The sequence below is a fragment of the Aegilops tauschii genome, chromosome 5 (genome assembly GCF_002575655.3).
Source record: "Aegilops tauschii subsp. strangulata cultivar AL8/78 chromosome 5, Aet v6.0, whole genome shotgun sequence".
Taxonomy (NCBI): Eukaryota; Viridiplantae; Streptophyta; class Magnoliopsida; order Poales; family Poaceae; genus Aegilops; species Aegilops tauschii.
The window spans coordinates 64674482-64746412 of NC_053039.3; the positions used below are offsets into that span (position 1 = coordinate 64674482).

Below are 71931 nucleotides of genomic sequence, written 5' to 3' on the forward strand. Positions count from 1 at the left end.
CGACCATCACGTGGTGTCTCAACACGACAAACTGTCGCAATGGTGCATACTCAGGGAGAACACTTATACCTTGAAATTTAGTTAAGGGATCATATAATAATGCTACCATCGTACTAAGCAAAATAAGATGCATAAAAGATAAACATCACATGCAATCAAAATATGTGACATGATCTGGCCATCATCATCTTGTGCTTTTGATCTCCATCTCCAAAGCATCGTCATGATCCCCATTGTCACCGGCTCGACACCTTGATCTCCATCGTTGCGTCGTGGTCGTCTCGCCAACTATTGCTTCTACAACTATCGCTAATGCGTAGAGATAAAGTAAAGCAATTACATGGCGTTTGCATTTCATACAATAAAGAGACAACCATAAGGCTCCTGCCGGTTGCCGATAACTTTTACAAAACATGATCATCTCATACAAAAATGTATATCACATCATGCCTTGACCATATCACATCACAACATGCCCTGCAAAAACAAGTTAGACGTCCTCTACTTTGTTGTTGCAAGTTTTACGTGGCTGCTACGGGCTTCTAGCAAGAACCGATCTTACCTACGCATCAAAACCACAACGGTGATTTATCAACTTTGCTATTTTAACCTTCAACAAGGACCGGCCGCAGTCAAATTTGATTCAAGTAAAGTAGGAGAAACAGACACCCGCCAGCCACCTTTATGCAAAACTAGTTGCATGTCTGTCGGTGGAACCGGTCTCATGAACGTGGTCATGTAAGGTTGGTCCGGGCCGCTTCATCCAACAATACTGCCGAATCAAAATAAGACATTGGTGGTAAGCAGTATGACGATCACCGCCCACAACTCTTTGTGTTCTACTCGTACATATCATCTATGCATAGACCTGGCTCGGATACCACTATTGGGAAACGTAGCATGCAATTTCAAAAAAATTCCTACGCTCACGCAAGATCTATCTAGGAGATGCATACCAACGATAGGGGGAGAGTGTGTCTACGTACCCTCGTAGACCGAAAGCGGAAGTGTTTGAAAACGTGGTTAATGTAGTCGAACTTCTTCTCGTTCCAACCGATCAAGTACCGAATGTACGACACCTCTGAGTTCTGCACACATTCAGCTCGATGACGTCCCTCGAACTCTTGATCCAGCAAAGTGTCGAGGAAGTAGATGAGTTCCATCAGCATGACGGCGTGGCGACGGTGATGGTGAAGTGATCCGCGCAGGGCTTCGCCTAAGCACCGCGGAAATATGACCGAGGGTGTAATCTGTGGAGGGGGGCGCCGCAAACGGCTAACAGATGTTGTTCTTATGTTCTAGGCGTCCCCTCCCCATGTATATATAGGTGGGAGAGGGAGGGGAGCAGCAAGGGGGCGCCCCAAGTAGGAGGAATCCTACTTGGGCGCCTCCCCAATACGGCCTCCCCCCTTCCATAAGCTCCGGAGGGGGAAGGAAAAGGAGGAAGGAGGAGGGAAGGAAGGCAGAGGCCGAATCCCTCCCCTTCCTTCTCTCTTCCCCTCTTTCCTTCTCCTCTGGTTTGGCCCATATGGGGAGCACATCAACCCCTACTGGCTGCCGCGTTTCCCCTCTTGGCCCATTAGGCCCATATCTTTTGCCGGGGGCGCCCGGAACCCTTCTGGTGACCCGATATGTACCCGGTACCCTTCAGAACACTTCCAGTGTCCGAATACTATCGTCCTATATATAAATCTTTACCTCTCAACCATTTTGAGACTCCTCGTCATGTCCATGATCTCATTTGGGACTCCGAACAACATTCGGTCACCAAATCACATAACTCATGTAATACAAAATCGTCATCGAACGTTAAGCGTGCGGACCCTACGGGTTCGAGAACTATGTAGACATGACTGAGACACCTCTCCAGTCAATAACCAATAGCGGAACCTGGATGCTCATATTGGCTCCTACATATTCTATGAAGATCTTTATCGGTCGAACCGTTATGACAACATACGTTATTCATTTGTCCATCGGTATGTTACTTGCCCGAGATTCGATCACCAGTATCTTCATACCTAGTTCAATATCGTTACTGGCAAGTCTCTTTACTCGTTCCTGAAAGTGCAACTAATCCCTGGGTGGTTTTGGTAATTCTTAACAACATAGCTCATTGAACTAACACTCTTTCAAGATGAACATTTCAGAAAGTTCAATGATTGGCATGGCATGGACTAGAGATGTGGACCCCTCAAGATGCTAAGGACATATATTGTCTCAAGCTCAAGACTCTATATTTTCATTTTAGTGATCCAAGATCACATTGAGTCCATAGGAAAAGCCAATACTATTAAAAGGGGACGAGGTGTTGCTTAATGGCTTGGTTGCTCAAAATGCTTAGTGATATGCTCCAAAAGTTCTCAATCACTTTCTCATTTCCACATATGTCCTAAACTTAAAGTCAAACTCGGCCCCACCGATTTGATCTATCCGGCGCCACCGAGTTCATTTGACATAGCCATAGCCAGAAACCCTAATCAGTTCGGTCTCACCGATAGGGATCTCGGTCTCACCGAGATGGGATTGCAAACTCTCTGTTTCCCTTCATAACATTTTGGTCTAACCGAGATGAGCGATCGGTCCCACCGAGTTCGTAATGCAAACTCTCTGTTTCCTTTTCATAACATTTTGATCTCACCGAAATGAGCGAATCAGTCCCACCGAGTTTGCCTGACCAACTCTCTGTTTGCCTATTACAGAAATCGGTCTCACCGAGTTCATGTGATCGGTCTCACCGAGATTACGTTATGCCCTAACCCTAATGAAATCGGTCCCACCGAGTTGATGTGTCGTCCCACCGAAAATCCTAACATTCACATTTTGAACTAAATTGGTCTGACCGAGTTTGAATATTTGGTCCCATAGAGTTTGGTAAATTGTGTGTAACAGTTAGATTTTGTGTGGAGGCTATATATACCCTCCAACCATTCTTCATTTGTGGAGAAAGCCATCAGAACGTGCCTACACTTCCAGCATTCATTTTTTGAGAGAGAACCACCTACTCATGTGTTGAGACCAAGATATTCCAATCAAACCACAAGAATATTGATCTCTAGCCTTCCCCAAGTTGCTTTCCACTCAAATCATCTTTCCACCAAATCCAAATCTGTGAGAGAGAGTTGAGTGTCGGGGAGACTATCATTTGAAGCACAAGAGCAAGGAGTTCATCATCAACACACCATCTATTACTTTTTGAAGAGTGGTGTCTCCTAAATTGGTTAGGTGTCACTTGGGAGCCTCCGTCAAGATTGTGGAGTTGAACCAAGGAGTTTGTATGGGCAAGGAGATCGCCTACTTCGTGAAGATCTACCCTAGTGAGGCAAGTCCTTCGTGGGTGATGGCCATGGTGGGATAGACAAGGTTGCTTCTTCATGGACCCTTCGTGGGTGGAGCCCTCCGTGGATTCACGCAGCCGTTACCCTTCGTGGGTTGAAGTCTCCATCAACGTGGATGTACGATAGCACCACCTATCGGAACCACGCCAAAAATCTCTGTGTCTACATTGCGTTTGCTCCCTCCAAACTCCTCCCCTTTACCTTCATATGCAATGATTTACATTCCCCTACTATACTCTTAGAATTGCATGTGTAGGTTGATTGCTTGACTTGTGATAAGTTGCTAAAATCTGCCAAGACTTAAAATTGGGAAAATGCTAGATTTTTATTCGGTCAAGTAGTCTAATCACCCCCCTCTAGACATAATTTCGATCCTACAGTTCCGTAATACATCATCCTGTAACTAACTCATTAGTCACTTTGCTTGTAAGGCTTCTTATGATGTGCATTACCGAGAGGGGCCAGAGATACCTCTCCGATACTCGGAGTGACAAATCCTAATCTGGATCTATGCCAACCCAACAAATACCTTCGGAAATACCTGTAGAGCATCTTTATGATCACCCAGTTACGTTGTGACGTTTGATAGCACACAAGGAATTCCTCCGGTATCCGGGAGTTGCATAATCTCATAGTCGAAGGAATATGTATTTGACATGAAGAAAGCAATAGCAATAAACTGAACGATCATTATGCTAAGCTAACGGATGGGTCTTGTCCATCACATCATTCTCCTAATGATGTGATCATGTTCATCAAATGACAACACATGTCTATGGTTAGGAAACTTAACCATCTTTGATTAATGAGCCAGTCTAGTAGAGGCTTACTAGGGACACGGTGTTTTGTCTATGTATCCACACATGTATCAAGTTTCCGGTTAATACAATTCTAGCATGAATAATAAAATTTTATCATGATATAAGGAAATATAAAATAACAACTTTATTATTGCCTCTAGGGCATATTTCCTTCACAAAGCCCAACGGCCCCAAAGACCCAAAGGTGAACCTGAATATGTGCTTATGTGTGGCTAACCCTAGCCAACTAACCTTCTCTGGAGTCCGGACTCATCCATATGTGGATGTGTCCAGGATGTCGTGGACTCCCTTGTGCACAACTGCACACACAACCACTAGCTGGCCACGCACGCAATGCCAGCAAGCGCAACCCCGACAATCCCCATCTAGGCATGCACATGTTGGTACTATGCTACTTCGGTCTTGACCAAACTACCATGAGTGACGAGCCCAATAGTTGTCCCCAGGCGCCTCTTTTTCAGCCATATTTTGCTATCTTACTTTTATGTGTCACTTGTTGTAACATGACTAAGATTTGATCGTGGTGTGTAACTTTTGGCTATGTGAGACCATTTATTTGGTGGTGACTCATTGCTGCAGTTTTGTATCAGAAATGAGTATTGACTATATTTATGTTGTGACGTTTGTGCAAGCAAGTGAGATAGTTAAGTATATGTATTGTTCTTATGTTGTGCAAGGTTAAATATTTTATTTTCATATATGACTTTTACTGTTGTTGTTATTGTCGTCGTTGTTGTTGTTGTTGTTGTTGTTGCATTGTACATGTTGTGTACACAACTACACATTGTTATGGATGCTTCTTTTATTGCTCAATGAGTATATCCATGGGTACTTGAATATCCAACATGTATGTATGAATATTTGCAGAATCCATGTCCCGTTGATAATATCACGTGTGGGGAATGGATAGACACATGGATTTGGAGAGGAATTCTACCCGTCCAAACCACCCCGTTGTCATTTGTATGAGTCGTACTCGTCCAAACTATCCATCGTCACCCTTTAATGTTAAGCTCTAAGAGATAATCTCCTAGCCGGTAGAAAACATTCATTGTTTTTGCCATTTATCTTCCTTTCACATCGCCTATCGCTGTATGCGACACCTCTAAAAAGAGGTTGACAACTTTGACAACATCATGTTGTGTGTGCATCTAACTATAATCTCGTGATATTCCCTAATAATTAAGACAAAGCCATTTTGATCTCCATCTATTGCATTAGATGCCATATCCTAACAATACTTGTTTGTTATTTACCTTTGATCGTCACATAAAATTCAGGAGCATGCAAACATTAACTGATAAATATAGCACCAAGCGATAATCCATTCTATAATTTGTTTTTACCGTCTCTGTGTGACATAGAGGGGCTTCATCTACCTTTTTTTGCGGGAAGACTTCATCTACCTTTTTTCCGCAGGAAGGCTTCATCTGCTTTTTTTGCGACAATAACTCTTCCATTACTCAAATGTTCAAGTGATTACAATCTCGCAATACAATATCTAGGACATCCTCGGGACTCGAACCAAGCCAGACCATGGTTCGGCCCTGAGTTCTAACAAAATTTGCTAAAACATGACTAGCACAATTGCCATTGCGATGAATATGAGTAATGGAAGAGTCCCGTTCCCCCATACTTTGCTTAATCTCTCTGATCATGAAAGAAAACTTTGACATGTTACCCTCAGCGCTCTTCAACATAGTCACAGCTTCTAGGCAGTCAGATTCAATATCGATAGGTAAGGTGCTCCATTGCAGTGCAAGGTTGATCCCTTCCCGAACAACCAGAATTTTAGACTCCAGTGCATCCTCACAAAGCTGAACATGCCTGCACGCACAGAATATTATGTTGCCTAGATGATCACGAAGAACCATGCCTGTCCCGGCCACACCATTTAGAACCGAGCCGTCTGTATTAAGCTTCACTCGCCCATGACTTGGAGGTAGCCAACCTATGCTCTCAGCCATTCTGTCAACACACACGTCCTATAATAATGGGAAGCAATGGTTGACAGCCATTTTGCCTATAAACAAAACTGCATTGGGATTCACTCTTATGCTGGAGAGTGTGTCGAGGTAACTTGACAGGAACCTGACCGAAACATCAATAGGTGGAGTTGGTTTAGCATGTACGACCTCATTTCTGACGTACCAGACTCTCCAAAGCAGCATCAACACACGGACTCGTGTCTGTTCATTTGCTTCAATTATCAACTGTAGGAGCCAGTCATCATGCCGCTTAATATTTGTTAGAGTCGGTAATTCCCAGACTTTGGCCATCGCCCTCCAAAGACGCTGAGCGTTATGACATGCACAAAGAACATGGAACAGATCTTCCTCCTCTCTCCCACAGACCGGGCAAACTGCATGTAACCCTAGAGTTCTACACTTTTTATTTAGCCACGTAGCCAAAGAATCAGTAGCAGCACGCCATGCAAAAGAAAGGACGTTTGGTGGCGCTCGGCAAGACCATATCGATCTCCAAATGTCCCGGCGTCCATCAGGAGCGCTGCTGGTGGAAGGAATTGAGGCACAGTTCACTTCATCCGTTGCTAGCCAGTAGGCACTTCGTACTGAAAAGTGGCCATTCTTCTCCGGCGCCCAGGCTAAAAAATCTTCGCCAAGTCGAGGCGACGTCTTGATCATTCGTATGGCATGAACATCCACAGGCAAGAAGAATTGATTTAGTCGGTCAATATCCCAGTTACCATTATGATTGAGCAGATCGGACACCCATTTGAAACGACATCTCCCTCTCCTAGAAAGCATTTCGCCTGTAGTACCCCGGATTAGCCAGCGATCACGCCAAATGCGTACTTTCTGTCCATTAGCTATACGCCAAACCATACCCTTCTTCAAGAGTTCAAGACCATGGCACACAGCTTGCCAAGTTGTGGAGGGATTTCCTGTGAAAACGGTATCCTCAAGCCTCCCACTAGGGTAGTATTTGGCTTTAAGCAATCTTGCACACGGACTGTCCGGAAAAACAAGAAGCCGCCAAGCCTGTCTAGCCAATAGGGCTTGGTTAAAGATCCGGAAGTCCCTAAAACAGAGGCCACCTCGGGATTTTGGCCGAGTCATCTTGTGCCAAGCATACCAGTGGGTTTTCCTCTTGCCTTTTTCAGCTCCCCAATAGTAATTCCGCACCATGTGATTCAGGTCATCACAAACACCTAAAGGCACTTTAAACACACTCATAATAAAGGTTGGAATTGATTGTGCAACGGACTTGATATGAACCTCCTTGCCAGCTTGAGTAGGGTGGCCATCAAAAGCAAACAAGCGTTTTGTTAACTTTACTTGCAAATTTTGAAACTTGCCTTTTGTCATTCGGCCATCAGGAGTGGGCAAGCCCAAATACTTCTCTTCGAATCCCGAAGTAGTGACTCCTAGCTCAGCTTTGATCATGTCCATAATGGATTCCGGGCAGGAACTACCAAACAAAATAGATGATTTTGAGGGGTTCAAAAGTTGTCCCGTGGCCTGCCCATACACCTGTAGGATTTGTTTAACATAACTTGCCTGCTGCACATTTGCTTTAAAGAACAGTAGTGTGTTGTCCGCAAACAGAAGATGAGATATCCCAGGGGCTCTCCTTGTAATTCTCAAAGGAGATAAGTCACCAGAGGTTATACCCTTATTGAAAAGAGCAGAGAGACCATCAGCCACAAAAAGGAATAAGTATGGGGATAATGGATCACCTTGCCGAAGCCCACGCAACGATGCAAACGAATCCGAGACGACTCCATTAAATTTTACGGAATACCTCACCGAGGTTACACATGACATGATCCAATCAACCCAACGGTGAGCGAAGCCAATATTTTGCATCATTTGCTTAAGGTAGTCCTAGTCAACCCTATCATAAGCCTTAGAGAGGTCCAGCTTGTAGGCACAAAAACTTTTGGTGGGATCCTTCTCTTGCTTGATATGATGAATACACTCAAACGCAATTAAAGAATTATCGGCGATCATACGTCCAGGGATGAAAGCACTTTGTGTTGGTGAGATAATGTCATCGAGCACCGGCCTCAACCGGTTAACCAAGCACTTAGAGACCACTTTATATATGACGTTACATAAACTGATAGGCCTAAAATCAGTTATCTTAACCGGGTGTGAATTTTCGGAATCAACACAATAGTAGTATTATTTACCTCCGCTGGCATGACTCCGGACCGGAAGAATTCCTTGACCGCAGCAACAATACTCTCCTTCAGAGTGCCCCAGTTGCGCTGAAAAAAGCGTGCCGGGAAGCCATCAGGGCCAGGGGCCTTCAAAGAACCAATTTGAAACAATGCGTCTGAGATCTCCTTCTCAGAAAAATCAGCACATAGGGAAGCATTTGTAACATCATCTATAACAGGACCAAAGAGATCAATAATGGGCGCTGGATCCAAAGATGGGTCCATAGAAAAAATCCCTTTGAAGTACTCTGTAGCCACACACCCCATCTCATCATTCTTAGTGAACAGATTACCATCTGTATCTTCTAGTTTCTTTATTTTGTTTTTTCTTGCACGCCAAACAGATTTTGATTGGAAAATTTTTGTATCATGATCCCCATCTTTTAGCCACGTAATGCGAGATCGTTGCATCCACATGAGTTCCTCCCGGTACAACAGCTCATTCATCCTATCCGTCACTCGGCGGATCTGGCACCTATCCGCATTTATTAACATAAGCTCTTCTAATTGTGTGCGAGATTTTTCAATTTTCTGCACTACATTGCCAAATTTTTCTTTGCTTCAACTATACAATTTGCGCATTGTTCCTCTAAGGGCAGCATGAACGTCTCCAAGAGAATGCTTCTCCCCTGCTTCTCTCCATGCAGCTGCAATTACTTCCTGGAGGGCGGGCTCACGTTCCCACATAACTTCATATTGTCGAATCCTTGGCTTAACTTGTCGATCCTCCAAAACCTCACATGAGACGTGGACTGGTACATGATCAGAGCAAGGCGAGGTGAGGTGCCTAACAAAGACATTGTCAAACATATTTCTCCAAGTTGGGTTTGCAACTGCTCGATCGAGCCTAACTCTAACATTTGCATTTCCGCTCCTCTTGTTATCATAAGTGTAGGCTTCATCTGCTTTTGGTTGCATTACTCTATGTTACCCTTACACTTTATTATCGTAGAGATGTACTCCTCATGTGGTTAACGAAATAATTGATCGATGTTTTCCTCTTCTTTTCCGACATAACGGGAGTAATGGTCTTATTCGCTAAACATATCTGCAAGCTTGAAATATTGAATCAAATCCCCACATAAATAAATGATCTATGCATTAAGCTGTTCCCTGGACCAAAGAAGGCTCATCATCACATTACACATCCTCGTCAGGAAATGATGGTGTTCTAAGGAAACTTAATGAGCAGCCGAGAAAATCAGAACATGATAGTACCAGGCATGAATAAATGAAACGCGTACGATCAATCATCAAGCTGCATTTACCCCACCTACCGCTCTCCTCTCCCTGTGAGGAGACTGCCATTAGTTATTACTTCGTTCATCTCAAAATAAGTGTCGTGATTTTAATTTTAATTTAAGCTATTTTTTAAGGTTTTGTATTTAAACTACTATTCTTCCGTCCTAAATTAAGTGACTCAATTTTATACTAACTTTGTCTTTCGTCCCAAAATAAATGACTTAACTTTGTACTAAAGCTTCACTTATGTTGGGACGGAGGAAGTATTTTGAAACGGCGGGAGCAGTGGAAGAAAAAATGGACTGCCGTTTCATCGTCTGAAGTTCCACATTCCGAGTGAAAAATAAACGGACAGCCAACAACGACCGCAACGGATTGCCGGCAGCATTCTCGCCGATTAACCACAACGGTAACAAAGTAAAACTTCACACCTGCCGATCTTCTTTGACTGATGCGCCAGTGCCAACCTCTGCCCTTGACTTTTCCACTAGAAAATCAGTAAAAAAAAGTATAGTAAAAAAGTGTAGTACTACTAAACAAAGTGGGTAAACAAGTGTGGCAGAGGGAGCACTGCACCACACGTAGGCACTGTTCCTCCTGACACCCTGTTCTGGAGTAGCAAAATATACTGTCCCTCCCTCCCCAAGATCGTACCGCTAATCCGCCTTAATCTTTGTCCTTACCTTTAACACTATTTATTTATCAAATTACTAATAAACAATTAATATACCCATCACGCCGCCCAGACCCTTTCCTCCTCCTCCCCCACCCCCCACACTAGTACTCCACTGCTGCTTCCCTCTGCTCCTCCATGATTGCATTCACTCCTGTCCGTCCAGGAAGCACACACTCTCTTCTCTTCTCACTCCCTCTCTCCTCCATCCTTCTCCTCGGGCGTTCGTGTACGGGGTTCATGTGTAGGATGATGATGTCCTAGGGTAGGGTGGAGTAGCGGTGGGATGGGGAGCGGCTGGATCTCCGCAATCCTGAACGGTTCGCAGCTGCGGCGGCGGCGCTGAGGGGTTCAAGATCTTGTGCTACTCAAGGTACGTCTCGATTTGGGCGCCGCGTAATCTTAGGCGGCAATGTGGAGATTGTGCCGGAGGAACATAGATTCCCCCACTTCTTTTCTCGTGGATTTCGTTCGCGGGTGCTTTTGGCTATTTTTGGCCGCGGGCTGCGCTGCCCGCCCTGTTTCTTGGCCGGGGCCGTTTGCTTGTGCTGTTCCTCGTGCGTGCCGTGCCGTGCCCTGACGACGATATCTTCCCAGATAATCCCATTCCCAGAACGCGAACTGCCCATCTTTTCCTGCCAAAAAGGCTGTGGTTTTAGTTCCAGTGAGGGGGCTGGGTTGCTTCAGGCTGCCTTTTTCTCTCGGCGTGGTGGTGGTGGGCTTATTCTCCTTCTCCTTCTTCTTCTTCTTCTACAGGATGGATGTGACGCGGGGATCTCGCTCTCTGCCTCTTTAGGAAATGCGGCGATTTCTCCCCTTTATTGGTAATTTGTTTCGAGGACCCACATCTTGCAAATATCTCGAGATTTTCTTCTTCTTCTTTCCTTGGATTTGCCCTTGATGGCGCTGCTGATTCCGGGTTCGTTCGTCCCCTTTTTATGCCGCTCGCTTGTGATGCCTATCACTGCCGTGGACGGTCAGTTTCCCCCTCTTTGCGGCCGGCCGGGTGGGTGCGGGTGGGTTTCTTGCTGCGTCTCTCCTTTCTGCTGCTGATTTGAGGCCTAGGTTAGTTGGTGATATCTATCTTTCTCTGTTTCTGTCGTTGGTTGGCTTCTCTTGTCACTGCCCTCCTTCTCCTTCCATCCACCATTCGTGCATTCATTTGCGTTGGTGGGATTAGGCCCCATTTTGAAGGATTTTTTCTTCTTGTGATTTTGGTGTGTGAAGTGGGATTTTAGCCATTCTTGTTTCTTGATGAGGCCAGGCCTCTGCATCTTCTTCTTCCCCAAGTGTTCGTTTCCCAATCTTGCTCCACTTCTTCCAATCTTGTCTTGTAGTAGCAGTGTTCTGGTAAATCCATGCCCCCTTTTCTTGGCTTCAACTTTTTCTCCGGGCATTGCTTGGATCATCAACAAGCTGCTAGAATCCATGAAAATTTCGTGTCTATCCCCCCACTGAACTTGGGGACTCGTGGCTGCCATCTTGGCACGTTTCTGAGCTTGTTGGAGAAATCTCTGCAGATGTGGGTGATCCAGCTGTGGCTGATGCCCTCTGTTTTGTCATGGCTTCATCTCAAACCAAAAGTCATTAATGGCCTTAATGGCGTTTCCCTCTTAGTGCGGTCATACGTAAAGATACTCCTAACAAACAGCTGGGCCGTTTCAGAAAGATGCTAATTTTTTGGAAACAATTTACTGCCTTACCGTTTACCCAGTCATAGTTTTTGACCGTTGTGCGCTACTGCTGGCCGGTTTGTTTCGAAGATGTCTATATATAGCAGAATACAGCCACCCCCTACTGCAATTTCTGTCTCCAGAGAGTCTCTTGGTTTCCTAGGGTGATCAGTTCAGATCCATCTTTTTTTGTGTTTGTCTAGTTTTGGTTTCGTTCATAAGAAATCTTCTGCATATAAGGCACTAACTAACATTCAGTGTTTCTGTTGTGCCGCAGGTTGTTGGCCGGGAATAGATCTTATGTAGGCCGATTTCTGGTCGATTTGAATTTCGCAACAGGTTCCCTTAAGGATCCAAGGAGCACTGTTCTGTTGCGCTCTCTTGGCCGGCTCTGATGTCGAGGACGAAGATGGCGGCGAACAATCCGATGCGCAAGTACTCGTGGTGGTGGGACAGCCATATCAGTCCCAAGAACTCAAAATGGCTCCAAGAAAACCTCTCAGGTAAACATGTTGGGTCACTGTGGTCATATCTGTTGAGATCTTCATATTCATTGTTTGGAAAACACCAACCATATGAAATATACTTGAACTTGAATTATTGCTGGTCCTCTGTCAATTCAGTTTGGAAACAGTTGTTATCCTTGCTGTCTCTTGCGTTGGTTGGTATAGGCTATGTTGAACCCCAAGCATTTTCTTGCCTTACCACGTCATTATCTTAGCAGTGTGTTGTGCATGTTCAAGTTCAAGGGTAAGGGTGGACTGCTTTTAATTATAAAGGACAAATTCAGTTGAACGCTCTGCCTGTTATAATGTTGTACAAAAATGGCCCATCTCCTCATGTCTCGTTGAAAGTCATCAAAGTTATTGAGGAAAGGCACATGGGCAAGTTCAATGCCCCTGTACAAGAAAACGCTACTTAAATGGGCAATCTTTGTTGGGAGTCACATGTCCCTGTGCTGGATTAGGTTGTTTAGGAGGTACATGGTAAATTCTTGTGAGGAATCAATATAAGTTGAATTGACCTGTCAACAATCTGGACTAGTATAGCTCCTATGGTGAATATTAAGTTCAGGTTCAGTAGGGCGACATTCATTAATCTTTTTTTTCAACAATGGATATTTGATGCTCGTACCACATGTGACACTGTTCTATAATATAATGTGGGCACCGCATCAATGCCACACCTGAACTAACAATTTGATATACAAGTATGATAATTAAAACTTGCTAAACTTCATATGAAAATACAGTAGTAAAATATAATACAAGTACAATAGTTAAAACTTGCTAAAGTTCAGATGAAAATACAGTAGTAAAATACTTAATGTAAGAATAAACATTGTTAGTTTACTGTTTTGTTTGTGGAGAATAGATGGAAAATTATATCAATTTCATTTTTTGTGTGTTACTTTCCGAAACTATTAGATTAAGTGTTTGCCGTGTCAACGTGTATCAGTAGATAACTATTTTTCCTTTTGCAACATTTACGTGGATTGTATACTGAACCAATCTCCATTAATGCATGATTACACAGATACGGATAGCAAAATCAAAGTTATGATCAAGATCATTGATGAGGACGCCGACTCGTTTGCAAAAAGAGCAGAAATGTACTACAAAAGGCGCCCAGAGCTGATGTCCCTGCTTGAGGAGTTATACCGTGCTTACCGAGCTTTAGCTGAAAGACATGACCATGCAGCTGGGGAACTCCGATCGGCTCATCGGAAAATGGCAGAAGCATTTCCGGATGAATACCAGTTAGATTTGGATGATGACCTGCCATCTGAAACTGCATCCTCTGAAACTGACTCTGACAGCCGTGACATGACACCCTTTTTCCGCTCTTTCATCAACACTGGCGACTCGAAAAAACGTAGTAAAGGTATCTGTACAAACTCACTTCTTTTGTAGATGCAATATGCAAACATGAGTGAGATAAAACTAATACACATGTATTTAAAATTGCAGATGATCAGGACCATGAGAAGTTACAGAAAGAAATTTCAAGCTTGTCACAGGAAAATCAAGACCTTAAGAAGAAGATTTCATCTGTGTTAGAAAAGAGTGAAAGTGCTGAATCTGAAGTTCGATCCCTCAAGGAGGCCCTTGCACAACAAGGATCCGAGAAAGAAGCCGCGGTTTCACAATGCCAGCAATCCAGTGACAGGTTGCAGAACCTCAAGTCTGAAATATCACATACCCAGGAGGAATTCAAGAGGCTAAAAGAGGAGATGCAAAATGGCCTGCAGAATTTAAGCACTGCAGAGGAACAGTGCCTTATGCTTGAGAGGGCTAATCAGGATTTGCATGTGGAGCTAGATAAGCTGAAGTATGCTTCAAAAGAGAAGCATGAAGAGCTTAATGAGAAACAGATTGAGCTGGAAAAGCTCAGCATCTCTATACAAGAGGAGCAGCTCAAGAGCATGCAAGCAGAAATGGCACGGCTGTCTTTAGAGAAGCAATTGGCACAAGTACAGGAGAAGCTGCGGCTTTTGTCTCTTGAAAAGCACGGTGAAACAAGTAAGTTTAAGGATGTTGAAGCAAGCAAGCTTATGCTTCAGAAAGAATTGGAGATGATTCGAGAAGAGAACCGTAAACTGGATGATCAAAACCACTCCTCGACATCCGTGATAATACGTCTGCAGGATGAGATAATTTCCTTGAAGAATGCACAACGGAAACTCGAGGAGGAGGTGTCTCGGCATGTGGAGGAAAAGAAGGTACTTCAAAATGAGCTTTCACACATAAAGAATGACAGAGGTGATGTTGAGAGGAAGCACTTCTCAATCAAGGAGCAAATACAAGTGGTTAATTTCAATGTGGAGTCACTCCAAGCAATTGCACAAGAGATGAGGGATGGAAATGTTGAGCTAAAGGAGACTATCAAGAATCATGATGGCATGAAAGCGTTGTATGTTGAGAATCTGATGCAGCTGGAGAGAACAATGGAGAAAAATGCTCATTTGGAGAGATCTTTGTCAGCTGCTACCACCGAGGTTGCAGGATTGAGACAGAATAAGGCCACACTGGAAGAATCTTGCAAACAGCTTAGCTCCAAGATTAATGGCTACCAGTCTGAGCGAGCCATGTTCATTGCGCGGATTGAGGGAATTTCTCATACCATGGAGAAGCTATCAGAGAAGAACGTGTTTTTGGAAAATTTATTATCTGAAAACAATACTGAGCTTGAAAACCATAGGATGAAGCTTAAAGACTTGGAAGAGTCTGCACAGGCACTCCGCAATCAGAATTCTTTACTTCGATCTGACAAGAGAACTCTTGTGCAGGAGGTACAATGCCTGATATCTATTTTACTTTGTTACTCCCTCCGTCCCATAATATAAGAGTGTTTTTGACACTACACTAAAAAACACTCTTATATTATGGGACGGAGGGAGTAGTTCATTGTAATGCTAAAAGCGATGTAACTTCATCTAAAATAACATGTAACTTGATGCCTGGATTCTTTGATGTTGTCTCAGGTGGATAGCATCAATGGTGCTCTACTTGATTTGGAAACGCAGTATGCAGAGTTAGAAGGAAGGCATTTGGATCTCCAGCAGGAGAAAAACGTGGTTCGTAATGAAGCGGTCAAACTACAGGAACTGTTAAGGCTAGAGAGAGAGAAGAGCCAAGAACTCACCCACTCAGATAAGGCTCAGTTCAGTGCTATACAGAAGCAGATAGCCCTACTTCTAGAAGATGGACGGCATAAGGAGAACCAGCTTCAAGATGAGGAGCACAAGATTGTTGAAGCTCAGATCGAGATTTTCATCTTGCAGAAGTGCTTAGGTGACCTGGCAGAAGCAAATTCTGATGTCTCAGGGCAACTGCAGAAGCAACAAGAGGCACACAAAGTTCTTGAGGAGAAATTGGCATGTTTGACACAGAACAACCAGCAGCTTACTGAAGGGATTGGTTCTGTGATGGAAGTACTACAGTTTGATGAGAAATATGGACCCTTGGATCTGATGAAGGTTGACGTGGTTGTGCAGCTCATCTTGCATGAGATTAAGTGCCTGCTGAACACCATTTCTGATGCCCAGGATGTCAAGCAGAACCAGATCCTTGAGAAGTCGCTTGTTGTCACCCTCCTGGAGCACTTTGGACGGGAGGTGGCGGATCTGAGGTCAGAAAGGAGTGTTCTGAGGCAAGAGTGGCAAGCGAAGAGCGAGGAACTGCTGCAACTGCAGAGTGAAAGGCATGACCTTCTAAAGATCAGCTGCGACTTGCGTAAGGATGTGGAGGCCCGTAACCGCAAAGTGGATGAGATGAAAGCCGAGTCAAAGTTCTTGGTTCGACAACTCTCAGAGCTGCAAGAATCACGCCAGTCATTGCAAGCTGAGATTATTAAGCTCATAGAAGAGAACTCCTCGCAGGCAGGAAAACTTTATGACTCAAGGGAGAAAGAGAAGTCGTCTGAAGATGATTTCAGTAATCTGATTGGTGAAGCAATCAGGACAGATATCCTTGGTATTGTTTTCAAAAGCCTTCACGATGAGAGGACATCAGAACTGCAAGCTTTGCATGATGATTTCGGTTGCCTCCATGCGGCAGGCAACGAGCTTTATCAAGAGATCAGACTGATGAACAAGAAGCTTGGCGATCTGCAACTCGAGAATAACTACCTTGAGAAGGAGCTCAGCAGAACTTTAAGCATCTGTGATGGCTCTAGTCCAGAGATTGGTTCTGCAAGAAGGCGTACCATGCGAAGAGATACCAAGCTATTGAAATCTGGCAGGAAGAGCCTACAGGAGAGTGCGGTGAACGTGGAACAGCGCAAAGAAGTCGACAATGCTGGTCTTGAAAAATCAAACGAGATGTTAAGGGAGGAGCTTCACAAGCTGCAGAGTGAAATGCAACTGCTTAAGAACAACAAGCAGCCAGTGATTGATGTCCGGTCTTGCGACGCAGAGATCTCGAAATTGCTGGCGAACATGCAAATTGCCACTGCCAACGCAGCTCTCTTCAAGGAGAAGGTCCTTGAGCTCATCGTAGCATGCGAGAGTTCTGAGATCAGTGAAATAGTACAGAAGGAGGTGTTGAAAGAGGAGATCAGTCGAAGGAACTCCTACGTGGATGCACTGAAGGACAAGCTAAATGCTGTTGAGATTGAGAACAGGAGGCTGAAGGTTGACCTGAATGGTGACTTCACGGTGCTAGGCGCATTGCAAACTGAAGTCAGTGCCTTGGAGAAACAAACCCTGTCACTGGCCAAGGATTGCGTACCTTCGAACAAACTCAAGAAAGAGGTATACAACCATGCATTTTATCCGTACCATGTTCTTTTTGTATCTTCCCCATTTGTATTCACGTTGAAGTATGATGCCAGTTTATTCAACTCTTTTTGCTAGACGTTTTTTTCTTCATATTTGTGTTGTAAATATAAATAGTATGTATTTTTTATTGATTACCTTATGTGATTTTGTTTCACTCATATGGGTCTCATTTCACTTGCCCCTTTGCCAGGAATTTCTTTTGTCACCTCAGCTCTCAAAGATTGCTGTGAGACCAAGCGATGACCAAAACTCGCCGAAGCTGGTGAAAGACATGGAGCTGCAGAGGTTGCATGGAACCATCAAAGCACTCCAGAAGGTGGTTACGGACACCGGAGTCGTTCTTGAGCAAGAAAGGCTTGATTTCAGCAGCAACCTCCAGGACGCCAGGAAGCAGATCGAAATGCTCAAGCTCAAGGACGCCCTGGACAGCGACGCGAGCGACGCAAACTACGAGAGAATGCTCAAGGACATACAGCTTGACCTCGTCCAGACCCCCAGCCGTCGAGCCATCGGCTCGCACCGCCTCAAGAAGAAGATCACGGCCCAGCCCGACGACAAGATGCTCGCGCTCTGGAGCGTGGTGAGAACAAGCAGCGGCAGCGGCAGGCACGACGATCTGCGGCCGCCGCAGAGCGAGGCGGCGTCCGAGAAGGACAAGGGCAGACGGTCCACCTCCGAGCTGATGCTGGTGAAGGACCTGGTGGTCGACAAGCAGGACCTGCCAAGGCCCGTGGTCACCACCACAGAGCCGCACCGCGAGTGGAAGAAGAAGGTGATCGAGCGGCTGTCCTCGGACGCGCAGCGGCTCAGGGACCTCCAATCCATCCTCCAGGAGCTGAGGGCGAGCGTGGAGGCGTCGGGGGAGAGCGAGCTGGAGAGCGTGCGGGCGCAGATGATCGAGTCCGAGGAGGCCATCACGCAGCTCATCGACACCAATGGCAAGCTGCTGACCAAGGCCGAGGAGTTCACCTCGGCGGACGGGCTCGACGGCGGGAGCGTGGACCTCCGGAGCCGGAGCCAGCGCAAGATCCTGGAGCGGGTGAGGAAGATGTCCGAGAAGGTGGGCCGGCTGGAGATGGAGATGCAGAAGTTCCAGCAGGTCCTGCTCAAGCACGAGGAGGAGCGCGCCAGCCGGCGCGCCGCCAAGACGGTGCAGCGCCGGTCCAGGGTGCAGCTGGTGGAGTACCTCTACGGGAAGCGGCGCGGCGGCGGCGACGGTGGCTCCCGCCGGCAGAAGCGCGGGCCCTCCTGCTGCATGAGGGCCAAGGCCATCGACGACTGACTGACGTCCCCAGTTTGTTTATCCAGCCCAGTGCTAGAAAGGCGCCAAGTTTTTTTTTTCTTACCTAGCTTTAATCTTCAGAAAATGCAGCAAACTTTGCTCTTGTTTCATCATTTTATTATGCTGCTCTAGGTAAATAATTATGTGAACTGTCTATCCTAGTTTCTTCATTACCTCAAGTAAGGATGTAAATGGTAGTCGTCAGGACAGCGGTAAACTGTTAATCTTTTGTCGTATAAACTGTTAAATCTTTCGTCGTAATTTTGTTCGCTCATGTACAATTATGATGCTGTTTTTCATTCCCGTTGACAGAGGTAAACTGTTAATCTTTGGTCGTATGAACTGTTAATCTTTCGTCGTAATTTTGTTCGCTCATGTACAATTCTGATGCTGTTTTTCATTCCCGTTGGTTGATCCAGTTCATGTTCTTCGGTTATGCTTCCTCCGCCCGAAAATAAGTGTTGCTGATTTAGTATAACTTTGTATTAAATCAGCGACACACATGTTTTGAGATGGAGGGAGTAGTATGAATGAATATGTAGTGACCCCCCTAGTTGAAAATATTTTGCAATGAAATCGCAGGCCAAGATCTTTGGAGTTTGCCATGATCTTTTTTTTTTGAGGGGTTTGCCATGATCTAGAAAAGCTACAAAATGGACTCACAAGTTTGGGCTTCAGGGTTGTTTAGAACGACCGCTGTTTGGGCTTGGGCGCAACATTGTCAACCATGTAACTATCACACGTCTCTCCTTGATGCGGTTGATGCGGCTCTTGACGTCTTTGATGTCAACGGGTACCTCGCCCTTTATTGTCACGTTGAATTGTTGATGCTTCTGTGTATGAAACCCATAAAGGTGTGTGCGGAATCTGTTGGCGTGTCTTCGGTCTCATAGTACAGCTCCCTGGTTTGTGAGGAGTCCCGCACCTGTTTCTATAAAAAATGATGTTTCGCCTCCTGGAGAAAGCGAAATATGTGTGTTGTGTAGTGTGGCCAGGGGAATCGACCTTATTAGAACTTTGATTATTTGCTTATTATGTTGGCCATGACTTTGTTTTGCCATTTCACTTGCATCCAATATCAATAGCTACAATACCAAATAAATATTAGATGGACATATATTTCATAGTGAATCTAATGACACTGATTTGGTAGTTTGGGACATATATTTCATAGTGAATCTAATGGCACTGATTTGGTATTGTGGATGTTGATGTTAATATAAAAAAATTCAAACTTTACAAAATTTTGCTTAGGATAAAACTAATATGCTATGTATTTAGACATGGGGGAATTATATAAACAAGAATTTTATGCATTGAGGAATCCCAACCTGAGCCCTAATTGACTAACCACACGAATAAATATTCTTTGAGAGTTCTGATGCAACAACTCTCCTTCTTTGTCCCGTCTTTCTTCTAGAAAATACTTAATCCCAAAATCCCTATGTTTTCCCCATACAACATCCAAACAAAGCAGATCATAATTCCATAAAAACCAGTCATGCCATGACATCCAAATCATGTCTTTTTACCTATTCATGTGTGTTTGGATTCCAGCTTTCCGAAATGCCCTAAACCCACCTGGACATCCAGGTCTGCAACCCTAAAAATCTCAGTGCTAGGCACTGTAAGGGTTGTTGGCATTTCTCATTGCAACTAGGGCCTTCTGATGGTCATAGGCTCTGTTAGGACAACCTCTCGATCCGCACCTGCTCTAATCGTCTAGATTTTGTTGCTGGTGAATACGCACAACTGGTATCTAGAACGAGAGCTCCACTACCATCTTAGTGGCTACCAATTCTCGTCACCTTCGCCCATTCTGTTGCCGAACAACGTTGGACCAACATTAGTGATGCTCGGCCACACATGCGACCGGAACAAGGGTATCACGACTGAAGGGCATGGCTGCTAGGTTTGTTGTGGCTAGGTGCCCGTGAAACAGAGGTAGATTTTTGACGGTTTCTTTTTGTTTGTGCTATACTTGCAACCACACACAAATGTCATAGGCTTTTTTCCTCGCCAAAACCTTCTTTTGTTCCTGAAGGTAAGGGTGGAAAGTGGCAGTGGATAAATATAAATAACTGATGTTTGTATTTAAGAACATGCCTATTCGTATTTGAAACATCCACGTATGAAATAAAATGGGATGGAAGATATCTGGATATATTTGAAAAATACAAACACAAACATGGTACAAAAGTTTATCACAAATATGAACATGGAAGTGGATATATCTGTATCCCGATAAAAATTTCATGAGCTAATTTAAGCAATCCTAGCCCAACATGGCAATATCCAGCATAAAAGCCTAACAAGCTGTCAATTTTACTTTATTATCTAATTAAACTTAGGAATAATTATGCATTATAGTAGAATTTATTCATAAACTTGTCCATCATTGACTTGTTGTATATTGCAACTTGATTATTTTGTGTCACTTAGCTATTCACTTATTTTCTTTAAATAATATATCACTATTATTCGTACCTGTTTCGAATCAAGTAAGCATCTGATATATATTTGTATATTGGAGCAACATTCGATCCGCATATGTATTCGTATTCGTATTTGTTTAGGAAATATTCTATAACACTAAGCTCCCTAGTTTTAAAGAGCCCACATTCAATTGAGGTCTTCAATTAGAATTGGGTCACCTGATTTTTGGCCGGGTCAACAATTTCTCAAAGCTCTCTCATTCAATTTTTTAACATTATACAATATGCTTCCTAATTTTTACGGCCTCACAATTAATTGAAGCATTCAATTTAGAATTGGGTCAACCAATTTTGACCGGGTTAACTCTTTCTCAAGCCCTCATATTCAATTCTTTTAATTCACTATGTTCGCTAATTTTGAAGCTCTTTCATTCAATTGACGTATTCAATTTTGGATTTGGTTTACGATTTTGAATGGGACAACGATTTTGCAAATCAATCAGCAACAACCGTTCTATAAAAACATATCAATCCCGTGCACCCTCCCACCACCTAGAAAAAAGAAGCACCACCATGTGATATTGTAGAACCAATATAGTAGTACATGTGACCACTGATACGGAAAATACTAACACAAACATGTTATGGAAGATACCCGGATATATTTGAAAAATACAAACACAAACATGGTACGGAACTTTAACACAAATATGAACATGGAAGTGGATATGTCTGTATCCCGATAAAATTTCACGAGCTAATTTAAGCAATTCTAGTTCAATATGCCAATATCCAACATAATAGCCTAACAAGTTGTCAATTTTACTTTATTATCTGATTAAACTTAGGAATAGTTATGCATTATAGTAGAATTTATTCATAAACCTGTCCATCATTGACTTGTTGTATATTGCAATTTGATTATTTTGTGTCACATAGCTATTGACTTATTTTCTTTAAATGATATATCGCTATTATTCATATCCTTTTCGAATCAAGTAAACATCCGATACATATTCATATATTGGAGTAACATTCGATATGCATACGTATTCGTATTCGTATTTGTTTAGAAAAAAATATGAAAAGTGAAGTGGCGAGCCAATCAAGGCCGCTTCTGGGCTATTGTACTTTCGTGCGGACTGATTACGGCAGGCCCGGCCCGCCCCAGGAGTCCTCTGTCCCCTCCATCATCTCCGTCTACAACACTTCTCCGTCCGTCTCCTTCTCCGCCCGCACGCCACCTCCTCGCCGCGTTCCCCCCGAAAAAAAAGAAAACCTCCTCGCCGGCCGGACCTCTCCGTGCCCCTCGATTTCCCACCTCCGCTCGCCGGCCGTCCATGGCGGCGGCGGCCGTCGGCATCAGCAGGACCAGCGCGGCGGGGGCGGGAAGCACCAACAGCAGCGAGTTCCGCTTCTTCCTGTCCTGCGACATCAGCCTCCCCCTCACCTTCCGCGTCCTCCAGGCCCCCATCCCGCCCCCCGCTCAAGGCGCTCACTCGCACTCCCTCCCCTGCCCCCTCTCCCCTCATCCCCAAATCTCTCTTGTGTTCACTTCTGACCTTTCTTCTCTGCTTCCTGGCAGATGGTCTCGACAAGAAGGTCTCGGAGCTCTTCGTCGAGTGCAAGCTCTACATCGACGGCATCCAGTTCGGCCTTCCCGTCAACACAAGGTACTCTCGCTCTGTCCCGTCTCTCCTATGATTTGTATGTACTTGACTAGATGATCTCCAGAAACCCGTGGATGAATAAAATTTGTTAAATGTGAAGTTGGAATCTAAGATAAATTCTCCTGGAATAAATTTGGTAAACTGAAATAGCCAAGGCCCGTAAAATAGCCAAGGTGTTCAGAAAGCACAAATGAAAAATCAGTATGCTATGCCTAGATAGCACAGCTGAAGACAGCCGTGTTGAAGTAAATGGAACGGGGAATAATTTTACTTTTGCCTAATTATGATGCAAGCTCATTAAGCAAAACTTGGACGATTCCATCTGTCAGTAATGGGAAGTGTTGATTCAGAACAGCACAATTTGGAAGCTGCAAATTCAATCTTTTAAGCTAAAAAATTCGCACGAAAAAAGTTCTTTTAATCTAAAAAGGGAGTTAATAAAAGATTTACTGGGAAGTGACAAAAGCATTGGAGCGATTGCACACTGAAGCGTGCTAAAAGTACATCTAGAGGTCACTCAGGAGAGAATTTCACACCTTAAATTTTTTAATTAACTTGTGATTTCTCCTTCCTAGATGTAGGCATAAAAAACATAAGGTAATTATGTGAGGATGGATAAATGAATAAATTTCAGGCAATAAAAAGTGTTTCAATAATGGTGAGCAGTAAGCATATTTAGTAAAAACAATTAAAAGGATTTGGAATGGCATACATTTCATACAGTATTGAAGAGGACAGCAGCCAGCAGGTTAGGTTATTGTTGTACTGTAGCAACCCAGAAACTACAGATCTAATATGATATCGTCATTATTCCGTTACTTACCAACCAGAAGTATGCAATTACCTCTTATTCACATCGCCACCATTAGTAACTTCTTGTAACCTTGGTTCCAGGCTCGAATCGTCAGGACCGCCGTACTGCTGGAATGAACTCATCACGCTGTGCACCAAATACAGGGACCTAACCTCCCTCGCGCAGCTCGCATTCACGGTATACCATCTATATCTATCACGGACTTCGATGATTTTGAATTATAACAAAACAAAACTATCTTGACAGGTTGATATAACTCGTTAGTATGTTGTTTGACTTTTGAACTGTGCTTTTGTATTGTTGATTGATGTAGGTTTGGGATGTGTCGTCTGGTGAGGGCAAAAGTGTTGTTGGTGGGGCCACTATATTTCTGTTCAACAGCAAGAAACAGCTTAAAACAGGGAAGCAGAAGCTGCAGCTATGGCCCCAAAAGGAGGCAGACGGAAGAGTACCTACCACAACCCCTGGCAAGGTGGGCAACCTTTTTTTAGGATCATCAATCTCTGCGTCTGTTGTTTGCTTCTATCACCTCAAGGCGAGATTAACTTTTCGTATCGGTTAGTACCTGTAGGTTCCTAAGAATGAGCGAGGGGAAATTGAGCGGTTGGAGAGGCTCGTTAACAAGTACGAGAGAGGGCAGATACAGCATGTGGATTGGCTGGACCGTCTGGCCTTCAGTGCGATCGACAAAGTCAAGGAGAAGGAGTGTGAAAGGCTGGAGAATTCTTTCCCGAGCCTAGTTGTTGAATTCTGTAGTTTTGAACACAGAGTTGTCTTCCAGGTTAACATCGATTCTCCGTTCAGTTTCTATGTGTCTTCTTTTCATTCTGCATGTTACCATTTTTTCATCTGTGTGTTCTTTTCATTCTCTGGTAACTATTCATAGATAAAGGAGAAAGAAAATTCTTTTTGAAATGTTGAGTAATCTGATATTTGTTTAAATGCAAGAAATATAGTAATGTTCACGAAAAATTCTACTCTGATTTTTTTCCTGCTCAGGAATCTGGAGCGAATTTCTATGCACCAACCCCTGTATCATTATCAAACGAGCTTGTTACCGTGTGGGATCCTGAACTTGGACGAACCAACCCATCTGAGCACAAGCAGTTAAAGCTTGCCAGGAGCTTGACTCGTGGAATAATTGATAAAGATCTGAAACCAAGCTCAAATGAGCGAAAGTGAGTGCAAACTGCAGTATGTTTTGTTTCGTTTGTTGTTTCCCCGTCACCTTATGATCTTCATGTGGTACCACCATCACGCTGTAGTAGCACTCAGAGAATAGAAAGTCCCATGATGAATGCTGCTAATTTCAATGGTTGCTAATATCTTGATTTTCTCAAATGAATTAATGAGGCAAACACATTTTTATGTTACCTGCATGAATCAGAAGTGGCAAGAAGCACAGACCAGGTGCTTAGCTTAACAGGAATATACAATTGTCGGTTTCTAGTTAAATAACTTTGTGCTTTGTGGGCAGGTCGCTTCAAAGAATCATCAAATGTCCTCCTACACGGACTATACTACCAGATGAGAAGCAATTGGTGTGGAAATTCCGTTTCTCTTTGATGTCTGAGAAGAAAGCTCTTACAAAATTTCTTCGCTCAGTGGATTGGAGCGATATCCAAGTTAGTAAAAATACCAATATCTCAATTGATTGTCATACTTCATATGTGCACCAGAGGAAACCAGGGGATTTCTTTGCTTGCATGTGCTCTAAAGGACCTGGCAGACTGTTTAATTTTTTGGAGATACTAAATCCACATACCTCGATCTAATTTATAAATTATCTTGCAGCTTCTTATGTTTAGTATGTTATAATGGGCAGGAAGCTAAACAAGCTGTTGAATTGATTGGAAAGTGGGAAACAATTGATGTGGCTGATGCATTAGAGCTTCTCTCATCAGATTTTAAAAGCGAGGAAGTAAGCTATCTAGGCACCTCTGTCCATGCTTCTGTTTTTAATAAATGTATGTGAGGTTGTTTTTGTATTGCTCTTTCATTGATAGAGGCTTTTGTTTGTTGCCCTTTATTCTGTTAACTGAATTACTACCTCCGCCCGGGTTTGTTGGTCCCCTTCGTATTTTGTGCCAAACATTGACCGTAGATTTGACTACAAATTATAAGTTGTATGTCACAAAACTTATATTGTTGGATTCATATCTGAAAGAGGTTTTCAATTATACTATTTTTAGTGTATTAAATCAAAGGTCAAAGTCTGACCCAAACTACAAGGAGGACTAATAAACCAGGACGGAGGTAGTAGTCACTAATAATTATGCAATTCCCATTCTAGATTTTTTTTTTTGAAAAAACGTTGGTATGACATCTAGAAGACGTGTGTTCCTTTTGTCGGGTCTGTTTATTCAGTTTTGCCATCACTTACACATACTTCTCTCATATATCGCTTGCTCTGGTGCAGTAGAGACACCGTCTGCTCATTTTGTCTTGTATACTAGATTTATGTAGTCGTCCTATTCTGTGTTTGGGATTGGCATGGTATATGAAAAATATTACCGGCGCTGCTGGCTTCTTACCTGGAGTACAAACATGAGTTTTTTCTATTTTAGCCTGTGAGCTTTCATTTCTTAACCTTCTTTAAAATAACTTTCTCCTGCACCGCTACTAGCACATTTTTCTTTCCGACCAAAAAGGTTTTCTTAAGGTTATAGAAGATTCTCCCACCTCTTAGTAACTAAGCAATGATCGAGTAACTAGTCCATTCGAATCTGGATGACAGATTTTATCATCTCATGCCCTCCTAAATATTATATCCTAAGTTGTATTTTTTGTGCAAAGGTCCGTGCTTATGCTGTGAGCGTACTTGAAAGGGCTGATGATGAAGAATTGCAATGCTACTTACTCCAGTTAGTGCAAGCCCTTCGATTTGAACGATCAGACAAGTCACGTCTGGCACACTTTCTTGTAAACCGCGGTATGATCTATCCTTCTAATTAAATTCTACAATGAATGTGATCATGAGTCCATTTGTCACATCCGGTTACTGGATCAGTATTTCTTTGTTATGTGACTACTGAGAAAACTCAAGCATGCGTTATGATCTTTTGTCCATTTCAGCTTTATCAAACATTGAAATTGCTAGTTTCCTTCGCTGGTATGTGGTTGTTGAGCTCCATGATCATGCATATGCAAAACGATACTACAGTACGTATGACATGCTTGAAGATGAAATGATGAAAGTATGTTCCCTTCCTTTTTGGACACATCATATTAGCTCTATCGTTCCTGTTCCTGATACCTAATCTTTCATTATGTACCATTGTTTCTGTTAACAGATGGTTGCTAGGGAGGATGGGGATGAAGATGGGTTTCGACTGTGGCAGAGTTTATCACGTCAAACGGAACTCACTGCTCAATTATGTTCTATTATGAAGGATGTAAGAAATACTCGTGGTAATGCAGAAAAGAAAATCGAGAAACTGAGACAGTTGTTATCAGGAGTTCACAGTGAGCTTACCCACTTTGATGAGGTAAAACTTGTTACAAATGCTTACATTTACTGTTCTTCAATGCTAGAAAAACAAGGATTGTGTAGATTAACTTGTCTTAGTTGCTTGGATTGACTAATTCTGATAAATCCTTTCCAGCCAATTCGTTCACCATTAGCACCTACACTTCTCCTTACTGGTGTTGTGCCTCAAGAGTCATCTATATTCAAGAGTTCCTTAATTCCATTGCGCCTTACATTTAAGACGGCAAATGGGGGAACGTCCAAGATGATTTTCAAAAAGGGTGATGACCTCCGCCAGGATCAATTGGTAATTATTCAAGTCTGATTCTCATTCAGTGGAAATCATTTTTGGCTTTTGTTATAGTCTGTATGTCGGCATGTATCACCATCTTTACATACTGGATCTTACATTCTGAACTAGTGGTTACATTGTGATATTCCTTTGAAGCAGGCCAGTCATATCTTCAATCCTTGCTAACTTGCCACTTAAGCTACTCCCTCCGTTCCTAAATATAAGTCTTTTTAGACATTTCAAATGGACCACAACATACGGATGTATGTAGACATATTTTAAAGTGTAGATTCATTCATTTTGTTCCGTATGTAGTCACTTGTTGGAATCTCTAAAAAGACTTATATTTGGGAACGGAGGGAGTATAAAAAAATTGAACATTACGCATTGTATGTGATTGCATGCTGACTTGAGTCTTCTTTCAAAGGCACATAACTGTGTCCAATCATTGTTTTAAATCAGTGACACTTTCTGCTTAAGCATTGATCTTAGGTCGCTCTTCTGTGTTACTCAGTCATGTTGAGAATACGGTGGTTATAGTTCCTACAAGAGTACTAACCATGAGCTGCATATCACATTCCTGTTTTTGTGGTGCATGTATATGTAAATTTCAATGCATAGATAGCCTATGTTTAGCATAGGCACCATGTCATTGTATAAATAGATACATCCTTTTTACAATAGTGGAGCTGCATACGAGGCAACATGCAGCATATAGATGCTTAAAGATATGGTGACCATTCTTGTGCTATTATTTAAATATTGGTCTCAGTGTACATCTCAGTACCTACCTACTTGTATGGAAGGTAGAGATATCATGACTAATTCGTGATTCACTTTGTAGGTCATTCAAATGGTCTCTTTAATGGACCGATTGCTCAAACTAGAAAACATGGACTTGCACCTTACTCCATACCAAGTTCTTGCAACTGGACAGGATGAAGGGATGGTTGAATTCATTCCTTCCAGCCCGCTTGCACAGGTAATTTGAGTATTTGAAGATCATGGAAGCCAGTAGCTAATGTCGGTTTTTAGAAGACTGGTTATGTTTTACGCTGTAACAAAATTTTCTACATATTGTAGATTCATTCTGAAGTAGTTTGTTGATTTAAATTGTTGTTTGTTCGCAGATTATATCAGAACATCGCAGTATTACAAGTTACCTGCAAAAGTTCCATCCTGATGAAGATGGTCCTTTTGGTATAACTGCCCAATGCTTGGAAACTTTTATAAAAAGTTGTGCTGGTTACTCTGTCATTACATACATTATGGGTGTTGGAGACAGGTTGGTGCCTTCTCTTTTTAAGTACTCCATATCTGTATAAGAATCAGGATAGCTAATCCTTTATGCTTAGAAATGAATATACAGAAGCATTTATTTCAGTTTTCTGTACATTCAGCAATCTTCAACTGTGATGCTGCATGTCCAACTCCATTCATTTTCATTTAGAGGAAACTGAATTTATTTGAGTGCCCCACTTCATTTTTATTTTTCTTGATTACTGTTCAGCGATGAGTATGGTTGTTTTTCGTGTACCATTTTGTAAGGATTATATAGCTCAACTAGGTGTTTATTAATTGTGACCGATATTCTGATTTATAGCGCCAACAAGATGAAATGCTCCTCATTCTTGTAATCTGTCTATTGTCGGGGTATTTCTATAGAAACTTTTATCAATAGCAAGGATCTGGTTGGCTGACAATGGCATCCAGTTCTTTTTTTCCAGTCCATTTGTCTACATGAGCTATATGCAGTTTGCGAGGAATAACAAATTGCTGATTTCCCCTCCCTCTCTATTTCTCTCTAGGCATCTAGATAATCTTCTTATAAGAGATGACGGGTGCCTTTTCCATGTGGACTTCGGTTTTATTCTGGGTCGAGATCCAAAGCCATTTCCACCTCCAATGAAACTATGTAAAGAAATGGTCGAGGCCATGGGTGGCACGGAAAGGTAATTTGTTGATCCGTTCTGTCAATACTTGAATTATTATTCATTTGCTACAGCTCTTTGAATCGCTGCAACTTGCCTTTTGGATTTCAGCCAATACTATACAAGATTCAAGTCCTACTGCTGTGAAGCATACAACATTTTAAGGAATAACAGCAGCCTTATATTGAATCTATTCACGTTGATGGAAAGATCGAGTATTCCAGATATCTCTACCGAGGAAAATGCGACCCTTAAGGTAATTAAATTGGTTTTATGAGTGGATTTTTTTTCTTCACAAAGAGCAGAGCAGCCTATAATCCCATACCGTTTCCCCCTTTTATGGTGTGCATTGATCAGGTTCAGGAGAAATTCCGGCTGGATCTGGACGATGAGGAGGCTATACATTTCTTCCAGGGTCTTATCAACGACAGTGTCAGCGCGTTGTTCCCTCAAATGGTTGAGACCATCCATAGATGGGCTCAATATTGGCGATGACCACTTCTCCTTGTTTGTATAGGGTGAGTTTGGTGATGATGTCTGGCTGTTGACATGATATTATCGCATAATAACATGCTCTTGCAAAGTTGCAATGGCCACTGATGACCTCCACTCTTTTATTTAATCTTCACCAGCTGCAACGGACTATTAACAAATAACAACAGATGTCAAGCAGAGACTGAATGTTAAGAGGAGACGAATGCGATAGATTTACAGCATAACGGGGAAACAACGGACAAATGAGCACACATACTTTATTTCCCCGTTGGATACTTCTAACTTACGAAATGCAAACTTGTGAATATGTCTTCTTCATGTAAATCGTCTTGTGTGTGATGTAATTAACAAAGACTGTGAAGTGCAAAATTGTGAACATGCTAGCATTTAACTTGGTCTATGTGTGATGTAATTCGGCATATATAATATGTGGTGGCAATGTGTTGATATAAGCCTAGGAAAAAAATGTAACAAGCGGGCGCTTATTCTAGTTTACCAAACAATAGAGTGCTCATTTGTTGCTATCCAGAAAATTTCGTGAGATATTTTTTCGCAGATAATGAAGATCTCTCATCTGAAACTGGCCTCGACTCATGGCTAATGCCAAGTCATTGTTTCGAAACTGGCCTTGACTCATGGCTCATGCCAAGTCATTGTTTCTTCTCTGAGAAAAAAAAAGTTGGTGAATACGGATTGTTGGATTTGGAAGGATCTTGAAACAGAGAAGACGACGAATGATCTGGTGAAAGTGCTTGGCGTTGTTTGACTCAGGGGGATAACAAAATCTCAGAAGAGCATAAGCAAGAGAGCACATTATTCCCTTGCGTACATAGTGCATAGAAATAAGTATGAAAACAGTGATAATTAATATAGATCGGAGCGAATAGCAATAATCATAACTACCAACACTACAACAAATTAGATTGACGGCCGACTTGCTTGTCTCATCACAAACAATCCGTTTCACTCACGGCAGGCAGGCAAATAGCTAAGAATCTTATCACAAGCAACCCGTTTTACTCACGGCGGGTAGGCAAATAGTAGCTAAGAAACTTTGTGTAAAGAACAACACATGAAAAAACAAATTTCGCACATTTGTTGCCTTGGTCTGTCGGTAGCTTGGCCTAGGATCTCAAGTTCTAAACCATTTGATTCGTCCCTGGGGCGACAAATCCCTGCAGCGTTCGCTGTTGGCTGTCGACAATAGGAGACACGCTGACGGCATCCCCATCATTCCCAAACGAGGGGGGGGGGGGGGAGTGGGGGGGCTAGCCCATGAAAACTTGGACACTCCATGCCAGGGTGGTGGTTTTCTTGGGGTTGTTTGGGGGGGGGGGCAAGGTGCTAGAAGAGTTGTTCTACCTTACCCTGTAAAGGTGCCAAGGATAGAAGCGCGATGATGGTCTCCCCTTCGGGTGACATGCATCACTGTGGAGCCCCAATACCTCTCGAGAACCGGCCTCGTGGTTTGCAGGTGAAACCCTATGATCCAACTCTTTGGATTGGACGATGGGCATCTTGTCCCACCTCGTCACCTTCTTGGGACGTCGCTTTGGAAGACCTTCATTCCTTTTATGAATTCCCTGTGTAATGGAATTGTGGTTAGCAGGATATCGGCAGGCGATGCCGGTTGCTATCTTGTGACTTGTGCGGCAGCGATGTTGACGATACGCAATGTTCCGAGTCGTATCAATACTTTGTAGTCAAGACTGAACTCGATAAACCAAATACTTCTTGTAAGTTTGAACGAATGGAGTAATATAAAAGAAGCTTGCAATCTGAATCCAGTTCAAAATTTGCAGCTCCATGTTTTTTTTAGAATTTAAACTCCATGGCTACTTGCTATCCAGTGCACACTTTCGATGTATGGGTGTGTATGTGTTAGAAAATGAAAAAAAAAGAGAGGCAAAACTAGACACGTGCTTTCTTGGCCGAGGAAAAAAAAGGAGGACAAAAACTGAAAGAAGACGAGGAGCTCGCGACCCCAAAACCCTAACCCCTGTAACTCTCGGCGGCGGCGGCGGCGGCGATGGCGGACGGAGGCGGTGGACGGGCGGCGGAGCTCAAGGACCAGGGGAACGAGCAGTTCAAGTCGGGGAACTACCTCAAGGCCGCCGCGCTCTACACGCAGGCCATCAAGCTCGACTCCGACAACCCCACCCTCTACAGGTGCCCCCTCTCCCTCCCTTCCCATCTCCGCTCGTTCAGTGCGCGAAACCCTACTGCTCTGATCGATCTCCTCGGGCGGGGATGAGTTGAGATCGTGCGTGCGCTTGTTTGGTCAGCTGGTCAGCTGGGATGAGGAAATGCGCGGCGTTAGCACATATGTTGCGGTGTTGTGGATTTAGGCTTTGGGATCGATGTGCCCTGAGGTTTGATTTGCGTGTTGCCGCCTGGCGAGGATTGCAAATGGCATCTCTTTTCCTACAGGAATTGAGACATATGCCATCTCATTTCATATGGTTTTCCTATTCGTATCCTATGGATCAAAGGAGGCCTAAGTTCTGGAGCTTTGGACTTAAATAGCTGTATTGGTGTTGAAACTACATTAACAGCTAATAAGCCTTCCGTGTGGTTGTTTCGATGTCAATGGAAATTAGCTTGTATGCTTCCAATAATCCGATCTTAGCGATTATTCATATTCCTGCGATATAGCCCAGCCCATCGATGCACAGTGTTTGCTGTGCTCTACCCTGCTGCAGGTTACAAGACAAACCATTTCCAAAGTACCTGTTATACAAGTCAAGGCTGAGAAAATATTCTTTCTATCATTGCCTTGGGAGGATTTACTTCTGGATGCAACTAATATTCACAAATGTAGGGAAACCTTCTATTCCCAGCACCTTTTGCTCCAAGCAAGAAGATGTGACTTCTTCAGTTGTAATGTATAAGCATTCTAAGAGTCCTTACTTCGCATAGCCGGTTATGATTAGGTTATACCTTACATGCTGTTGTTGTTGTGGAATCAGTGCTGTTGATTCTATCATAAACCCACACTTTGCCTGTTTGACATAGATTGCAATATGACTATATGAGGCACATGATGATCGGTGAGAATGAGTGTGGAAGAAAGTTAAGCAACCCTACTAACTGGTTTAGGCAGTCAGCACCTCAGCCCTTAGGCGAGAGACTGAATCCTAAACCATCCAATCACGAGGGGCGGGCAATGAAACTGCATTGAAAGAAATGAGGAGGATCTGATATTGCATATAGATTAAGGAAGCAATCAATCATGTCATGTGATGTGTGCTAGACAAATCATTCGGTATTCTGTTTGAGAAGTTAAGTTGGGATCTATTATTGACAGAAATTCACAACATAACTCAGAAAACAAAACTAATAAATTTGGTACCAATATTGATAATAGGCCATTTTTACAGCCTTACATTAGGTACTATTCAGAGTTAAATTTGTCAAAAGGAAATCTTGACCTGTGTTATGAATGTTGATTTGAAATTTTGTGACATGTTAGGTATCAATATTATCTGTGTCATGTATATAGTTTTCAGAAAATTTTGAAACTTTAAAGGATGCCAACCGGGACTGGGTCACCTGGTGCGCCAGATATTCTCCCAGACGTCAGGTAGAGATACTGAATCCTAAACCATCCAATCATGAGGGGCAGGCAATGGAACTACATAGAGGGAAGCGAGGAGGATCTGTTATTGCGTATATAGATTAAGGAAGCAATCAATTATGCAATGTGTTCTAAACAAATCATTCGGTAAATTCTATTTGAGAAGTTAAGTTGGAATCTATTATTGACAATGTTTTTCTAGGCTTACAATAATCAAACGATTTGGGAGGCCTTATTTGCTAGCCAAAAACAGAGTTAAGAATGATTGTGTTGTCTTCTTAAAGCTGACAAAATTTGGCAACGGCAACTGGAGGGTATCTATGCCGCTAAGCAGGTGTCAAATTAATTGGTCTGAAATCTCAAAAGAAAAAGAAAAAGGTCTGAGAGCCAAGCCAACTTTCAAGTAGTAAAAAGCAGGCATTAAGTTGGAGAGTTGTGATGTATTGATTTTATTGAAATAAACTTTTTGGAAACTTCTGATATCTTTTTTATTTAAATCACTGCCAGCAACCGAGCTGCTGCATTTCTGCAGCTGGTTAAGCTTAATAAGGCACTTGCTGATGCTGAGACGACAATAAAACTGAAACCAGAATGGGAGAAGGTATAGAAATGCCAAATCGCACTCTGCTTCACCTACTGTCATTTATTTTGCTATCAGGCTTTACAGCCTAACTTCTTCCACAATACAGGGTTATTTCAGGAAAGGATGTGTTTTGGAGGCCATGGAGCAGTATGAGGAGGTTAGAGTAAAAGGCAAATGACTTGCTACTTTTGATCGACGGGGGAGAGGGATTTGGTCACACCCTCTCTTTTTCCTTAACGTTCCGCAAAGTGTACACTTTGACCAAGTGTCCATGTCAACTATGTTGTAGCAAGTTGAGAAACAATCACATTAAAAAATTCGTGCTTTAAGTAGTGTTTCTATTGATTGCAAGTATGAAAAATAAAGATCTGAGGATGTAGATCAGATGACTACTCAGTTGATACCCTTTGTGGTGAAATTGATAAATAATGGGTGAACCAAGGTCTTAAGCTTTTTGAAAATGTTGTCTATTTCACTATATTACGTTATACTTGCTATTGTTCCAAAAAATATAAGATGCATCTTGTTCTTGAATGTGATTATTTTGTGTTGAGGTTTTATATGAACCATACAATGGCATTCCTTTATTGTTGCTGTTTGCATGCATCCACTTACGAAGCCTGTTTTTTGTGGACAAATTGTTTAACTATGGCCCATGTTCTCCTTTATCTGACCGAAATCTGGAAAGTATCTGCTCAAACTGTATATGTATTGAGATGAACCAGTGTTAAATTCATAACTAAGATTATGTTACGTTATGTTCTCGTGCAGGCAATATCTGCTTTTCAAATAGCTTTGCAGCACAATCCACAAAATACAGAAGTCGCGAGAAAGATCAAGAGGCTTACTCAGTTAGCAAGGGAACAGAAGCGAGCTGTTGATGTGGAGAACCTGCGTTCCAATATTGACATCGGGAAGAACTTGCAGTCATTGAAAAAGGAGCTGGTGAGTTTTTTTATTGCAGCCATTGCTACCCTCATAAAAGTGCGGAAACAGGAACCAAGAAGTTTTATCAGCAAGGCAGTCCATGAATAGTTTTTTCAATTTCTTTTTATTTAATTTCATGTTTTTACACTTCTAGCATTCCAATTCAGATGCACTTGAATACTCTTCTCAAAATTCAAATATGTATACAGATGCACGTTGTAGATTATATCACCTGCATAAAAATTTAATGTTATGAGTTTGATTGTTGCATAAATTACAGAAGATATTGACATCTGTTGTAGACAAAACATGGCCTGTCATGTATGTTTCATGATTTATGTATTTCTATTGCAGGTTACAAAGTATGGAGATGGAGAAATGGGACAAAATATATTCTCATTTGTTATCAGTGTGATTGAATCAGCGATAAAGGTTTGGCATGACACAGGAAAGGTGGATGCTAAGGTCAATTTTCTTCTTGATGATCAGAAGACTGACACTGAAAAATATGCCCCAGTGGTTAACATTGAGAAGGTATTATGCTGCTTCAGGACTCTTTGTTTGCTGCTTCTCAAACTTATACGGTGCATAAGCAATGGAAAATCCTTAAGTTTTATAGTACAAAGGATCTGGTTTTATTTGAGATATCTATTTGTTTCTTTACCATTATAACTTATATCCCAAATTTTTGACTTATCAACACTTATGTGCTCTCTTTTCTGGTAGGCCTTTGAGTCACCCCATACCCATGGCAGTTGCTTCGCATATTTGCGGCAATACTCTGAGGAGTCTTTTTCAAAGGCTGCCTGTATGGTAGCACCTAAGAGCATCATCTCCTATCCACAGGTTCGATTCACCTCTTCTCTGTGTTGGTGTGATCTGCATTTCCATAGTGTGATGTTGTGTCCCTTGAACCGGTATTCAGTTTGTTTCATCCTTGATAAGTAATGATAGCATGCATGGTATCTTTGGTGCTAGAATGTACTCCCTCCGTAAAGAAATATAAGAGCATTTAGATCACTACTTTACAGAGGGAGTACAAGATGAGTCTAACATGACCCGTCATATGCAGGTCTGGAAAGGGCAAGGATCAAGAAAATGGAAGCTTGACCAGAGTGATGGGTTCTTTGTACAATTTGAATCACCAATTTTACGGAAGATATGGTTTGTTGCTAGCACAACAGAGAAGGGACGAGCATTGTGCAGGTAATTCTCCTTCTTCAGTCCAAAGATCCGTGTATATTCATCTACCTGTGACTTGGCAATTTGAAAGCTGTCAAGTCAAAATCTTATCCGAATATGTCTCTATTGTAGCTCCTGTTGTCATGATTGCCTATTTATTAATGTTGCTTGTGCTAAAGTTTTGCTGATCCTTTAAGATTCCTCTTAAATTCAGGATAAGCATCGACAGCATTAGCAAGTCAACACGGCAATCAAATAATCAACTAGTTGTACCACCACATTATTAATTTTCGTTAGCAAGACTCAAGCAACCCAGGATACGAACATAATGCACTCACATGGATATTCTTCTAGAAGTCTACTGGTATTTCTACATGCTTATAAAGGAAACTGCTAACCTTCCATTTTAGCTGGCATGTACCCCGTTACGCATGCAATCTTGTGATGCTCAACAACACCTTTCTTGTGAACTTTAGATGCATCTGCTGTTGCACCGCTGAGTACTTTACAACCTTGAGTTGATGCCTTTGGGGTTGCTTTCGCAACCTGTTGGATAACCATCACTCTTGCCTGCCCTTTATGGTAATCACAAGCTTTAATAGCGTACCATGCCTCTTCTTTGGCACTTTTTTTTGGCAGGAGCCCTGAGCCCTTGGACATTACCATCCACGAGATCCTTCCTCGTATATTCAAAGAGAACGAAACCAGTGCTTGAACGACAGGTGCACCGTCGACGAGATCTTGATTCCACCACCCCTGACTGCGTGATCTGTATTGCTCGCGGTGGTTTACGGTTGAGAAGGGGGCAGGTATTTTCTCACACAGGAAGAACTGAATGCCATATGTCTTGTAAACCGACGATCCAGTGTCGGTGTCATGTACACCCAGGCACTCCAATTTTGTTGCTGTGTGGTTTTTGCTGTATGCAGTGTATACAAGCTTTGGTGGGGTTATGCTAGTTGCGTTTCTTTCGTTCCTAAAGAGAGATATTCCAGTGTGCATTAGATGCTTGTGCTCTGATTTTATTGTGTTATGGCTGGCCTCACACTTTTTTTAATAGATATAAGCCCCACATTGTTGTGATGTTGAAGCACACCGAAATTCTCTCCTGAGCAATCTGCATGGATGGATAATGATGAAACGGTACCCTGGAAATCTGGCAAGTGATGCATCGCCATCCGTTGCTTTTCAGGCGCATGATGGTGTGATGTAAAGATTGTAGAGCCGTACCCGCATCGAGAGCTAATTAGACTAAACTAAACCCGTGTGCTGAGTATAGTGCCTCCACCTTTTCTTTTGTCTAAATCATGAGATACTCGAGTGCGTCTGTAATTTGACTAACTAAAATGTATACAGCTGCAATGAGTAGCATTTCGCGTACAAACTATATGCTATATCTTTGTACGCTATCATAATCTGGCCCCATCTAAGAATAAGGGGTACATGGATCACTCCAGTGGACACGCAAAATATTTTGTACGTACTAATTATGATATAAAATAGCAGTATGTCAAGTCGGTATCTGGTTAATCATTGGGGAGGTAGCAAAGCATCAGCAAGAGTTGCTCTCCATACAAATAAACGCTATGCGAGTAGCGTTATAGGCAAATAAACACTCCGACATGTACAAAGCCACCTGCTGCTGTAGATACAGTATCAGCCACCTGCTGCTGCAAGCGACGGGCTGCTGCTTTCGGTGGCCGCCCTCCTCTCCGTTCCCGCCATGCTCCGTTTCCGGCGAGAGCGACGCCGGCTGCAAGCAAGCAAGCGAGCGAGGAGCATGTGACCAAGCCAGGCTCGCTCTGGATCGATGTTAAGTGTAAGCGTGACGGGTATTAATGGGCGGCGTGGCGAGGCGCGTATTTACGCCGTCACACGCGACCGATGCAGCTCTGCAGGCCTAGGCGGAGGGGGAGGGGTTGGGTGCTTTCGCTGTAGTAAGGGATGAGATCGCTCTGTTCCGTTCAGTTCACTAAAGATCCACTCAAGATTCGGATCGGTGCCACACCTAGTACACGATCCGTAGGATTTTCGTGTGTGTGTGAGGGAGAGTTCGGTGACATACCATGTGTGTACATGTGGTTAGATAGTTAAGAGAACAATGGTATCCCCTGCCGTCAGTGTTCAAGTCCCTCGCATTTTTCTGAATTTATTTTAGGATTTTTGGTGATGCGTCTTTAGTGGGATGAGACATTTCCGTCGACTACGAGGCGCCTACGATGACCTCGTCAATCTCAAGATGATATGCTGGCTCTGTCTCTCGGAGGTGCTCATAGGAATGGAGTATGCGTTTATATGAGTGAGTGTATGCGCGTATATATGAGCGTTTGTGTTTGTACCGTATTCAAAAGAAAAAGAAATACATGTATCTGTGTGTCCGGTAGCGCAAACTAATATATACAAAATAAAATAAAATGCGCAGTTGTTTTTTTTTTAGAAAATTATACTACCAAGTATTAGTACCTCTTGGATGACGTGCGCGTAGAAAGGACTGTGCGTACGTTACGTACCATGCGTGGACGAGAAAGAAAAAAGGAATGGGCAAAAGCATAAGAGTGTGTAAAAGAAGACGCATGAGGCATATGCATGCGCCAACGCGACACAGGCCAAACTCACCCATGGATTTATGGATGCCGCGACGGGCGACGTGACCGCATCTGCGCGCCGGCCGGGACGATGGATAAAACGAACGACAGTCCTTGGACGATGCTTGCACGACCGATGATCCAACGGTGCAAATCCACGCATCAGATGTGATTAAAGGCTCAGCTGGCTCTGTCGTCCATAAATCGTGCAAGGAATGCCGTCTGTGTAGCAATGCTCTAAAACGAAAGAGAAAAAAGGTACACATGCACGCATGCATATGCCGCGAAAGTACGCACAACACAAACCGAGCACTGTTCCAAAAGAAAAGGTACCACCGCACAACACAACGCAAACACATCCATCCGTGAATGCCGATCCGTCGATCGATCAGAAACTCAGGATCGTTCGCATGATCATCATGACCGTCAACTTTAAATTTCGCTCCTCCTTTTGACGCAGCCCCGCTCCTTTCCCGTTCTTTGTTGCTACCTTGCATATGTAGTAAAATGCCCCCAAAACAAAAGCCCTGCGAAGCAGAGCACGAGGTGAGATTGGGTGAGATGCCTGAATGCCGCACGGCCTCCTGAGATAGCTACCGCTTCTGCAAAAAAAAGTTAGGGCTTTTTTTTTTTGCGACGAACCCATCCGCAGTCTACAAGGTCACGCCGGCTCCATGTGGGAGCGGCAGCGGCGGCGTGCCTTCGGGCCGTCTCAGAGTTTGTGGTGGGTTGGAGCACCAAGGACCCGGTTGTAATTTAGTTTTCTTTGGGGAGCTTGTATCACTGGTGTTCTTTAATATATTAATTATGATTTGGGGTTTTTTCTGCAAAAAGTACATTCATTAGATACATCATGAGACGTATTTTTATACTGTCCTAGCAATGTGCCCGTGCGTTGCAACGGATCCAAAGTAGAATAATACATGTTCACAAACTTGAAAGAAAACACTCTAGTTTTGATATACATATGTCACTAAAAATATATTATGTTCCACTCAAAATATATTCCTCGGGCTGTTTTGATGAGGTGGGTGAGGGATGTGGTTGGTTTCAAGATACTTAGGTTTTAGGTTTGATCTAATGGTCAGAAATGATGAATGGCAGACACACCATCATCACCAACTGAGTCTTTTATAGGGGTAGAGATATTTGATATTTCACAAAAATAAATACTATATGTTTGATACTTTCGATGGTAGTAGGATATATATTGACACTTTTCGCTATAAATTTGTTTAAAGAATGCAATTTTGTCTTTAAAAGATTTCTTTATGCACTACATCATGTAACGGAAGGATCATCAAAACAGATGACGCGTGGGTCCATCTACCATTGAAAGATAAAGGTAAAAATAAAAGAGAGGACGAAGAATAAAGGTGCCACAATGGTAAAAAAGTTTTTTTATACACTCATATAAAAACTCAATGAAAGACGAAAAAGTTACATTTCTCGTCTTTTTTGTTCCCATGATAAGAGGTGGCTACGGCGAACCCATCCCCTCCAGGCACCATCGACGAGTTCATGGTTCATTTCCCTTCTACCTACAGCTCCGCTGCGTAGACGGGGAAGAGAATCTCGGTGCCTTGACCGAATCTAGTAGTGTAGGTTAAGGTTTTCTACTCCTCGTAGAGATGACACTTCTTCGTTAAGTTGGTCTTCCAGGCTATGATCCTGTCCGAGTCCGTCCGTCTGTACAGAGTCGATGCACTAAGAGGTTAGGCTGGTTCGGCACAGAAGCGGCGGCAAAGACTTAGCTGCTCGATTTCATTTTTGCGGTGAACTTAGTTGCTCGTTTTGACCGTGGCCATGGTCGTTCAATAGTTCAGGGACCTCGATAAATTCTATTTTTTACCCCTAAAATATGTGCTTGTGACAGAGAACATCACAAATCGGGGGTTTTTGTCAAATTTTTACTACTAAATTTAGCATTCCTTCACATTTTAGTATGTTTGAGGTAATTTATTCTTTAATAATAATGGATGCATGTCTTTTCCAAAAAAATTGAAAAGTTTATATTAACGAAAGAGGAATATGCATGCGGCACGGGCGCGCCGGCCAAACTAACCGATGGATTTATGATGCCGCGACGCGTGACGTGACTGCCTCTGCGTTCGCCGGGGGATAGAACCAAGAGAGGAAAAGTACTGCACATGCATCTGCCGGCCGGCACAAAGTACGCACAAAGTAAACACATCCATGAGTATGGATGGATGGATCAAAACTCAGAAGCGTCGCATGACCCGTCGGCTTTAAGTTTGCTCCTCCATCTCTTCTTTTGACGCTCTCCGGTCACGAATGCCGTGCTAGACACAGACACACACACACACATGTTCTCCGCTCTTTTCCCTTTTTATTCTCCCATGTATTCTCCGTGCAAAATTGCTAACCGTAACATTTCTCAGATTTTCACCGTGAACCAACTACCTCGTCCTCTGATTGATTCACCAGTCCATAAAAAAGAAAGTTTCTGTAGACGTAGCAATAGCATGCTGATTCTTTGTGGTTGCTTTCTTACGTGCAAGTAGCACAGCGGCCTTGCGAGCAGAGCAGAGCACCGGCATGCATGATCCCGGAAATTCTTCGGAGTTCGGCTGACGGTGCTGACGTGCTATACCTGGATGATGATGTGACAGTGGGGAGGTCTTGGTGTGGGGTCTCCGTGGCAGTGGGCCGGGGACCGTCCGATTATATGTCATCCCATCTGTCGAGCAAAGCGAGGGCAAAATAAGTAAAGCGCACGCGGTCAAAGCTTGAGAACCAATTCGGCTTTGTGAACCCTGGTCAAAGAGAGCCAAAAAGTCCAAGCAAGAAAACGGAGAGCAAAAAGGATAAGAGCGTCTAAGGCCGGACTTGGCAAATCCGGGACCTCAACCGCCCGCGAACATTGACCGGCCATGACTCAAATAATGCATTTCACATCCGCGTACCTCATATCCGGTGCCCTATATCCATGCTATGCGTGCAACGTGATGAACTATTCTACATGATCAAACAACGGACAACGAAATCGACATCAGGCGGACAACCAAATGCACATAAACCCACTCTACATCATCCAAAAGATCATCGGAGTTCATCGCCGGACAAGTTCTTAACTTAAACGACTGAAAAACGATAATAAATGGAGGAGCGTCTTCACCACTTCCTCACCAGACCTTTGCCCTTCCGGTCGTCGGCACAGCTATAGGCGTCCGCAGCTGGTGGAGGATCTTAGTCGTCGGAGAAGGACGTGGAGCTGTGGTCGTCGCCGTCGTTGGATGAGGACGACCAGACCCTTCATCCGGCGGATGGCCCTATCCTGTTGTTGCTTCAACTTGGCCACCCGAGCCGCCTCTATCGCCGCTCCGCCGCCTCACGCTTCGACTACTCAATGGCAGCCGGAGCACCTTCGCATTCTTCTACCATAGGCGGCGAGCGTCCGTGTCCGCCGCCGTCAGCGACCGGCGGTAGACCCAAGCGAGGAGCCACTTGTTCTTGTCAGGCTCCACCGGCAACCCGCGACAGCGCCGAATGGACTGCTCCGCCGCGTCCCTCTCCCTTGCCTGCTACCTCTCGTGGCGGGCGGCGTGCACCTCCGATTCCGGAGTGCACGTGCGGGCCGGCGAAGCGGGCACTAGCACCAACCGCTGCCCCGCACGGAGCAGCGGCTAGCGGGGGAAGGGGAAGGCGCGGGGGCGAAGCGGATTGCGCTGCCCTGGCAGAGCTGCGCGCGGGCCGGGAGGGGCCAGCTTCAGCGTCCGCTGTGCGCCGACGTGGGAGCGGCGACGGTGCAGATCCGGAGTTGCTCCCTGTATCCACCTTCGACCGCTCCAACGCAATGCGGAGGGCCATCTCCTCCTCGACGTCGAGATCGGAGCCGGAGTGGCTGCCAGAGCTCAACATGTCACCATATTGGATCGAAATCGAAGAGGGGAGAGAAAGGGACGAAGCGAGAGAGAATAGTTAGTGAGGTAGGTTCGGAGAGGGGACATATTGGGGTTATTTTGTGAGACAGACGGTGGTCGGGGGTGGGCCGGGTGGACACGCCCGGGCCGTCCCATATTCGCCCTTCATTTGGGCTGGATATGAGGGGCTTCGAACAACCCGGGTGTTTGAGGCCTGTTTGAGGCACCCGGGTGGGTTGTCTTTTTTGTGACCGATCAGTGACCAGTCCGCCCGGCCGGGCGTTTGAGACTGGTTTGAGATGCGCGACTGTACATGCTCTAAGGCTTTCTTTGTAAGGGCCTCTCCAACGCTGATCCTCAAACCGCCCGCAATTGTCTAGACTGGGCCGTCCAGACGTGTTTTGTCATCCAACATGATCCTCTATCGGTCCGCTCTGCGCTTCAGACGTCCGTTTTCCACAAAACGGAAGCAAACTGGGGGAGCTATGCGAGCGTCCGGACCGCTACCATGCAAGCGTATGACAAATCTGGCCCACCCCAAAACTCTCCCTCGCCTGCTCCCTTTCCCGCTCGAAGCGGTCAGCGACGTTCAGTGACACATTCATGTTGGCTCAGAGCGGACGCGGCCTCTCACATCGGTTCGGCCGAGAGCTCCGCCCGAGCCGCTTTCTGATGCATGCAATTGTTTCGTGGTCACATGATAGCCCTTCCGCTTGCCTACCTGCATTAAACATGTGCGGATACCGAGGAACCTACTCCGGTGCCACCTGTCCATCCGTCTGCGGCCCACCATTAACTACGACTGCTGACTCTACTTAAGCAGCCTAAAACCCCGGACTGCGGGCTTTCGCTCTTACCCATGAAGGGATAAGAGCGTCTCTCCGTCCCACTTTGTTTTTTCGTTGATCATCATCTCCTGGCATAGTGGAAGCACTCGACGAGGCCCCTCGCCGGTTGTCCTACCATCCGCCCGTTATTGAAACCTCAGGCCAAGTCATAACAGCATCCACAACATCCTCCGCTCCATTTCTCCTTTCGGCACCACAACCGACATGTCCTCCTTGGGCTTAAAAGCTGTCTGGGACAACCTCTCGTCCGAGCAGAAGCAGGAGATTGCCGCCATTGCAGTCGGATGGCAAGACAGCAGGCAGACGGAGGCCAACACTGCAGACGCGCCAATGGAAAAGGTGCCCGAAGATGAGCCGATACCCCCATCCTTGTCGGCAAAATGCCGGCATCACCTGTTCGGGAACGCAGTAATTTCAAAAAAATTCCTACGCACACCCTGAAGGAAATATGCCCTAGAGGCAATAATAAAGTTATTATTTATTTCCTCATATCATGATAAATTTTTATTATTCATGCTAGAATTGTATTAACCGGAAACATAATACATGTGTGAATACATAGACAAACATAGTGTCACTAGTATGCCTCTACTTGACTAGCTCGTTGATCAAAGATGGTTGAGTTTCCTAGCCATAGACATGAGTTGTCATTTGATTAACAGGATCACATCATTAGGAGAATGATGTGATTGACTTGACCCATTCCGTTAGCTTAGCACTTGATCGTTTAGTTTACTGCTATTGCTTTCTTCATGACTTATACATGTTCCTATGACTATGAGATTATGCAACTCCCGATTACCAGAGGAATACTTTGTGTGCTACCAAACATCACAACGTAACTGGGTGATTATAAAGGTGCTCTACAGGTGTCTCCGATGGTACTTGTTGAGTTGGCATAAATCGAGATTAGAATTTGTCACTCCGATTGTCGGAGAGGTATGTCTGGGCCCTCTCGGTAATGCACATCACTATAAGCCTTGCAAGCAATGTGACTCATGAGTTAGTTGTGGGATGATGTATTACAGAATGAGTAAAGAGACCTGCCGGTAACGAGATTGAGCTAGGTATTGAGATACCGACGATCGAATCTCGGGCAAGTAACATACCGATAACAAAGGGAACAACGTATGTTGTTATGCGGTTTGACCGATAAAGATGTTCGTAGAATATGTAGGAACCAATATGAGCATCCAGGTTCCGCTATTGGTTATTGACCGGAGACGTGCCTCGGTCATGTCTACATAGTTCTCGAACCCGTAGGGTCCGCACGCTTAAAGTTCTGTGACGATCGGTATTATGAGTTTATATGTTTTGATGTACCGAAGGTAGTGCGGAGTCCCGGATATGATCACGGCCATGACGAGGAGTCTCGAAATGGTCGAGACATAAATATTGATATATTGGAAGCCTATATTTGGACGTCGGAAGAGTTCCGGGTGAAATCGGGATTTTACCGGAGTGCCGGAGGGGTTACCGGAACCCCCCGGGGGTTAATGGGCCTAGTTGGGCCCTAGTGGAGAAAGAGAGGGGCCGGCCAGGGCAGGCCGCGCGCCCCTCCCCCTCTGGTCCGAATTGGACTAGGAAGGGGGGGGGGCGCCCCCCCTTTCCTTCTCCTTCTCCCCCTTCCTTTCCCCCTCCTAGTAGGAGTAGGAAAGAGGGGAGTCCTACTCCTACTAGGAGGAGGACTCCTCCTCCTGGCGCACCCTACAGGGCCGGTCGGCCTCCCCCCTTGCTCCTTTATATACGGGGGCAGGGGGGCACCCTAGAACACACAAGTTGATCATTGCTCTCTCCCAGCCGTGTGCGGTGCCCCCCTCCACCATAATCCACCTCGGTCATATTGTAGCGGTGCTTAGACGAAGCCCTGCGACGATAGCTTCATCAACATCGTCATCACGCCGTCGTGCTGACGAAACTCTCCCTCGAGCTCTACTGGATCGTGAGTTCGCTGGACGTCATCGAGCTGAACGTGTGCTGAACGCGGAGGTGCCGTACATTCGGTACTGAGGATCGGTCAATCGTGAAGACGTACGACTACATCAACTGCGTTGTCATAACGCTTCCGCTTAACAGTCTACAAGGGTATGTGGACGACACTCTCCCCTCTCGTTGCTATGCATCACCATGATCTTGCATGTGCGTAGGATTTTTTTTGAAATTACTACGTTCCCCAACAGTGGCATCCGAGCCAGGTTTATGCGTAGATGTTATATGCACGAGTAGACCACAAGTGAGTTGTGGGCGATACAAGTCATACTGCTTACCAGCATGTCATACTTTGGTTCGGCGGTATTGTTGGATGAAGCGGCCCGGACCGACATTACGCGTACGCTTACGCGAGACTGGTTCTACCGACGTGCTTTGCACACCGGTGGCTGGCGGGTGTCAGTTTCTCCAACTTTAATTGAACCGAGTGTGGCTACGCCCGGTCCTTGAGAAGGTTAAAACAGCACTAACTTGACGAACTATCGTTGTGGTTTTGATGCGTAGGTAAGAACGGTTCTTGCTCAGCCCGTAGCAGCCACGTAAAACTTGCAACAACAAAGTAGAGGACGTCTAACTTGTTTTTGCAGGGCATGTTGTGATGTGATATGGTCAAGACATGATGCTATATTTTATTGTATGAGATGATCATGTTTTGTAACGGAGTTATCGGCAACTGGCAGGAGCCATATGGTTGTCGCTTTATTGTATGCAATGCAATCGCCCTGTAATTGCTTTACTTTATCACTAAGCGGTAGTGATAGTCATAGAAGCAATAGTTGGCGAGACGACAACGATGCTACGATGAAGATCAAGGTGTCGCGCCGGTGACGATGGTGATCATGACGGTGCTTTGGAGATGGAGATCAAAGGCACAAGATGATGATGGCCATATCATATCACTTATATTGATTGCATGTGATGTTTATCCTTTATGCATCTTATTCTGCTTTGATTGATGGTAGCATTATAAGGTGATCTCTCACTAAATTTCAAGGTATAAGTGTTCTCCCTGAGTATGCACCGTTGTGAAAGTTCGTCGTGTCGAGACACCACGTGATGATCGGGTGTGATAACCTCTACGTTCAAATACAACGGGTGTAAGCCAGTTTTGCACACGCAGAATACTCGGGTTAAACTTGACGAGCCTAGCATATGCAGATATGGCCTCGGAACACTGAGACCGAAAAGGTCAGCCTGAATCATATAATAGATATGATCAACATAGTGATGTTGATCATTGAAAACTACTCCATCTCACGTGATGATCGGACATGGTTTAGTTGAGATGGATCACGTGATCACTTAGATGATTCGAGGGATGTCTATCTAAGTGGGAGTTCTTAAGTAATATGATTAATTGAACTTTAATTTATCATGAACTTAGTACCTGATAGTATTTTGCTTGTCTATGTTGTTGTAGATAGATGGCCCGTGCTGTTGTTCCGTTGAATTTTAATGCGTTCCTTGAGAAAGCAAAGTTGAAAGATGATGGTAGCAATTACACAGACTGGGTCCGTAACTTGAGGATTATCCTCATTGCTGCACAGAAGAATTACGTCCTGGAAGCACCGCTGGGTGCCAGGCCTGCTGCAGATGCAACTGACGACGTTAAGAACGTCTGGCAGAGCAAAGCTGATGACTACTCGATAGTTCAGTGTGCCATGCTTTACGGCCTAGAACCGGGACTTCAACGACGTTTTGAACGTCATGGAGCATATGAGATGTTCCAGGAGTTGAAGTTAATATTTCAAGAAAATGTCCGGATTGAGAGATATGAAGTCTCCAATAAGTTCTACAGCTGCAAGATGGAGGAGAATAGTTCTGTCAGTGAACATATACTCAAAATGTCTGGGTATAATAATCAGTTGATTCAACTGGGAGTTAATCTTCCGGATGATAGTGTCATTGACAGAATTCTTCAATCACTGCCACCAAGCTACAAGAGCTTTGTGATGAACTATAATATGCAAGGGATGAATAAGACAATTCCCGATCTCTTCGCAATGCTAAAGGCTGCGGAGGTAGAAATCAAGAAGGAGCATCAAGTGTTGATGGTCAACAAGACCACCAGTTTTAAGAAAAAGGGTAAAGGGAAGAAGAAACCCAAGTCTGGACCTAAGCCTGAGACTGAGTGCTTCTACTGCAAACAGACTGGTCACTGGAAGCGGAACTGCCCCAAGTATTTGGCGGATAAGAAGGATGGCAAGGTGAACAAAGGTATATGTGATATACATGTTATTGATGTGTACCTTACTAATGCTCGCAGCACCTGGGTATTTGATACTCGTTCTGTTGCTAATATTTGCAACTCGAAACAGGGACTACGGATTAAGCGAAGATTGGCTAAGGACGAGGTGACGATGCGCGTGGGAAATGGTTCCAAAGTCGATGTGATCGCGGTCGGCACGCTACCTCTACATCTACCTTCGGGATTAGTTTTAGACCTGAATAATTGTTATTTGGTGCCAGCGTTAAGCATGAATATTATATCTGGATCTTGTTTGATGCGAGACGGTTATTCATTTAAATCAGAGAATAATGGTTGCTCTATTTATATGAGTAATATCTTTTATGGTCATGCACCCTTGAAGAGTGGTCTATTTTTATTAAATCTCGATAGTAGTGATACACATATTCATAATATTGAAGCCAAAAGATGCAGAGTTGATAATGTAGTGCAACTTATTTGTGGCACTGCCGTTTAGGTCATATTGGTGTAAAGCGCATGAAGAAACTCCATACTGATGGACTTTTGGAATCACTTGATTATGAATCACTTGGTACTTGCGAACCATGCCTCATGGGCAAGATGACTAAAACGCCGTTCTCCGGAACAATGGAGCGAGCAACAGATTTGTTGGAGATCATACATACTGATGTATGTGGTCCGATGAATACTGAGGCTCGTGGCGGGTATCGTTATTTTCTCACCTTCACAGATGATTTGAGCAGATATGGGTATATCTACTTAATGAAACATAAGTCTGAGACATTTGAAAAGTTCAAAGAATTTTAGAGTGAAGTGGAAAATCATCGTAACAAGAAAATAAAGTTTCTACGATCTGATCGTGGAGGAGAATATTTGAGTTACGAGTTTGGTCTACATTTGAAACAATGCGGAATAGTTTCACAACTCACGCCACCCGGAACACCACAGCGAAATGGTGTCTCCGAACGTCGTAATCATACTTTACAAGATATGGTGCGATCTATGATGTCTCTTACTGATTTACCGCTATCGTTTTGGGGTTATGCTTTAGAGGCGGTTGCATTCACGTTAAATAGGGCACCATCGAAATCCATTGAGACGACGCTTTATGAACTGTGGTTTGGCAAGAAACCAAAGTTGTCGTTTCTTAAAGTTTGGGGCTGCGATGCTTATGTGAAAAAGCTTTAACCTGATAAGCTCGAACCCAAATCGGAGAAATGTATCTTCATAGGATACCCAAAGGAAACTGTTGGGTACACCTTCTATCACATATCCGAAGGCAAGACATTTGTTGCTAAGAATGGATCCTTTCTAGAGAAGGAGTTTCTCTCAAAAGAAGTGAGTGGGAGGAAAGTAGAACTTGATGAGGTAATTGTACCTGCTCCCTTATTGGAAAGTAGTTCATCATAGAAACCGGTTCCTGTGACACATACATCAATCAGTGAAGAAGCTAATGATATTGATCATGAAACTTCAGATCAAGTTACTACCAAACCTCATAGGTCAACCAGAGTAAGATTCGCACCAGAGTGGTACGGTAATCCTATTCTGGAGGTCATGTTACTTGACCAAGGCGAACCTACAAACTATGAAGAAGCGATGGTGAGCCCAGATTCCGCAAAATGGCTTGAGGCCATGAAATCTGAGATGGGATCCATGTATGAGAACAAAGTGTGGACTTTGGTTGACTTGCCCGATGATCGGCAAGCCATAGAGAATAAATGGATCTTCAAGAAGAAGACTGACGCTGACGGTAATGTTACTGTTTACAAAGCTCGACTTGTTGCGAAAGGTTTTCGACAAGTTCAAGGAGTTGACTACGATGAGACTTTCTCACCCGTAGCGATGCTTAAGTCTGTCCGAATCATGTTAGAAATTGCCGCATTTTATGATTATGAAATTGGCAAATGGATGTCAAAACTGCATTCCTGAATGGATTTCTGGAAGAAGAGTTGTATATGATGCAACCGGAAGGTTTTGTCGATCCAAAGGGAGCTAACAAAGTGTGCAAGCTCTAGCGATCCATTTATGGACTGGTGCAAGCTTCTCGGAGTTGGAATAAACGTTTTGATAGTGTAATCAAAGCATATGGTTTTATACAGACTTTTGGAGAAGCCTGTATTTACAAGAAAGTGAGTGGGAGCTCTGTAGCATTTCTAATATTATATGTGGATGACATATTGCTAATTGGAAATGATATATAATTTCTGGATAGCATAAAAGGATACTTGAATAAGAATTTTTCAATGAAAGACCTCTGTGAAGCTGCTTATATATTGGGCATCAAGATCTATAGAGATAGATCAAGACGCTTAATTGGACTTTCACAAAGCACATACCTTGACAAAGTTTTGAAAAGGTTCAAAATGGATCAAGCAAAGAAAGGGTTCTTGCCTGTGTTACAAGGTGTGAATTTGAGTCAGACTCAAAGCCCGACCACTGCAGAAGATAGAGAGAAAATGAAAAGTGTTCCCTATGCTTCAGCCATAGGCTGTATCATGTATGCAATGCTGTGTACTGATACGTCTCCAACGTATCTATAATTTTTGATTGCTTCATGCTATATTATATTCTGTTTTGGATGATTAATGGGATTTGTTATACACTTTTATATTATTTTTTGGGACTAACCTATTAACCGGAGGCCCAGCCCAAATTGCTGTTTTTGCCTATTTCAGAGTTTTGCAGAAAAAGAATACCAAACGGAGTCCAAACGGAATGAAACCTCCGGGAACGTGATTTTCGGAACAAACGTGATCCAGAGGACTTGGACCCTATGTCAAGAAAGCAACCAGGAGGGCACGAGGCAGGGGGCGCGCCTACCCCCTGGGCGCGCCCTCCACCCTCGTGGGGCCCACGTTGCTCCACCGACATACTTCTTCCTCCTATATATACCTACGTACCCCCAAACCAACAGAAGCATCCACGAAAATCTAATTCCACCACCGCAACCTTCTGTACCTGTGAGATCCCATCTTGGGGCCTTTTCCAGCGTCCTGCCGAGGGGGCATTGATCACGGAGGGCTTCTACATCAACACCATAGCCTCTCCGATGATGTGTGAGTAGTTTACCTCAGACCTTCGGGTCCATAGTTATTAGCTAGATGGCTTCTTCTCTCTTTTTGGATCTCAATACAATGTTCTCCCCCTCTCTTATGGAGATCTATTCGATGTAATCTTCTTTTGCGGTGTGTTTTTTGAGACCGATGAATTGTGGGTTTATGATCAAGTTTATCTATGAACAATATTTGAATCTTCTCTGAATTCTTTTATGTATGATTGGTTATCTTTGCAAGTCTCTTCGAATTATCAGTTTGGTTTGGCCTACTAGATTGATCTTTCTTGCAATGGGAGAAGTGCTTAGCTTTGGGTTCAATCTTGCGGTGTCCTTTCCCAGTGACAGCAAGGGCAGCAAGGCACGTATTGTATTGTTGCCATCGAGGATAACAAGATGGGCTTTATTTCATATTGCATGAGTTTATCCCTCTACATCATGTCATCATACTTAAAGCATTACTCTGTTCTTTTGAACTTAATACTCTAGATGCATGCTGGATAGCGGTCGATGTGTGGAGTAATAGTAGTAGATGCAGGCAGGAGTCGGTCTACTTGTCACGGACGTGATGCCTATATACATGATCATACCTAGATATTCTCATAACTATGCTCAATTCTATCAATTGCTCAATAGTAATTTGTTCACCCACCGTAATACTAATGCTCTTGAGAGAAGCCACTAGTGAAACCTATGGCCCCCGGGTCTATTTTCCATCATATTTTTCTCTAGTCAACAAGCTATTTCTTGCGCCGTTTATTTTGCTTTCTTTACTTTTAGTCTTTATTATAAAAAAATACCAAAAAATATTATCTTATCATATCTATCATATCTCACTTTCGTAAGTGACCGTGAAGGGATTGACAACCCCTTTATTGCGTTGGTTGCGAGGTTTTTATTTGTTTGTGTAGGTGCGAGTGAGTTGAGCGCGGCCTCCTACTGGATTGATACCTTGGTTCTCAAAAACTGAGGGAAATACTTACGCTACTTTACTGCATCACCCTTTCCTCTTCAAGGGAAAACCAACACAGTGCTCAAGAGGTAGCAAGAAGGATTTCTGGCGCCGTTGCCGGGGAGGCTCACACCAAGTCAAGTCAAGATTTGATTTCCCGTCAACGAGCCATTTCTGGCGCCGTTGCCGGGGAGTCTATGCAAAAGTCAACATACCAAGTACCCATCACAAACTCTTATCTCCCGCATTACATTATTTGCCATTTGCCTCTCGTTTTCCTCTCCCCCACTTCACCCTTGCCGTTTTATTCGCCCTCTCTTTTTCCGTTCGCCTCTTTTTTGCTTGCTTCTTGTTTGCGCTTGTGTTGGATTGCTTGCTTGTCACGATGGCTCTACCTAGATTTGGTGATCTTTACCTTAAAAGGTTAGAAGAGATTGAAAGCAATGTTAGAAGTTTCATGACTTTACAGTTTGAGCATAAAAATTTCTTTAGAAACGAGCTTAAAGAACAAAAAAGCTTTATGGGTTACATGAATAAAGAGCTCGACGATATGTCTAAGGAATTTTATGGTTTGAAATCTCAGATTGCTCATCTCGAAAAATTAATTGCTGAAATTTAGGATAAGCAGGCCACCTTAGTTAATAAGATGGCCGCTAAATCGGATAGTTTCTATGAAAATAAAGATGAAGATCTAAAAGTTATTGATGTGTCCCCTATTAAATCTTTTTTTTGCAATATGAATCTTGATAATGATGGGACTGACTATGATCCACCTTTACCTAGAAGACATTCCAAAAATTCGGAGTTTTTAGATCTTGATGCTAAAATTGGTAAAAGTGGGATTGAAGAGATTAAAACTCTAGATATTAATGAACCCACTATTTTGGATTCCAAGGACTTTAATTATGATAATTGCTCATTGATAGATTGTATTTCCTTGTTGCAATCCGTGCTAAATTCTCCTCATGCTTATAGCCAAAATAAAGCTTTTACCAAACATATCGTTGATGCTTTGATGCAATCTTATGAAGAAAAACTTGAGTTGGAAGTTTCTATCCCTAGAAAGCTCTATGATGAGTGGGAACCTACTATTAAAAATAAAAATAAAAATCATGAATGCTATGCTTTGTGTGATTTGGGTGCTAGTGTTTCCACGATTCCAAAAACTTTGTGTGATTTGCTAGGTTTCCGTGAATTTGATGATTGTTCTTTGAACTTGCACCTTGCGGATTCCACTATTAAAAAACCTATGGGAACAATTAATGATGTTCTTATTGTTGCAAATAGGAATTATGTGCCCGTAGATTTTATTGTTCTTGACATAGATTGCAATCCTTCATGTCCTATTATTCTTGGTAGACCTTTCCTTAGAACGATTGGTGCAATTATTGATATGAAGGAAGGAAATATTAGATTCCAATTTCCGTTAAAGAAAGGCATGGAACACTTCCCTAGAAAGAAAATGAAACTACCATATGAATCTATTATGAGAGCCACTTATGGATTGCCTACCAAAGATGGCAATACCTAGATCTATCCTTGTTTTTATGCCTAGCTAGGGGCGTTAAACGATAGCACCTGTTGGGAGGCAACCCAATTTTATTTTTAGTTTTTTTTTCTTTTTGCTTCTGTTTAGGAATAAATATTTGATCTAGCCTCTGGTTAGATTTGTTTTTATGTTTTAATTGGGTACACCTTCTACCACAGATCTGAAGGCAAGATCTTTGTTGCCAAGAATGGAACCTTTCTAGAGAAGGAGTTTCTGTCGAAAGAAGTGAGTGGGAGGAAAGTGGAACTTGATGAGGTAATTGTACCTTCTCTCAATTCGGAAAGTAGCACATCAGAGAAATCCGTTCCCGTGATGCCTACACCAACTTCAAATCAAGTTACTACTGGACCTCGTAGGTCGAACAAAGCACGTTCTGCACTAGAGTGGTTCGGTAATCCTGTCCTGGAAGTCATGTTACTAGACCATGGCGAACCTACGAACTATGAAGAAGCTATGATGAGCCCAGATTCTGATAAATGGCTTGAGGCCATGAAATCTGAGATAGGATCCATGTATGAGAACAAAGTGTGGATTTTGGTGGACTTGCCCGATGATCGGCAAGCCATAGATAATAGATGGATCTTCAAGAAGAAGACTGACGCTGATAGTAATGTCACTATCTACAAAGCTCGACTTGTCGCAAAAGGTTTTCGACAAGTTCAAGGGGTTGACTACGATGAGACTTTCTTACCCATAGCATGCTTAAGTTCGTCTGAATCCTGTTAGCAATTGCCGCATTTTCTGATTATGAAATCTGGAAAATGGACGTCAAAGCTGCATTCCTTAATGGATTTCTTAAAGAAGAGTTGTATATGATACAACCAGAAGGTTTTGTCGATCCTAAAGGTGCTAACAAAGTGTGCAAACTCTAGCGATCCATCTATGGACTGATGCAAGCATCTCGGAGTTGGAATATACACTTTGATGAGGTGATCAAAGCATATGGTTTTATACAGACTTTCCAAGAAGCCTGTATTTACAAGAAAGTGAGTGGGAGCTCTATAGCATTTCTGATATTATATGTAGATGACATATTGTTGATTGGAAATGATATAGAATTTCTGGATAGCATAAACGGATACTTGAATAAGAGTTTTTCAATGAAAGACCTCGGTGAAGCTGCTTATATATTGGGCATCAAGATCTATAGAGATAGATCAAGACGCTTAATAGGACTTTCACAATGCACATACCTTGACAAAGTTTTGAAGAAGTTCAAAATGGATCAGTCAAAGAAAGGGTTCTTGCTTATATTACAAGGTGTGAAGTTGAGTCAGACTCAAAGCCCGACCACTGCAGAAGATAGAGAGAAAATGAAAGTCATTCTCTATGCCTCAGCCATAGGTTCTATCATGTATGCTATGCTGTGTACCAGACCTGATGTGTGCCTTGCCATAAGCCTGGCAGGGAGGTACCAAAGTAATCCAGGAGTGGATCACTGGACAGCGGTCAAGAACATCCCGAAGTACCTGAAAAGGACCAAGGATATATTTCTTGGTTATGGAGGTAATAAAGAGTTCACCGTAAAGGGTTACGTCGATGAAAGCTTTGACACCGATTCAAATGACTCTGAGTCTCAATCTGGATACGTATTGAAAGTGGGAGCAATTATCTAGAGTAGCTCTACGCAAAGCATTGTAGAGATACAAATTTGCAAAAATACATACGGATCTGAATATGGCAGACCCGTTGACTATACCTCTCTCACAAGCAAAACATGATCACACCTTAGTACTCTTTGGGCGTTAATCACATGGCGATGTGAACTAGATTATTGACTCTACTAAACCCTTTGGGTGTTGGTCACATGACGACGTGAACTATGGGTGTTACTCACATGGCGATGTGAACTATTGGTGTTAATCACATAGTGATGTGAACTAGGTTATTGACTCTAGTGCCAGTGGGAGACTGAAGTAAATATGCCCAAGAGGCAATAATAAAGTTGCTATTTTATATTTCCTTATTCATGATAAAGGTTTATTATTCATGCTAGAATTGTATTGATCGGAAACCTAAATACATGTGTGAATACATAAACAAACACCGTGTCCCTAGTGAGCCTCTACTTGACTAGCTCGTTGATCAAAGATGGTTAAGGTTTCCTAACCATTGACATGAGTTTTCATTTGATAACGGGATCACATCATTAAGAGAATGATGTGATGGACAAGACCCATCCGCTAGCTTAGAATAATAATCGTTTAGTTTTATTGCTATTGCTTTCTTCATGTCAAATACATATTCCTTCGACTATGAGATTATGCAACTCCCGGATACCGGAGGAATGCCTTGTGTGCTATCAAATGTCACAACATAACTGGGTGATTATAGAGATGCTCTACATGTATCTCCAAAGGTGTTTGTTGAGTTGGCATAGATCGAGATTAGGATTTGTCACTCCAAGTATCGGAGAGGTATCTCTGGGCCCTCTCGGTAATACACATCATAAGCTTGCAAGCAAATGACTAAGGAGTTAGTCACAAGGTGATTTATTATGGAACGAGTAAATAGACTTGCCGGTAACAAGATTGAACTAGGTATGAAGATACCGATGATCGAATCTCAGGCAAGTAACATACCGATGGACAAAGGGAATTGCGTATGTTGTCATAAAGGTTCGACCGATAAAGATCTTTGTAGAATATGTAGGAAACAATATGGGCATCCAGGTTCCGCTATTGGTTATTGACCGGAGAGGTGTCTCGGTCATGTCTACATAGTTCTCGAACCCGTAGGGTCCTCACGCTTAACGTTCATTGACGATATAATATTATATGAGTTATGTGATTTGGTGACCGAATGTTGTTCGGAGTCCCGGATGAGATCACGGAAATGACGAGGAGTCTCGAAATGGTCGAGGTAAAGATTGATATATAGAACGATGGTATTCGGACACTGGAAGTGTTTCGGAGGGTACCGGGTACTTATCAGGTCACCGGAAAGGAGTTTCGGGCACCCCCGGCAAAGATACCTTATGGGCCAAGAGAGGGAACACACCAGCCCACAAGGGGCTGATGCGCCCCTATAGAGGCTGGCCCTATGAGGAGGAAAAGGAAAGAGGGGAGGGAAAGGAAAGTATGGAGTAGGACTCCCCCTTCCTTCCCTCTCCCCCTCTTTCCTTCCCCCTTCTTCATACAAGGAAAGGGGGGCGCAGGAGGGCAGGAGCCCTAGGGCCGGCGGCCAGCCCCTTGGGGCGCGCCCTGGCTGCCCTAGGCTGCTTCCTCCCCCCTCCCACCTATATATATATGTGGGTAGGGGGTGCCACACAAGGACACAACATGGTCTCAGCCGTGTGCGGCGCCCCCGTCCACCGTTTACTCCCTCGGTCATATTTTCATAGTGCTTAGGAGAAGCCCTGCGGATATCACATCACCATCACCGTCACCACAATGTCGTGCTGTCGGAACTCATCTACTACCTCGCCGTCTTGCTGGATCAAGAAGGCGTAGGACGTCCCCGAGCTGAACATGTGCAGAACGTGGAGGTGCCGTGTGTTCGGTACTAGATCGGTTGGAGCGCGAAGAAAGTTCGACTACATCAACCGCGTTGTGAAACGCTTTCGCTTACAGTCTACGAGGGTATGTAGAAAAACTCTCTCCCTCGTTACTATGCATCTCCATGGATGTATCATTGCGTGTGCGTAGATTTTTTTTGTTTTCCATGCAACGATTCCCAACAGTAACTTAGCAAAGTCAATATGCGAAAAGCATAGGCATTGGATCAGTGATGGATAATGTTGGATGACATTCATCATGTAACAGTCACAACCTAGAGCGACACAGAACTAGCTCCAATTCATCAATGCAGTGTAGGTATGTATTCCGCATATAGTCATACGTGTGATAAGAACTTGCATGACATCTTTTGTCCTACCCTCCCGTGGCAGCAGGGTCCTTAAGGAAACTAAGGAATATTAAAGCCTCATTTTAATAGAGAACCGGAACAAAGCATTAACACATAGTGAATACATGAACTCCTCAAATTACGGTAATCACCGGAAATAATCCCAATTATTGTCACCTTGGGGTATGCAGATCATAACATGTAATAGGTGCGTATAACTTGCAAGATAGGATGAAGAACTCAAATATATTCATGAAAACATAAAGGATTCAGGTCTAAAATCATGGCACTCGGGCCCTACTGACAAGCAATAAGCATAGCAAAGTCATAACAACATCAATCTCTGAACATACTGGATACTAGGGATCAAGCCCTAACAAATTGACTCGATTACATGTTAAATCTCATCCAACCCCATCACCATCCAGCAAGCCTACGGAGGAATTACTCACTACCGGTGGCGAGCATCATGAAATTGGTGATGAAGAAGGGTTGGTGATGATGATGGTGACGAATCCCCCTCTCTGGAGCCCCAAACAGACTCTAGATCTGGCCTCCTGATGAAGACCAGGAGGTGGTGGCGGCTCCGTATCATAAAATGCGATGAAACTTCTTCTCCTATTTTTTTCTTGGGAAATAGGAATTTATAGGCTTGAGATTAGGGTCAGCGGAGCCACGTGGTTCGCACAAGGTACTTGGGCGCGCCCAGGGGGTGGCCGCGCCCAAGTGCCTTGTGGGCCACTGGCGTGTCCCCTCTTGTGGATCTTCGCTCCAATATTTTTTATATATTACATAAAAAATCTCCAAAAAAGTTTTGTCCAATTCCAAGAACTATTATTTCTGCACAAAAACAACACCATGGTAGTTTTGCTGAAAACAACTTCAGTCCGGGTTAGTTTCATTCAAATCATGCAAATTAGAGTCCAAAACAAGAGCAAAGGTGTTTGAAAAACTAGATACGACGGAGACATATCAACTCCCGCAAACTTAACTCATTGCTATTCCTCAAGCAATTCAGTTGACAAACTGAAAGTGATAAAGAAAAACTTCTACGAACTCTTTTGTTCTTGTATCCGTATATAAGCTTAAATAGTACCCAAGTTTTCAGCAAAGATCATAACTAACCATGCAAATGATAAGTCTTAGAAATTATATTCACTCATATCAATGGCAGAATCCACTAGTGAGCAATAATAACATATCTCAAATGCCAACACTTTGTTAAACCAATCATGATATAATATGATAGCATGGTATCTCGCTAGCCCTATCTAAGACCGCAATACATAAATGCAGAGCACCTCCAAAGTTCAAGTAGCGATTAAACATCGTAATTCATGGTAGAAGAGATCCAGTCATGATGGACACAATATTAACTATACACAATGCATACGAATGACAATAGTGCTCTCATGACTGGTGCTTTAATTGAGAAGGTGATGACTCAACAATAAAAGTAAAATAATATAAAAGTAAATGGATAGGCCCTTCGCAGAGGGAAGCAGGGATTTGCAAAGGTGCTGGAGCTCGAAGCTTAAATCATAGATAAATGCAATTTTGAGAGGCATGCCTTTCTTGTCAACGCCACGATAGAGAATTTTCAATATCTTCCATGCTAAACACATTATCAGCGGTTCCCAAGCAGAAGGGTAAAGTTTACTTCCCCTTCACCAACAAACACAAGCCATGGCTAGCCAAATCCACGGGTGCCCTCCATGCCAACAAATTTCTTGGGGAGTTTGTTTCATTTTTTTTCATTTTGATTATAGGACTGGGCATCCCAATTACCAGCCTCTCTCGTGCAATGACAGGTGAATAAACCCCCATCGTGAGAATAACCCGCTTAGCATGGAAGATACTAACCACCCCCTGTCGCTTGATATGTCCATTTTGCATCATGTTTTCCTACTATTATTTATAGTGTTTGATACGTCTCCAACGTATCTATAATTTTTGATTGTTCCATGTTGTTTTATTATCAATCTTGGATGTTTCATAATCATTTTATAGTCATTTTTTGGTACTAACCTATTGACATAGTGCCAAGTGCCAGTTGCTGTTTTTTCATGTTTTTTACATCGCAGGAAATCAATATCAAACGGAGTCCAAATGCCACGAAACTCCATGATGATTTTTTATGGGCCAGAAGGAAGGCAATGGGCCCTGGTTGCACCTGGGGGGTGCCCCGAGGGGGGCACAACCCACCAGGGCGCGCCAGGAGGCCCAGGCGCGCCCTGGTGGGTTGTGCCCACCTCGGGTGCCCCCGGACCGCCTCTTTGCTCTATAAAAACCCCAAAAATACCACAACCCTAAAAGCATCGACGAAATATTCATCCAGCCGCTGCAGAGTCCAGAACCACCAGATCCAATCTAGACACCATCACGGAGGGGTTCACCACTTCCATTGGTGCCTCTCCGATGATGCGTGAGTAGTTCTTTGTAGACCTTCGGGTCTGTAGTTAGTAGCTAGATGGCTTTCTCTCTCTCTCACTGAATTCTCAATACAATGGTCTCTTGGAGATCCATATGATGTAACTCTTTTGCCGTGTGTTTGCTGGGATCTGATGAACTTCGAGTTTATGATCAGTTATATCTTTTTATATCCATGAAAGTTATTTGAGTTTCTTTGATCTCTTATATGCATGATCTCTTATAGCCTCGTATTTCTTCTCCGATGTTTTGGTTTTGTTGGCCAACTTGATCTATTTATCTTGCAATGGGAAGAGGTGCCCGGTAGTGGGTTCGATCTTACGGTGCTTGATCCCACTGACAGAAGGGGACCCGACACGTATGTATCGTTGCTACTAAGGATAAAAAGACGAGATCTATATCTACCGCCATATAGATAAATGGATCTTGTCTACATCACTTCATCGTTCTTATTGCATGACTCCGTTTTTCATGAACTTAATACACTAGATGCATGCTGGATAGCGGTCGATGTGTGGAGTAATAGTAGTAGATGCAGGCAGGAGTCGGTCTACTAATCTTGGACGTGATGCCTATGTAATGATCATTGCCTGGATATCTTCATGATTATTTGAAGTTCTATCAATTGCCAAACAGTAATTTGTTTACCCACCGTTTGCTATCTTTTTCGAGAGAAGCCACTAGTGAAACCTACGGCCCCCGGGTCTTCTTTCTCATATATTTGCCTTGCGATCTACTTTTCCTTTGCATTTTTATTCAGATCTATTAAACCAAAAATACAAAAATATTTTGCTGCACTTTATTTTATTTGCGATCTATTATTTCAATCTATCACAATCTCTCGTCTCCTTGCCAATTTCTGGCGCCGTACCCCGGAAGGGATTGATAACCCCTTTAACACGTCGGGTTGCGAGGTGTTGTTGTTTGTGTGCATGTGCTTTTTACATTGTGTTGCTTGGTCCTCCTACTGGTTCGATACCTTGGTTTCATAACTGAGGGAAATACCTACCATCGCTGTGCTACATCATCCCTCCCTCTCCAGGGAAATACCGACGTAGTTCCAGCTACCATCGAGGAGAATTTCTGGCGCTGTTGCCGGGGAGGATCTTCAACATAACCAGGTTCCTAATCACAACTCTCATCTCCTCACAATTTACATTATTTGCCTTTTGCCTCTGGTTTTCCTCTCCCCCAATTCACAAAAATTTGTCGTTTTATTTGCCTCTCTTTTTTCGTTCGCGGTTTTCTTGTCGGATCTGTTTTTGAGTGCAATCTTGTTGTATGTTCATCATGACTCAAGAGAACACCAAGTTATGTGATTTCTCAAATACCAACAACAATGATTTTATTGCCACTCCGCTTGCTCCTCCCGCCACTAGTGCGGAGACTTGTGATATTAATACTGCTTTGCTGAATCTTGTTATGAAAGACCAATTTTCCGGTACTCCTAATGAGGATGCCGCGTCCCATCTTAATACCTTCATGGAATTATGCGATATGCAAAAGAAAAAAGACGTGGACAATGATGTGGTCAAGATGAAATTATTCCCGTTTTCTTTGCGTGATTCTGTAAAAATTTGGTTCTCTTCTTTGCCTCGCAATAGTATTGATTCTTGGAATAAGTGCAAAGATGCTTTTATCACTAAGTATTTTCCTCCCGCAAAAATTATTTGACTTAGAACCCAGATCATGAATTTCAAGCAACTTGAGCATGAGCATGTTGCACAATCTTGGGAAAGGATGAAAATGATGCTAAGGAACTGCCCAACTCATGGGTTGAATCTTTGGATGATCATACAAATTTTTTATGCGGGATTGAATTTTGTTTCTCGTAATCTTTTAGATTCCACCGCGGGTGGTACTTTTATGGAAATTACTTTGTGTGAAGCCACCAAATTGCTTGATAATATCATGGCAAATTATTCACAATGGCATACCGAAAGAGCTCCTACTAGCAAAAAAGTTAATTCGGTTGAAGAAATTTCTTCTTTGAGTGATAAAGTTGATGCTCTTATGAAATTGGTTGCTAGTAAAAGTGCTCCTATCGATTTTAATGATATGCCTTTGTCTTCTTTGATTGAGCAAAATAGTGATGCCATTGATGTGAATTTTATCTCTCGCAATAATTTCAACAACAATGCTTATAGAGGTAATTTTAATCCTAGGACTTTCCCTAGTAATTGCTCTAATAATTATGGCAATTCCTATGGAAATCAACCTTACAATGATAATAGGAACACCTCTGATCTTGAGAATAATATTAAAGAATTTATCAACACGCAAAAAGTTTTCAACACTTCCGTAGAGGAAAAGTTGAATAAGATTGATGATCTGTCTTGAAGTATTGATAGAATTGTTTAGTAAAGTTAAGAATGATGAAAAAGGGACTGGAGAAGAGTCAACTTTAGGTAGAAGGCGTCCCAATATTTCGGAGGGTGAAAATCTTGTTGAGAAAATTGATGAAAGTGGGTTTGGAGAGGTCAAAACTTTAGCTAGTGATGCACCCACTATTTTGGATTACAAAGACTTTAATTATGATAGTTGCTCTTTGATTGATTGTATTTCTTTATTGCAATCCATGCTAAATTCACCCCATGCTTATGAACAAAACAAAGCTTTTACTAGACATATTGTTGATGCTATGATGAAAGCTTTGGAAGAAATATTGGAATTAGAAGTTTCAATTCCTAGAAAATTGCATGATGAATGGGAACCTACTATCAAAGTCAAGATTAAAAATTATGAATGTTTTGCTTTGTGTGAATTGGGTGTTAGTGTTTCTACAATTCCGAAATCTTTATGTGATGTGCTTGGTCTTACCAATCTTGAAGAATGTTCTTTGAATTTGCACTTGGCGGATTCTACTATTAAAAAGCCTATGGGAAGAATTAATGATGTTCTTATTCTTGCAAATAGGAATTATGTGCCTATAGATTTTATTGTTCTTGATATTGATTGCAATCCGTCTTGTCCAATTATTCTTGGCAGACCGTTTTTACGCACTATCGGTGCCGTGACTGATATGAAAGAAGGCAATATCAAGTTCCAATTTCCTTTGATAAAGGGTATGGAACACTTACCTAGAACAAAATTCAGTCCACCTTATGAATCAATCATGAGGGCATCTTATGGATCTCAAACCAAAGATGACAAAACTTAGATCCTTGCCTTACGCCTAGCTAAGGGCGTAAAACTATAGCGCTTGTTGGGAGGCAACCCAATGAATACAACTTATTTTTGCTTTTTGCTTTCTGTTCTTGTGTGTTTACACAATTATGCTACTGGTATGTTTGTGATTTTTATGTTTTAATTAGTGTTTGTGCCAAGTAAAGCCTATAGGATCTTCTTGGGTGATAGTTGTTTGATCTTGCTGAAAAAGACAGAAACTTTGTGCTCACGAAAACAATTGTTAAAAATCACCAGAATGTGATAAAATGCCAATTCTTTTTGAAGAATATTAATATACAAATTACCCAGGTCTTTCTATTATGGTAGAATTTTTGGAGTTACATAAGTATTCTCCAAAGTCAGATTACTACAGACTGTTCTGTTTTGACAGATTCTGTTTTCTTTGTGTTGTGTGCATATTTTGATGGCTCTATGGTTTTGTATGATGAGTTTTTGCCATAGAAAAGTTGGAATACAGTAGACATAATACAAAAACAAACTATGAATTGTTTTGATACAACACTTATAGTAGTGGTTTGCTTTCTTATACTAACGGATCTCACGAAAGTTTTGTTGAGTTTTGTGTGATTGAAGTTTTCAAGTTTTGGGTTATCTTACAATGGATGAAGGAAGGATGTAAGATCCTAAGCTTGGGGATGCCCCGGCATCCCAAGATATTATCCAAGAATGAGAAACCAACTAATCTTGGGGATGCCCCCGAGTGGCATCCCCGCTTTCTTCCAACAACTATCAGTATTTTACTCGAGGCTATATTTTTATTCGTCACATGATATGTGCTTTGCTTGGAGCGTCTTGTATGATATGTGTCTTTGCTTGTTTTATTTTGTGTTTTAAGTCATCAATCCTTGCTGGACACACCTATTTGAGAGAGCCAAAATTATATCATGACTTGTTAGAATTGCTCTCTATGCTTCACTTAAATCTTTTATGAGCTAGGACTTGCTCTAGTGCTTCACTTATATCTTTTTAAGCACGGTGTGCTTAATACTTTTGAAGAAATGCTCTCTTGCTTCACTTAGATTTATTTGAGAGTTAGTAAAATTTTGAAGAAATTCTCTCTTGCTTCACTTAAATTATTTTGAGAGAAAGAAAATTTGTTATGCTCATGATCTTCACTTATATTTGTTTGAGCTTATGAAAAGCAACACATGAAAATTAGTCCCAAAGTGATAGATATCCAAGAAGGATAAAGAAAGTAAAAAAATGTCATGAAGATCATTGGACAAAATAAACTTGATTCTTAGTAATAGTTTTGAGATGTGATGATGTGATATGTGAGTTATGTTGATGAGTAATTGTGCTCTAGTAAGAATTTTGGTGTTAAGGTTTGTGATTCCCTATGCATGCACGGAAGTCAATAATCATGCAATGAAAATTATATCCTACTTGTGGTGCATTATTCGGTGTTAATTATGCTTAATGCTTGCTTATGAGATTATTCGTTTCTTGGTTGGTCGCTTCCCAATCTTTTTGCTAGCCTTCATTTTGCACCAAGTATGACCTCTACTTGTGCTTCCAAAATCCTTTAAACCAGTTTTGCCACACGAGTCCACTATATCTACCTATATGCGGTATTCTTTTGCCGTTCTAAGCAAATTTGTATGTGCCATCTCTAATTTTCAAAATAAACTTCTCTTTTGTGTGTTTGTTTCGCTCGCGGAATAGTAACGAGTGGCTAATATTTTCCATGCTGGATGTATTATTCTCACGATGAGTGTTTATTCACTTGTCATTGCACGAGAGTAAGGCAAAGGTTTTAGGGATTCCCAGTCCCGAAATGCAAAAATGAATTTACTTTATGTTGTCAAATAATAAATTCCTTGGAAAGTGTTGGTATGGAAGGCACCCGTGGATACAACTAGCCATGGAAAGTGAAAGTATGGTGGAAAAAGGAATAAACTTTATTTTCTGTTTGGGAACCGCCTATGGCATATCTAGCATGGAAAGTGTTCGTAGCTACGTCGTTTTTGTTGGTGGGATGGATACACCTCCCAAAATGTTTTTATCTCAAAATTTTCACTTTGAGCTCTGGCACCTCTTAAATCCCTACTTCCCTCTGTGAAGGGCCTTTCTTTTACTTTATGAAATTTTTATTTTGAGTCTCCATCTTCTCTTACAAAAGCACCAACTAAGAGGCAATATGATCGTACTTAAGTATTGGGTTTAGTTAATATTCGAGTGTGTTTCATGAATGGATCAATGTTTGAGCATGATGGGCTAGGGATAACTTATTTTAGCGTTGATATTTTGAAAGACATGGTTGCTTGTTGATATGCTTGAGTATCTAAATTATTATGTCAAAACTAGACTATTGCTTTGAATCAACTAAAAGTCCAAATGTCCATGCTATAAAGAAAAGAATATGATATGACTTGATGAACAACACTTCACATCAAAAATTCTGTTTTTATCACTTACCTACTCGAGGACGAGCATGAGTTAAGCTTGGGGATGCTGATACGTCTCCAATGCATCTATAATTTTTGATTGTTCCATGCTGTTTTATTATCAATCTTGGATGTTTTATAATCATTTTATATCATATTTTGGTACTAACCTAATGACATAGTGCCAAGTGCCAGCTGCTGTTTTTTTCATGTTTTTTACATTCCAGGAAATCAATATCAAACGGAGTCCAAATGCCACGAAACTCCACAATGATTTTTTATGGGCCAGAAGGAAGGCAATGGGCCCTGGTTGCAACTCGGGGGTGCCCCGAGGTGGGCACAACCCACCAGGGCGCGCCAGGAGGCCCAGGCGCGCCCTGGTGGGTTGTGCCCGCCTCGGGTGCCCCCCGGACCGCCTCTTTGCTCTATAAATACCCCAAAAATACCAGAACCCTAAAAGCGTCGATGAAATATTCATTTAGCCGCCGCAGAGTCCAGAACCACCAGATCCAATCTAGACACCATCACGGAGGGGTTCACCACTTCCATTGGTGCCTCTCCGATGATGCGTGAGTAGTTCTTTGTAGACCTTCGGGTCCGTAGTTAGTAGCTAGATGGCTTTGTCTCTCTCGCTGAATTCTCAATACAATGGTCACTTGGAGATCCATATGATGTAACTCTTTTGCGGTGTGTTTGTTGGGATCTGATGAACTTCGAGTTTATGATCAGTTATATCTTTTTATATCCATGAAAGTTATTTGAGTTTCTTTGATATCTTATATGCATGATCTCTTATAGCCTCGTATTTCGTCTCCGATATTTGGGTTTTGTTTGGCCAACTTGATCTATTTATCTTGCAATGGGAAGAGGTGCCCGGTAGTGGGTTCGATCTTACGGTGCTTGATCCCAGTGACAGAAGGGGAACCGAGACGTATGTATCGTTGCTACTAAGGATAAAAAGACGAGATCTATATCTACCGCCATATAGATAAGCGGATCTTGTCTACGTCGTGTCATCATTCTTATTGCATTACTCCGTTTTCCATGAACTTAATACACTAGATGCATGCTGGATAGCGGTCGATGTGTGGAGTAATAGTAGTAGATGCAGGCAGAAGTCGGTCTACTAATCTTGGACGTGATGCCTATGTAATGATCATTGCATGGATATCATCATGATTATTTGAAGTTCTATCAATTGCCCAATAGTAGTTTGTTTACCCACCGTTTGCTACCTTTTTCGAGAGAAGCCACTAGTGAAACCTACGGCCCCCGGGTCTTCTTTCTCATATATTTGCCTTGCGATCTACTTTTCCTTTGCATTTTTATTCAGATCTATTCAACCAAAAATACAAAAATATTTTGCTGCACTTTATTTTATTTGCGATCTATTATTTCAATCTATCACAATTTTCTCTCGTCTCCTTGCCAATTTCTGGCGCCGTACCCCGGAAGGGATTGACAACCCCTTTAACACGTCGGGTTGCGAGGTGTTGTTGTTTGTGTGTAGGTGCTGTTTACGTTGTGTTGCTTGGTCCTCCTACTGGTTCGATACCTTGGTTTCATAACTGAGGGAAATACCTACCCTCGCTGTGCTACATCATCCCTCCCTCTCCAGGGAAATACCGACGTAGTTCCAGCTACCTTCAGTGTTTTTAATTAATATAATACTTTGTGGAGCAATTCTGATGCCTTTTCTCTCTTAATATGCAAGATTTACATGAAGAGGGAGATTGCCGAGAGCTGGAATTCTGGACCTAAAAAAGCTATGTCAGATATACCTATTCTGCACATCTCCAAGTGAGCTAAAATTTCATGGATATTTATTTTGGAATAAATAAAAAATATTGGAGAAAAGAAATACCAAAGGGGGCCACCTAGGTGCCCACGAGGCACCAGGGTGCGCCCACCCCCTGGGCGTGCCCTGGTTGCTTGTGGGGCCCCTGGCCATCCGTTGGTGCCCATCTTCTGGTATATAAGCCCAGTTTCCCTAGAAAATATAAGGGGAGTGCTTTCGGGACGGAGCGCCGCCGTCTCGAGGCGGAACTTGGGCAGGAGAACTTTTGCTCTCTGGCGGAGTTATTCCGCCGGGGATACTTCCCTCCGGGAGGGGGAAATCGAAGCCATCAACATTACCAACAACCCTATCATCATGGGAGGACCAATCTTCATCAACATCTTCACCAGCACCATCTCATCTCAAACTCTAGTTCATCTCTTGTATTCAATCTTTGTATCAAAACTTCAGATTGGTACCTGTTGGTTGCTAGTGTTGATTACATCTTGTAGTTGATGCTAGTTGGTTTATTTGGTGGAAGATTATATGTTCAGATCCATTATGCTATTCAATCCCCCTCTGATCTTGTACATGAATATGATGTGCGAGTAGTTACTTTTGTCTTGAGGACATGGGAGAAGTCTTGTGATAAGTAATCATGTGAATTTAGTATTCATTCGATATTTTGATGATATGTATGTTATTGATTCTCTTAGTGGTGTCATGTGAACGTAGACTAAATTACACTTCACCATCATTGGGCCTAAGGGAATGCATTGTGGAGTAGTAATTAGATGATGGGTTGCTAGAGTGACAGAAGCTTAAACCCTAGTTTATGCGCTATTGTGCAAGGGACTGATTTGGATCCATATGTTCAATGCTATGGTTAGATTTATCTTAATTCTTCTTTCGTAATTGCTGGTGCTTGTTCCATGCTATTATATTATCCATCATGGATATTTTATATGCATTAATATGCTATTATATTATCCATCATGGATATTTTATATGCATTAATATGCTATTTTATATCATTTTTGGTACTAACCTATTAACCTAGTGCCCAGTGCCAGTTGCTGTTTTTTCCTTGTTTTTGTCTTTTACAGAAAATTAATACCAAACAGAGTCCAAACGAAACGAAACTTTTTGAGGATTTTTCTTGGACCAAAAGACAACCACCAAGCTTCAGGAGGAGGTCAGAGGAACCACGAGAGGTCCACAAGCCCTAGAGGCACGCCCTAGGGGGGGCACCCCCAGGCTTGTGGGCCCCTTGGGACTCCCCTAACCCTCATTCCAGCTCTATAAATACCCAAATATTCCCTGTATACCAGAGGGCATTCCAAAAATACTTTTCCACCGCCGCAAACTTCTGTGCTTGTGAGATCCCATCTTGGGGTCTTTTCTGGCACTCGGTCAGAGGGGGATTCGATCACGGAGGGCATCTACACCAACCTTCATGCCCTTCCGATGATGTGTGAGTAGTTTACCATCGACCTACGGGTCCATAGCTAGTAGCTAGATGGCTTATTCTCTCTCGTTGATCTTCAATGCAATGTTCTCCTCGATGTTCTTGGAGTTCTATTCGATGTAATCTTCTTTTGCAGTGTGTTTGTTGAGATATGATGAATTGTGGGTTTATGATCAGATTATCTGTGAATATTATTTGAGTCTTCTATGAACTCTTTTATGCATGATTAATATAGCTTTGTATTTCTCTCTGATCTATTGATTTGGTTTGGCCAACTAGATTCATCTATGTTGCAATGGGAGAGGTGCGTTTTGATGTGTTAAATCTAGCGATGTCCTCACCCAGTGACAGAAGGGGTACCGAGGCTGTAGGAACGAAGTATGTCTACCAGGGGGTGAATGGGAGTTTTAAAATTTCTTCAAAAATATCAAAACTCTCGGAACCCAGCAGCGGAGCGAATGATAACAGTTTACATCGAGCTAATACAAACTAACGAATGGAAACTAAAAGCATGCATTGAGACAAATCACATGATTGAAATAGTTCGAAGGTAAAGGGGAGAAGCAGAGGTAACCAGTGATGCTCGATGGCAACAATAAATTTGGTAGACCAGTTCGCCCTTCTGCAGAAGGACTACGTTTGGTTGGAGGGGTTGTGATTTAACACAAAAGATAAACTCTCTTCGCCCTATTCTCCTCGGCAATTGGTTCGTCAACCAATGTCGATCACTCATGGTAGATACTTGAGGTGATCTTCGAACCTTTACAGGCTTCTTCTTTGAGAACCACAATTACTCTTGGTCTCTGAAGAAATTGACACCTAACAGTCTAGAGAGTTTGCAGCTCTCAAGAGTAATAGGCGGAGCGTACTGGATTTAGATTCTAGACGCTGAACCACTATCTAATTTTTCGGCTCTAGGTGTTTTCTCTCGGTGGATTTTAAACTCAAATCACTATGGAGAGGGGGTTGCTCAACAATCTTCTCACAATCAAACGGAGCAACCACCGGACAATGTCAGTGCGGGGTGGCTATTTATAGCCGCAACCTTCCCTGGTGGGAAATGACCATTTTGGACACACGATCCAGCCAATGGCCAACCGACAAGTTCACAATGGTTGAATTTCCAGAGCAACGGTAACATTAATTGAGGACCAAGTAATGCTAACTCCTCGGTCAGAGCCAAATCTCTCGTAGCGAAGAAGATCACAGTCTCTTGCTGGCAAGTATTTGCTCGGAACATAAAGAGATTTCTCTCACAACTTTCATAGGACTTTGGTTTAGCATCAGAGAATCAAAGCTTCGAACGCTACACCCCTCTTAGTAGTACGGTGGTCCTGTGACTCGATAAAGAGAAGAGAAACAACGAAATAAATGCTACGTCTTCACTTCGTCTTCAATCTTCTCAGTCGCAGTCACTTCCTTGGGATGAGCACCAAACCAATTGCTTCACGTTAACAATTTTTGAGGGGTCATTCTTGTTATCATAATCTTCGGTGATAACCTTCACTGCCACGCAGGGGATTATCGTCGGTGTTTGAATCAAACTCCTCTTGATTCCAGGGACCTGTTACTCTGTGTGCATTAGAAAACACATAAGTCCCATACTTTTTATGTCAACAAACTCCAACACATAAGGAGGAAAATTGTCATGGGAAATCATGGCCACCTATGGGACCATCAGCTCCTTGTGGTTCCGCAGCGGGGAAGAACACATTGCACAAAGAGCGGAGAGTGCAAGGGCAGCATGGACTACAAAAAAAAGACACATCCGTGACATTTTGGGCCGAACGAAAATGTTTTCTGTCATGCTTATGACACTTCTATGACGATAATTGTGACAAAACCCGGTATCATCATAGATGTGGTGGGCTGATACTTCTATGATAAAAAATCATGACAAAAAATGGGCTTTTCTTCCTGGGCTGGCCGGAGACGCAGCTGCATGACATTCTTTGGGCCGTCCATGAAGGAAAAAACCGTGGTAGAAGCGAGGGTGAGGAAAATATCAGGGAGTTCCTCGTTACGGTGAGTGGTCGGGGCCGAGCGATGCATGGAGGTTTGCGCGTTTCTCTTGTACACGTACGCGCGTGTGTGCAAGGCGTTGCACTCTAACTGAACCCGAGCGAGGCGCTGTGCTCTAACTGAACCCGAGCGATTGCACTAGCTACGTTACTGAACCCGAGCGATCGATTCCTTGCTGTTAACTGAACCCGAGTGATTCCTTCGCTACTGCTACTAACTGAAGCCGATCGATGCTTCCTCTTGATGAACAGTGAGCATTGTCGGGGTTTTGGATGAACAGTTCCCGGTGGGGGGTTGGATGAACAGGACCCCGTGGTGTTGCCGCTGGATGAACATGACCCCGATCGATCGAGCCGGCTGGGGGGTGGATGAACAGGACCCTGCGTAATAAGGAGGCAGTTGATTGCGTGCGGCCAGGCCAGCGGAGGGAGTAGGGTGGGCCGGTGAAGCCTGTGCGGCATCACAGCAGGCCACAAGAGGAGGGAGCAGGCAGTCCCGCCGGCGCTGGTTTAGGCGGCTGGAGCAGGAAGATCAGAGATTGAAGAAGCACGTCGGTCGTTGGATGGACATCCAACAGTCACTGCTGCTAGAATCGTGTGTTCACTGACAAAGCCTTGCGTAAACAAGTCAGCCTCGAAATCTGTGGCGTGTACAGCCCATTTGCTATTATTTTTATAATTTTTACTCATTTTCTAATTCATATGGAATTTATTGCAGCCCATTTTCCATTTTTAGAATTGCTGCCCATTTTCTGGTCAGTACCAGGGTTAAAAATTTGAACTAAATATGTGCGAAATTTTGAAAATTCGCAAATTTTTGCTGGGGAACTAAATATTCTTAATCCAAAAATTAGTAGCCATACTAAAATTAATTTAAAAATAAATTAGTACTATGTCATGTTAAAATCCAATGAAATATAAAATATCAATGAAGAACAAAAACAAAAAAAGAAACTAATTTCCCATTTGCTATATTTTTTTTGGAAATTTCAGCCCCTTTAATATTACTTTTAACGGATACTAACCATACTCTTTGGCCAGGCCGGAATGCATCCCTCCTCGCCTTGAAAGATTTGCATCCCAGTAGGTCAGAGAAAACGAATAGGCCTAGCTTGGGTATTCTTCAAAAAGAAATAGTGGGCTACCTATTTTCCCAAAGAAAAACTGCTGGGCTGGTCATGTTGTTAGACGGGCCACAGAGACCGCACAACCCAGTTTATAGCCCGCTCCTCCGAACAAATCCTCAACAAAAAAGTTGTTCAATTTTGTCGTAATTGACTATACGTTGAAAATGATGTGGGTCCCAGATATCAGCAGGGTGAATTAGAGTAAAAAAACGAGGGGTGCATCTGAGTAGTAAAAGAGGCGCTTGCTTGTGTTCGGGAGTTGACCTGGCGGGTCCGTACTATCATAATCACAACTAAAGTCCTCTCCCGATTCACTATGTTGACAGGGCCGGACGGCGGCGCCACGGCGAGCTCACCAAGGCGGAAGATAAAGTGTTGTTCCAATGTGCTGGGCTGGGTTGGACATTCTTATTGAAAATAAAAATGGACCGGAACTATTTACGACGTTGACTACGATTTGCATGGGTCCACTGGTTGCAGGAAGAAAATGGTGGGAGAAAGAAGACTGGTCGCTATCTTTGCCTAAGAATAATATCGACTGAATGTAACGACACTATCATAGGAAATAATATCCTCCTGTTAAATCATGAATTTAAAGAACTGGTGCATGAGCATTTAGCTTTATTTATTTACTTATTTATGTTTAGGGGCCCATGAGCATGTACCTGGGCTGGATTCATGTGAGAGCCTCCCTTCTAGTTAATTATGGGCTCCTCTATTGGGCCTTCATGAGTGGGCTGCATG

The 71931-nt window shown here is 43.0% G+C and overlaps 3 protein-coding genes across 4 annotated transcripts; all 3 read left to right on the forward strand.

The window, feature by feature from the left end:
* Nucleotides 1-10312: 10312 nt before the first annotated feature.
* Nucleotides 10313-18757, forward strand: LOC109774763 (protein NETWORKED 1D). 2 transcript variants are annotated; one of them, XM_020333524.4, is made up of 6 exons: nucleotides 10313-10633; nucleotides 12211-12436; nucleotides 13470-13817; nucleotides 13904-15225; nucleotides 15418-17187; nucleotides 17405-18757. In XM_020333524.4, the coding sequence occupies exons 2-6, from the start codon at nucleotides 12328-12330 to the stop codon at nucleotides 18494-18496; spliced, it is 4641 nt and encodes a 1546-aa protein (XP_020189113.1). In that variant the 5' UTR covers nucleotides 10313-10633; nucleotides 12211-12327; the 3' UTR covers nucleotides 18497-18757. The 2 variants fall into 2 exon arrangements, with proteins under 2 accessions (XP_020189113.1, XP_040244843.1); XM_040388909.3 differs by lacking the exon at nucleotides 10313-10633 and adding an exon at nucleotides 11017-11084.
* A 3360-nt stretch (nucleotides 18758-22117) lies between these two features.
* LOC109774764 (phosphatidylinositol 3-kinase, root isoform) lies at nucleotides 22118-30182 on the forward strand. The gene is made up of 18 exons (XM_020333527.4): nucleotides 22118-22422; nucleotides 22517-22604; nucleotides 23496-23592; nucleotides 23729-23887; nucleotides 23987-24196; nucleotides 24415-24593; nucleotides 24893-25040; nucleotides 25241-25336; nucleotides 26212-26347; nucleotides 26491-26612; nucleotides 26709-26903; nucleotides 27021-27191; nucleotides 28021-28158; nucleotides 28307-28461; nucleotides 28985-29128; nucleotides 29219-29363; nucleotides 29465-29625; nucleotides 29740-30182. The coding sequence occupies exons 1-17, from the start codon at nucleotides 22272-22274 to the stop codon at nucleotides 29600-29602; spliced, it is 2472 nt and encodes an 823-aa protein (XP_020189116.1). The 5' UTR covers nucleotides 22118-22271; the 3' UTR covers nucleotides 29603-29625; nucleotides 29740-30182.
* Nucleotides 30183-31515: 1333 nt separating this feature from the next.
* On the forward strand, nucleotides 31516-36964 carry LOC109774765 (uncharacterized). Its single transcript, XM_020333528.4, has 8 exons — nucleotides 31516-31771; nucleotides 33687-33780; nucleotides 33869-33919; nucleotides 34534-34707; nucleotides 35044-35223; nucleotides 35416-35535; nucleotides 35762-35895; nucleotides 36511-36964. The coding sequence occupies exons 1-8, from the start codon at nucleotides 31632-31634 to the stop codon at nucleotides 36584-36586; spliced, it is 969 nt and encodes a 322-aa protein (XP_020189117.1). The 5' UTR covers nucleotides 31516-31631; the 3' UTR covers nucleotides 36587-36964.
* Nucleotides 36965-71931: the final 34967 nt, after the last annotated feature.

What these genes read in the sequence shown, in the direction of transcription:
- LOC109774763 (XM_020333524.4), top strand. Translation starts at nt 12,328, where the DNA reads ATGTCGAGGACGAAGATGGCGGCGAACAATCCGATGCGCAAGTACTCG. An exon ending in GCTCCAAGAAAACCTCTCAG is followed by an intron (nt 12,437 to 13,469) that starts GTAAACATGTTG and finishes ATGATTACACAG; the next exon opens with ATACGGATAGCAAAATCAAA. An exon ending in CTCGAAAAAACGTAGTAAAG is followed by an intron (nt 13,818 to 13,903) that starts GTATCTGTACAA and finishes TTAAAATTGCAG; the next exon opens with ATGATCAGGACCATGAGAAG.
- LOC109774764 (XM_020333527.4), top strand. Translation starts at nt 22,272, where the DNA reads ATGGCGGCGGCGGCCGTCGGCATCAGCAGGACCAGCGCGGCGGGGGCG. An exon ending in AACACAGAGTTGTCTTCCAG is followed by an intron (nt 24,197 to 24,414) that starts GTTAACATCGAT and finishes TTTCCTGCTCAG; the next exon opens with GAATCTGGAGCGAATTTCTA. An exon ending in CAGATTTTAAAAGCGAGGAA is followed by an intron (nt 25,337 to 26,211) that starts GTAAGCTATCTA and finishes TTTTGTGCAAAG; the next exon opens with GTCCGTGCTTATGCTGTGAG.
- LOC109774765 (XM_020333528.4), top strand. Translation starts at nt 31,632, where the DNA reads ATGGCGGACGGAGGCGGTGGACGGGCGGCGGAGCTCAAGGACCAGGGG. An exon ending in GACAACCCCACCCTCTACAG is followed by an intron (nt 31,772 to 33,686) that starts GTGCCCCCTCTC and finishes AATCACTGCCAG; the next exon opens with CAACCGAGCTGCTGCATTTC. An exon ending in CCATGGAGCAGTATGAGGAG is followed by an intron (nt 33,920 to 34,533) that starts GTTAGAGTAAAA and finishes GTTCTCGTGCAG; the next exon opens with GCAATATCTGCTTTTCAAAT.